We start from the raw sequence: 72,089 nt of genomic DNA on the forward strand, positions 1-72,089 counted from the left end.
GAAATGGTTGGGGGACATTAACCATCGTCAGTTATGCATGCATTGGAAGCAAAGTATGAAATCGGAAGATTGGCTTTTTCTGTGGGTGATGATGCAATAGAGCCATATGGGTAGGGACAGGAATAGTGTTGGATAGAACTTGCGGCCAATTACTTTGGGAGAGAACAAAAGGCTCGACTGCCGTTTGGACAGGCTGCTAGTTTTCTGGTTTTTGCTCTTTCAAACGCTGTTTTGGAAGCATTGATTGTTTTTTTTTGCATTAACTTCGTGCTTCGGTGTACGCTTTAAAGGAGTATCAGGTTCTTGATTTCAGCATATGTGGTATATCTGGTGTTTTATCTGTACAGCCTTGGCACATCGTTTGGAAAACCAGGTTTTCGTTGGGAATGGCAGTTCAGAGTACTGCCTGGAATGTATGAAAAAAATGTATATATATATATATATATATATATATATACAATAATTGCCCTTACCAAATGCAATGAAGTAAAAACCAAAACATAACAAAGATAATTATTTTCTGATTTCATTAACCTTTAAATACAACACAGAAAATATAGAAAAGCAGACGTTTTTATACGTTATAATAATATTTTATTTAATGCAATGGCTGCAATTGCCTGTTCATAAGTTCATTCCAATCTGCAACTTACGTGGACAATTTTACACAAATGTCTTGTGCATTATTCAGAATGTTTCTTTCTTTTGTAAGATCCACTCTAATCTACTCTTTTCTATTCGATTTCATTTTAAAAAGGCTGCTAGCGACCCACTAAATTGATTTCACGACACACTGATGGGTCGTGACATGCAGTTTGGGAAACAGTGATCTATATTAATTAATTTAAAGAAAATACATGTGAAACCTTATATGAAACTTAGTTACGTATAGTAAGGTTCAATATTCGTAAATATGGAGCAGTACTTATAGATTTACTGCTAATGTGAACTGCACTATAAAAGATCGAACGATAAAATCGGACACAAATACATTTCATTGAAAGCTTATTTCTGGAGTGATTTTTTTCTCTCTTTTTTTTGCAAGTATCAAGACACAGATACAATTGCAGATCAAAGATTGATTGAATTAGAATAAATTGAACTTTACTATTCTGTTTAAGGCTTTATTTTTGAAACTCTGACAGCATGTTTTTGAATGGTAAGCATGCCGATTTCCTCTATATGTTTTCCTTCCTGTAACTGTATAATTGTATAACGAAATTTGGAAAATATTTAATATCTTTAAAGAATTTTTAAACAAAATATGTGAATTAATGACCTTGACATACAGTAAACTACAGTTTCAACGGTGACCCTTTATTAAGGAATATTAATTTTATATCTTTAATTTTAGGCTTTAATTTTAATTTAATTTTAATTTTAGTTTAATTTAATTTAATTTTATATTTAATTTAAAGCTTAGACAAAGAATCCCAATGAACATTTATTTTTTACAAGTATGAACGATTCGACTCTTTTGCCACAGCCGTGTTCCTAAACATTTTGTTTCTCGAAAATTAATACATTTTCCATTATTTTAACAGGATTTCTTTTGTCCAGAAAGAGAAAATCATATACATATAATCCATTTGTTAGTATGATATTATTATTATAATATCATACTAACAAATTATTATAATCACTATACTATTATAATAATTTGTTAGTATTATCATACTAACATATCATTATAATTCATTCAGTATTCTTGATTCACACTCGCTCGAAATCGCATGAGAAATCCACTCACCTGCAAATTATGTCAAGTGTATTTCTCATTTCAATATTAGAAATAAATACATAAATAAAACGATATGTTGCATGCTGCCTTGGTCAGTGAGCACTGATGACAAGTTACTCACTAATATTATCGGAATCCTTATATGATGTTCATCATAACATAATCAATGAATAAAAATAAACAGAAAAACAAATAAATAAATGGTGCAGAATATCGCAGAGAACTGCTGTCTACTTTATCATAATTCCGATTCTCAAATCTTTTATTTGTATGCATTGCAGTGTGTCTTTGGGGTTTTATAAACTTCTCACTTTATTCAGTGAGATAGTCCTTAATTATTCTACTACCAAGAAGGACTAAGTCGAGAACCAGATAAATAAAATAAAATGATATAAAATAGTTATTTCTTCAGTAATGAGAAGAATGGTATGCGTGAGTCTTTTGTCTGGTTATTTTGTTTTATAAAATTTATGACAACTATAGCATATCATTCACTTTAAGATTTGAAATTGAATTTCGAAAGTTTTATTCTCAAAGAATAAAATTCTATGCTGAATTTTCAGTAGATTACAGAACATCATTAGGTCAAAATATCCTACGGGGAGCAACGTTTGTCAGTGTGACATACGACAAAATGTCGATACGTTTTGAAGGGAATACAGGATGATCACTACTACAAGAAATTGGTATGGTTAAAAGGCGATATCAAATGAATCAGACCATGGTAATTTTAGAAATGAACGTCATTTGCTATATTAATATATAAAAATTATAATTTTATCAATATATGAACACCTTAGTTAATTAAATAAATAATAAATTTAATTTATTGAATTTAAAAATTAATTAATAATAAATTTAATAAATTAATAATAAATTAATAAACATAATAATGACGTCGATAAATAAAATTTAAAAAGTTCAGTACAAAGGATATAGCGAAAAATAAATATTTGTAATTTAAAATCTACTCTACTTTAAAATCAAATCTTCGTTAGTTTTGTTTTTGAGAATTCCCTCTGAGAATCAGTTCTAGAAATATCTGAAACACCTCAAATGTTGGAATCGAAAGGAAAAAAATATTAAAATATAGCGTCGAATGAATTCTATTTGGTTTAACTAATCTAATTTGCAATTTAATAAATTAAATATATTGAATTTAATAGATTTAAAATTCTTCTATATCTATTTTATTTATTTATTTATTTACTTACTATATTTGATTTCTTTTTAACTTCACAACGTACGACACCATTTAATAACATGTAGTTTGTAATGACATCTTACATGAAATACCAAGTAAAATTCGTCTGTAATTCCTAAATCCCGTTTTGATTATTTTTTATACATAAGTATTAAACAGCTCTATTGCAGTTTTCCACAATACGACAGTCTGTTCCCTTTTTTTTTCTACGAATATGAAATTCGTAAATAGATAAGTAGAGCATAATATTTTCTAATATTCAATACAGTTAAGTAGAATTTAGTAATATGTCCAATATTTTAACACGTTTTCCAAATAATTGAACAAATAAAAACAGACAAACATATAAATAAAACAAACAAATAAAATTACTATATTTATTTCATTAAATTCAATACATCGTTTTACGGTTGGCATAAATTTGCAATTTGGGCGCTTTACAGTGTGCATCTCTGAATATCTTCTCGTACAGAATATTTTCCTTTAAATTCTCTTTCATGTCATCAAAACTTAGCATTTTTATTCACAATTTATCAAAAATCTCAACATTTTTTTTTGTAATATTCATTTTGTGATTTCTGCTTTATAAAAGTTAGGTAAGATATCAAATATAGTACTGGCTATAAGAGAAGCAAATTATTTAAACGACAGATAAAGAGATCTATTGAGATTTCATCGACTGTAAGAAATTTTCTTAATCCTAAAGAATTGAATTCATGAAACTGAGCGATTAACTGAAGTTAATCTATTAATTTAAAAAGTTCGGTACAAAGGATATAGCGAAAAATAAATATTTGTAATTTAAAATCTACTCGTTTTTGACAACAAAGACTGAATCAAATCTTCGTTTAGTTTTGTTTTTGAGAATTCCCTCTGATAATCAGTTCTAGAAATATCTGAAACACCACAAATGTTGGAATCGAAAGGAAACAAATATTAAAATATAGCGTCGAATGAATTCTATTTGGTTTAACTAAGATGGTAAAATGGAGGATATCATAGATTCATCCGTTTTTTCTAACGGAACAAATTCACCCAATAATTTCAGAATAATTTCAGTGTACAGACTAAAGGACCAAGAAAGTCTTTTAGATGTTTAAGTATTTTCTTCAGACCTGCTTAAAATGACATGGTATGCAATTTTTATAATAATGACGTCGATAAATAAAATGTGCTATACAAAAATTTATCTTTTAGGATATTCACATATCAATGTCTTACACGGTTATTTACCGTAGAATGCAATAAAACACATAATTCATCACATTTATAAAGTGATGTCTCAAAATTAACTTTTAACGAGTAACATTGCTGTCAGGTTTTGTTCCGTCGCTTGGGGAGGTTTATTCACTTGCTTGAAACTGGATTAATACCACTATGTAGGTGAGAATAGCACCGAACATCTAAATAAAACAAAAATAAAAACGCACTGTACTACTTATACATAGGATAACCATTTGCGTTATTATTGCATTTAAATATGCTGTTTAATTGTATTTTTAAGGTAGATAAAGTAGTTTGAAGGTTTTTGGAATGCGCATTCCGGACTATAATATTTTAATAATATTCGTATTCGAAAAAAGTATATACTCATAAACTATTTACTATCATATGAGTGGGTAAGGAAATAAGCATTTTTTACATTAGAATATACGTGTTTAACATCGTGTCAGTTTCCTACTGCATCAAAATTATTGTCACGTGGTAAAATATCAAAATGTTTATTTCATTACTTATTTTAAGAATATAAATTGAACCTATTAATCGTAATTTTTAACATACGATTGTAGGTTTGAGGCAGGGATGTTATTAATACCTGCAGGAAATCATACTTACAGCCAATAAGAAGGAACGATCCACTTTGAAAAACCCTGATCCAGTGAAAGCAGGCTGACAGTTGGCACACGCCGTTTGGAATGCAGAAACCTGTAAAAGATTTTATTCGTATTAATTTTAACAATAATCTGTTTTACTGAAGAGCAACATAAAATACCGTGAAGTCGTTCTAAAAGTACCCGTCCCTCCTAGGAAATGCTAATGGAGTTCAAATATTATAGCAATTTGTGACAATAGGAATGTAAGTACTTAAAATTTGGCACAGAAGGGTGTTTTCTTCTCTTTCTTTTTAAATTCGTTCTATTTTATTAAATACAGCACTAGAATATTGAATACAATAGAATCCTTTTAATATTTGATAATATTTAATTTTAATAAATCAATTAACCTTCTCATCCTTATGATGTTTTCGATTATAAAAAAAAATCTTAAAAAAAAATCGCAATAAAATTTCGAAATAAAATTATTCACGTAAATTGAAAGCAAATCTTCTTCTTCTGCTGCTGCTTGGTTTTCTTATGCTAAAATTAGTTTTAGATAGAAATCGAGACTCTTTCTGTTAATGCGTTGCAATTATAAATTTAGTAGTAACATATCTGTTTATTCACCTGTTCGCAGTCCGCAGCTGTTAGAGGTTGAAAATTCATTTCTGCAAGCCTGTGTTGAATTTCCTTAACCTGAAAACACAATTTTAAAATCGAACGCTTTAGAAAGATAATCATATTACAGAAATGATGTCAAGTCACTAGAATACTATTTTTATTTGGAATATACTTAACTCTAAATGGAAGGCAAATACAGATATTGTTCAGATAAAATAAACATCAACGTCGAATTACTGAATGTCAAGTGCATTGAAGCAATAGTAGTTCGTCACTTTTACTCAACAGACCTATGGAAGAGAGTTCACGTTACTCGATTTCCAGGCTTAAACTGAAATTATCAAATTAATGATAAATAGATCATGAAATCTGTACGATATTGATGGCACCGTACCCCAGGAAATAGCGATTTATGAAGACCTCTTTATGAGGTCTTCATAAATCCGTTTGTGGATAGCTGGGTTCTGGTCTGCTCCGTGGGTTTCTTTCTGATAACGTAGTAGGAGAAATAGAGGGAACGTGCGAAACAGTTAAGTTACTTAAAGGTTTTTAGGATTGATGAAGGGAAAATAATTCAGCACTTGGCCAGAGGGGACAGAACAAGAGATCATTCCTGTAAGTTGAGTAAAATTGTTGTTCATCGGGATGTTAGAATGAGATTTCTCCTTTGGAGAGTGTGAATGAATGAACTGGGTTGCCAGAGACAATTCTGAGAGTTTGATTGTCTGGTAATGGGTCTATGGAGAGGTATGAGAGATTGGGTGGATAATTTGTGTGTTCCACGATGCGGCTTTGGATCCTATGGATGTGTCAGTATAATAATACTATTTGTTTAAAATTTTATTCATTTATTTATTTTTTTAATTGATTTCTAAAATAATTACACAATTACAATAATGTATTTAGTGACATTCCAGCTTGTAATATTTACAAATTCAGCACTAAGTGCTGCATATGTGATTCATTTTCTACATTGCATTTCAATTAAAATATTTTTATTATTATTATTTTTTTATTGTTCTTTCAAATATTTACATATGTACAATGATCATCTATTCATTATATTATTTTACAAGGTTTACACTTTGTGCTACATATAATGAGATTTAAATAGTAATGATAATAACAATTTTTTTTTAAATAACAATCATAATAATAATTTACAATTATATTGTTCAGAGTTACATAAGTTGTATAATATTACATGTTGTAGTTTACTATTTTTTTTTCAAGTTTGAAAAGGTGTAATTATACAACAGTATTTATACATATGCAATCTAAATATTATATTTCCTTCTTCTCACAAACATACAGTGTAAACTCATGATTTACATTTAAAAGAATTTTTTTATTACATTGCATACATTTGTTACAGTAATTATATACATTAAATACATTTGATTACATATGATACATTACTTACATTTGTGTACATCTGATACTTACATTACGTACATTTGTTTACTTATAATACATACATTACATACATTGGTTTTCATGTGATACGTCCATCACATGTATTTGGTTATATGACACATCTTGTATGACAACTAATTTCTTTGCTTTCATCCTCGAAGCTTATATGTAAGCTTATCTGAGGATGACACCAGTTGGTTATTATGTATTGTTTTTTTTTTGCTGTGTTGGGAAGCTACGAAATCTATGATTGAGAAATTCGCACGCACGCACGCACGCACGCACGCACGCACGCACGCACGCACGCACACACACACACACACACACACACACACACACACACACACACACACACACACACACACACACACACACACACACACACACACACACACACACACACACACACACACACACACACACACACACACACACACACACACACACACACACACACACACACACACACACACACACACACACACAAACAACTTGGAATGTATTGATGCGTCGCTGAACTGGAAGCCTGAAAGAATATATTGCGTTTCATTAAGTTTGTAGGGTATTTTGGGTGAGTGTTTCTTGTTCATAGTATGTCCTTAGAGCTCCTTTCAGACTATTGTAGTTTGTAAGATTTCTGTATTCAAAAGGTAATTTGTTTATCATGTCTGGGATGTAGAAGTTTCGCGTGGCCTTTCAGTAGTGATTATTGTATTTATATGTGATACAATTAGTAGTCTGAGGTCTTGTTACACGGTATATATTTCTAACTGTCCTGTAGTTGGCATCGAAATAATGTTTTAGCAAAGCTGCATAGTGACATAAATGTTTTGCTGTCAGTATTTTGTGTTCTGACATTGCAATGTATATAAGGTCGTGATTTTCTCTTTGTTCCGAAAAGATCAGTTTTGTCATTTTGTACTGTAGCGACATTAATCTATTTAATTTGTAGGGTCCACAGAAAGCATACATTGTTATAGCGTATCTTAGTATATTTTGGCATAGTGCTTTGTATATTAGTGTTTTTAGGCGTATGAGAACTATGTCTTTTAACCTGTAGAGTTTGCCACTTATTGTTCGGAGTTTGTTGTGTAGATGGTTTATGTGGCTATTCCAGTTCATATCTGCACGAAGCAAATTCTAAGGTATCGTATTGTTTCAACCTGAGTGATTGTAGTGGTTTTGCTGTTCTGTGTGTTTTTTGTGTTGGAAAGTGGATGTTGGATGGTTATATATTTGTTATCAACTGGTCGAGTCAGTGGATTTCTGAATATCATTAATTTTGTCTTTTCTGAGTTTAGGTGTATGGAGTTTTTCGTGAGCCCGTCTATTATCAGATTTATGCCATGTTGCATATTTGTTTGGGCTATGCTTGCGTTATTATGGATGGATATTATTGCTCTATCGTCTGCGTATTGGAATATCTTACCTTTGAGTGGTAGCTGATTAATATCGTGCGTGTAAATGTTGAATAGAGTTGGGGAGAGTACAGCTCCCTGTGGTACTCCACAGGTTACTGGTAGCTCTCTGCTTCGGTTTGACCCGATACGTGTGATATGCTTTCTATTTTGTAGGTAGTTTGTAAACCACCTGTGAAAAGACCCGTCTATTCCAACATGCCTCAGCTTTTCTAACAAGGTTTCATGTGTAAGTGTATTGAATGCTTTAGTTAGATCAATAAAGACTACCATGGCAATTTTGGTTTTGTCTAAGGCGGTATTAATTACGTCTGTAAAGTCTTCCAAGAGAGATGTTGTTCCCTTATTTTTCTGAAAACCATATTGTGTTTTGGGGATAATATGAAAGATCTCAGTGTATGCTGTGAGTTTCTTCAGTATAATCCGCTCCATAATTTGATTGATAATTGGTAATGTTGCTATGGGTCTGTAATTGCTGATTAAATTTCTTTTTCCATGTTTGTATATGGGTATGATTATGGCGGTCTTTAGCATACTTGGTATCTAACCTGTTTTAAATATTTTATTTATTAATTTTAGTAGGATAGGACTTAAACTAGTCGCATGTTGCTTTATATCTTTAAGTCTGATACCATCTATTCCTGGGCCTTTGTTTGGTTTGATTTGATGTATTGCAGAGAGAAGTTCTGCTTCTTTTATGGTTGGGAACCATAATGTCTGCTTTGATTGTGGTCCAAGTGGAGGGTCTCTTTTTGCGATTGGGGGAATATTTCTGTGCAGTTCTTGGATGGTGTCTGCAAAGTATTGGTTAAAGTCATTTGCTAGTTGTTGGATAGGTTTTGAGTCTTTCATGAAGCTATGTTTTATGGTTTAGGAGGCGGTGGTGTTGGGAACAAAATCTAGCATCTCATTGATCAGATGCCAGGTTAGTTTCGTGTTGTTTCGTGCGGAGGTTAGTTTGTCTCTGTAGTAGCTTCTTTTTGCATTTCTGATTTGTGTTGTAAGGCGACTCCTTGTTATCTTATATTCAGTTTTTAAAGCTGTGTTATTTGGATATCGCTTTAATTCTTTCCATAAAGCGTCCGTTCTCTGTATTTCTAGGATTACGTTTTGTGTTATCCAAGGATTTTGTGTTGTTTTTGAACGAATTCGGTCTTTCTTTGTGCTTTCTTATATATTTCCTCCAGTGTGAGTTTAATGTTGTTGTGTAAGATATCTGCTGAATCTGATGCCAGGTGTTCCCAGTCTGTTTTTCTTATTTCGTGGTTGACTATTTCTTCGTCTATTATTGTTTCTGTCGCTTTTCTTCTGTGGGACATTGCATGGTATTGTCTTGGTGTGCAGATTTAGAGCGGTGAAGTAATGGTCTGCTACTTTGCACTTTATGATTGATGCAGTGTAACTATTTGGTGGTGCTCAGATGTTTATATTATATAGGCAGGAGGCAGTGATAGTATTTCCGAATAGTTCTTCTCTAGTACATGATGTTATTGTTGGTATTAGATTATACATGGATAGTGTGTCTAGGTATTGTACGGTGTTGTTCTGGTTTTCGTTTGCAATATTTATGTTTATGTCGCCAATTATCATTAGGTGTTCGTTGAGCATATTTCTTGGCTTGAAAGCCAGCAATTGAGTTCGTGCAAGAATTTTATCATGTTTAGGTTTGGTGGTCTGTAAATAGTGTTATGGGATGCTGTGTATTAATGGTATTAGTGATTTTGAGGCAAAGAGTTTCAGCATGCTCAAATTGATAGGCCGTTTCTTTTGCTATTAATATTTGTTTGATAAATATTAATATTCCACCCCCTCTCTTTGTTTGGTGGCACGATCTATATTGTTGGAAGCCTGGAATTTGGAAAGCAGTCGCTTCGTCATTAGTTATGGATACTTCTGTAAGAATCAATATATCAATAATATTAGTGTAATTCCTCAGATAAGCCTGTATCAATAACCAATGTTTTCGGATGCTTCTGATGTTAATATGCAAGATTGAGAGACCTCTCGCTTGTACTGTGTGTTGTTTCCATGCATCAAGCGATTCGAAAGTACAATTACTGATGTATTCTGGTGTAATTACATCTATCTGATGGTTCACATTCATTTTTGTTGTGTTGGGATCTTCTTATTGAAATAAGTTAGAGTCTTTTGTTTCACTCTGGCAACCTCTCTATCTTCGGAGCTTTTTATTTGTATAGACTTTGAAGTCTGAGACTTTCGTAAGAATATTTTGCCGTCTTTGATCTATAAAAATTGATACTTTTTTTCTGTTTTTTTCTTTTCTTCCTTGGTACAAAAGATTCTGATTGAAAGGTGTTAAATACTCCGATAGAAAGATTGGCGTATTGTCTTGCGATGCATTTAAATCCTTGACTACTGGTTTTTTCAGTCTGCTGGCAATGATAATAATAATAATAATAATAATTTTTATATTAGTAATGATATCTTTTTTTATTGATTTCTAAAATATTTACACATGCAATAAACATCTTGAATGACATTGCAACTTATAATTTTACAGAATTCAACACTAAGGTACTGCATTTTCTACATTGATTTCAACTAAAATTTTTAATAATACTTTTTACCTTTATATTATGTATATATCTAACACATGTTCTTCTAATGTTAACAATGAATATTATTCATAATTTTTTCTTTAATAATGGTTTATATAATTTTTTGATTATAAGAATAAATTTTTACATTATTTTTTCATGTTACATAAGAGTATTATATTAATGATATTATCATATAATAATCAGTATCTTCAATATCTTTATTGTTTTATACTTTACTAACTGTTTTATTAAATAACCTGCTTCTTTGGTTATAAGGATTACGTTACATGTGGTTCAGTGCAATAATAATAATAATAATAATAATAATAATAATAATAATAATAATAATAATAATAATAATAATAATTATTCACCTGATACAAAATTTTGAATACTTTCTTACGCTGCATAAGATCCCTTAGCAACTGAAATTTCTCTACAACTGAGTACAAAGTTGTAAAATAATAATACGTGGAATTCTATTCTTGAGAGACACTTGTTACATTAAATTAAGAATTATAAACACGTTAACACAAGAATATTTTAATGTTTGCCAACTTTTACAAGGTGGAATACAAACAATTGATCATTCAAAAGTAGAACGAGCCGGGTGATAATACATTGCTACCTTACATTAGTCTAATACGATCTTTAATTGAGTTTATAAATTAAGGTTGTTAATTTATAAATCTATGAAATTGTGAATTAATACGTATAATTTGTTCATCACTCTGATGAAATTCACGTCTCTTTAATGCTTAACAATGTAACATCACGGAGCTCGTTCTACATTTGAATGATAAAGTGTTTGTATTCCACCTTGGCTGGATAGGAACAGTTTCCCTATCCAGCCTTAGATAGAAAAATTCATGATGGTGTATCGATTTAATAATCTTTGTTTAATCAAACAAACTTCACTTAATTAGATATCTTTTTAGCCTAGTTGTGACTTATGACTGCTGCATTGTCAAAGCAGCTTTGCTTTTTATTATGGTTTAATACAGCATATGAATTTTTACACGAAACAGTTCACAAACAGCTCAGAGGACAAGATAGTCTCTTAGTTTTAGACTGAAATATTTGGAAAACACTAAAATATTCTTCTGTTAACCTCTTTATAATTCTTTATAATTCATGGAAGAAAAGTAAATTTCGCAGATACTCTTGTCCTCTGAGCTATCTGTGAAATGTTTCGTGTACAAATACATATGCTGCATTAAACCAAAAAAAAACAAAGCTTCTTTGACAATACAGCAGTAGTGTGTCACAACTGTAGGCTAAGAAGATATCTAATTAAATGAAGTTTGTTTGATTAAAGAAAGATTATTAAATCGATACACCATCATGAATTTTCACAGTAAAGACGATTATTACTCGGTGCAGTATTAATTAAATCATAGAAGGTATATAATTAAACACTCTTCTGATGATTAGATGCAGTTCTCATAATGCAGCTGCTCCTTTGTCAAAATTGCTATTTTTTGTTTTGAATTAAAAAATAAACATCTGGAGAATCATGAATTTAGATAATCTTCAAAATGAATGTATTTATTGTATTTAGTAAATTAAATATTAACCTTAAATGCACCTCGATTTTCATATGTGCCTATATATTTATATTTACACCATTCGTTTGTGGTATGGTCATAAAAAAAGAACTTGCAATGATTGCAAAGAATCAACGGACACCATAGTGTAAGGAACAAACAGCCTTCGCGACCACCTTAATAAGATGTAGGACTTCCTTCTGCTGCCTGCGATGACTGAAGTATCCTTCCGGGCATACTTTCATACGGAAGCGTACGATGAATGGGAATTTTGAACTATTCTTCCTGTAGGGACGTAAAGAGGTCCAGGACTTTTCTTGCCAGGCGTTCCTTGACCTCACCAGACACTCCAATTCATCTCAGAGATGTTCAACGCGATTTAGCTCACAGCTCTATGGAGGCCAGTGAAATGTGGGGACGTTCATGTCCGCTAACAACGTAGTTACAGCAGCAGCTTTGTGACACTTTGTATTGTCTTGTTTAAAGAGACAAAGGTCAGTTACGTAGCAACGCCACAAGGTAAGAAGCATTGCATTGTCCAGGATGTTCAGATACGTTTAGGACTGCAGTGTTCGTTAACATAACCTAAACAGTGGTCGGAGGCAAACTATGCAAAACAGGACCATATCAACGCACCGCCATATTCGAATTTCGTAGTTGGGATTATGCACTCGTTCACTGGGCATCCGTCACACCCACACCTACATTCTACGCGAATAAAATGTACAGTGATTCGGGTGCATTGCTCAACGTTGCAAGCTTCCACGTCGCACTAAGAACACCACTGAAGACGACTCTGCTTTTTGGTTCTGGTTATGTGGGGTTTAAAACTATGTCCTGCCTAGGATTATGTTCTGATCCTAGGTTCTGAATTCTTTCCTACAGATTTGTGTTCCTGTCGATGCGCGGAATTCCGCATTCAAAGTGTCGGTGGACTGCGATAGCACTACACGATCATTTCCGGTGAGCGTGATGGGTCGACCACTGTGGTTAGTACTTACAGTTGACTCTACTTCCATCTCCGTGTGGCATCACAGATTTTCGACCTAGGATGGCGACGCTTGACAATAATTTGTCGACAAGGAAGGCCTGCCACATAGCATCCTATTACAACCGCTGTTTCAAAATCTGTCACTTCTCTGCTCCAAGCGATTTCTCCAGGGTATAGTTGCACTGAATTGGGAGCATCGTATTCCTCCAATTTATATCAGCTACAAATACATAATCGTTGCATGGCCCGATGCACAATTCCAATGGCGTTGTCCGTTGACGTCCTTCCAAGTAGTGTATAATCTGTATATTGCAGAATATATTTCTGGGTTTCATTGGATCTTGAAGTTGTTAACTAGATTTCCTCCGAGAAGTCTAAAGGAGGTAATTTAAGTACCATTAAGATAAGTTATTATCTGGTGTAATTTATGACGAGTATCCAATTTATAATTTATTTAAAAATATAAAAATAAATAAAATACAAAAATAAACCATTAGTTTCAATAGTAAGTAATGTCCCAGAGAGAGAGAGAGAAGGAATTTCCACTTCTGTTTCCAATAAATCTATTATATACAAGAACAACACCGAAATCGAATATCTCACTTACCTGCTTTACAGCATTGTCTATTGCGATCGCTGGAAGAATCATTTCCAGTACCGTAACAAAACCATTAAACATATATGTCACGAGCATATGACTGTTTCTTTTTGCACTGATCACTTCTGCATATATAGAAGGTAACGTAATACAACATCCTACACTTTGTACTCCATAAAAAACGAATATCATTGATGAGAAAATCAAATCAACTCGGTTCACGAGATAGTAGCAAGCTATGTAACGTAAGCGCAGGGATTGCATCTGTTGGCAAAAATCATTAAGAGAAATTCTTCGACTCTGCAACTTGATCAAAGCAGAGACTACTGAGCGAAAACAAAAACGAACGAAGATCGCAAACATCGTCATCCATATTGAAATAAACATTTGTGGAATAAGATTGGAACAAACAATTATCAAAATGTGTATAAAATGCATTAAAACATCACTGGTACTAGAGAAAGAATAAAGAATACCAAAAGATAAATAAAGGGAAACGAATGTTACAACGAAAGAAATTACGATGATGATTGAAATGATTTTAAACTCCTTCATAGAACGACGATATTCTTTTGTGAACTCCATTTCATGTTCTATGCGACAACATTCTTTGACCAAATGCACAAAATCGGAACCGTTAAAATAGAAACTGAGTCTGCAAGTAACTGCAATTATGATCACAGAAGAGTGAAACATAATGTTCTTAAACATGGTCATACCAAGGGTATTCGTTTTAACAGAAGGATGTACTGAACTGAAATATATGGGATATGCTATGGACAAGAATACCCAGCATATCATATATCCCACTAAGAATCCACATTTCTTGAAATGTAAGATATGTGCTTCGTTAGATCTGAGACCGCGAGCTACATAAACTCCAAAGACAACATTCGTGCGAGCAACTGCTCGAAATGTGTCGAAGAACGGGGAAGAAGAAATAGTCGAATTTATTTCTCCAGGTGGAATGCGAATATCTCGCGAAAAATTGCTCTCTGAAGACATCTTCTGTTGCTACCTCCACCACCGTAGACTACAACGCTTGTAAGAATCACCTGCTGACCAGATCTACACGGTGCAGATATATACTTTGACACTCCCTTTGTAAGAACTAAAACATCAATAAAAATCCCATAACGACGACGTTTTTAATAACACGAGATTAAAATCCATAAAAAAACGCGTTTCCTGTCTCTCGTGTTATGGATAACGTTTCATTATCTGCAGTAAAGTGCGTCACCTTATGTATTGAATGTTTTACTCTGAGTGACGTTTATTAAATTTTCGCAAGCAAATCCTAGCAAATCCTAGTTGATGTATAAGCGTTTCTCTCGTTACAGCAAGTTGGGATCTGTGCAATAACTGGCGACCATTCTGATGTACCGCCGTTGTAACGAATCTACTCTCGAAATGTTTGCAGTTACAATACATTAAACATCTAAAGAGGTTTATTTTATTCACCTCATGTAAATTCTTTCCTAAATCATTATTGCTTATCTGATAATTCAGTTAAATTACTTATTATATTTCCAATTATTTTTATGCACAATTTTAATATAATGCAGAGCAGGTTTATTCCTTCCTAGGTCTCCGGATTTGCTTGTCGCAGTTCTTAAAAATTTTCCAGAAAACGACTAAATGAACTTAGAACGATAGTCGTCTATATTTATATTCCAATCCAGAATATCGCTGTTGACAGGATAGCGGATAGCTAATCTAATTGCTAGCGAGATGACCAATTTATTGCATAACACATCTCTTTTATGTCGTACAATTTCTCATACGTAAAAGTTAAAGTGGCGTATTACTATATTTTATAGCACACTGAACGGAAGTGGAGCCATTTTTTCTAATCACCTTTTGATTAGAAAAAAAAATGCTGATCAGCGAGGAAGAGTTTTGGTTTTGGGAAGAGATAGAAGTCAGTGGGAGCGAAATATGGGGAATAAGGAGGATTTTTTATAGTGCAGATCCCTTAATTTTCCCATTATCAAACACCTTTGTGGGCAGGTGCATTGTCCTGATGAAAATGATTTTTTTTCTTCTACAAACCGGGTCTTTTCTCACAAGCGTCTCGTCTGGTTAAGAGATCAGAATAATATTCCCCGGTTATTGTTTAACCATTTTCAAGATAATTAATAAACAAAGTGCCTTTAGCATCCCAAAACACCGATGCCATGACTTTTCCTGCTGATGGAATCGACTTTGTCTTCTTTGGCGCTGAACAACCTGCTTCGGTCCGCTGTTTTGATTCTGGGGTGTAATGGTGAATCCACGTCTGATCCGTAGTAATAAATCGATGCACAAAATCAGTGTTATTCTTGTTAAAACACTCCAAGCACTTTCAGAGATTTTTATGCCAGTGAATATTTGATCTGCTGTGAGCAAGAGCGGCACCTCTCCTATATAAAACGTTTCCATTTGCAATTCTTCATGCAAGATATATCCTCCACGTTTTGAAATGCATACACTCTCAGTAATTTCACGCACTTTAACTCGTCGGTCATCCAGTACTATCGTGGACTTGATCAATGATTTCTGGGATTGTTACACTTTTTGGACCTCCTTCACGTGGATCATGTTCAAGGCTGGTAAGGCCACGTCTAAACTCGTCCACCCATTTCTTAATTGTCAAACATCGAGTAAAAGAATACCCATAAACATCTCTGAACTTCGAATTAATTACGTTTGGCGTTAAACCTTATTTCATAAGAATTTTATAAGCGCACCATACTCAATTTCATCCATTTCAAGGGGTACAGAAACGTATGCTTCAGACAGCTGTATAAAACAATATACCTCATAGAATAACATTATATTTCACATGGAGTCTTATGACAGATGTACCAACTTAGAAAAAAAAAGTTCCGATAGTGTTCCATCTATGGTGGAGGCCGAAAACGTTTCAGACCATCCTCATGCTTTATAAAATTTCCCTAAATAAATTTGCTGTTAATATTGATTTTTTTATATATTTCATTTAGATTTTTTTAAATCAGAAATTTTGGAAATAAAAATATTCTTCACGGTGATAACTTCCCTCTTACCTTATTTCCACCATTATCGGCTCAGATTTCTTTACAAATTTTTTGAAAATTTTCGTTGCATCTCTCGAAATCTTTAATTTTTATACTCTATAATATTTGAATTGCCTCATTAACAGAATCGGTATATATGAACCCTTTTGGATGAATAGACCTGAGTTCGATTTCCCTCCATGACGTGAGGGACGTGTATCTGGTCTCGTTTGACTAAAGATAATTTAACCGCTCTGCTACGAAAGTAGAGAGTTTTTTCACCCCCGAATTTTGGGATTTTCGTCCCTCATGAACCTTCAATATGAAGGTCCACCTATGATGATGATGATGATAACGAATTATAACAACTGCATTATATCAAGTGCTTATAATTTCCAACATTCAGAGTGTCATTGATCAAATTCCGCTTGGAAACTCCTCCTCGAACTGGATGAGGTTATTTAACTGACTATACTACTTAGAGGGCCCTTATCAGCAGTTTGAAATTGCTAGATTTAAACTTGCATTGCCCTCTGTTTTCTCACAAAAGGAACAGAATAACTGAATTGCATACGCAGCACACATAATAAGACGAACGCATTAGTAGTAGTGCTAAACGAGGTAACAAATTAGTTATTTTAAATAATAAGATCAATTTATATGTGATGAGTAATCAATGCTTTAGATCCTAAATATTGAAGGGATTATTTTGTACTGATAAAAGTTCCTTTATAGAAAGGTTTACGGTCTGCTTCTTTTATGGCGTATCAGTGACTAATGATTTACATTCTGAAAGTGCACGAAATTATTTTGTCATGGTTTAGTATTTTGCTATTAAGTAATTCCCTTTGTTCTGATTGACGTTATATAGAAATAAATAAATTTATTGTTCCCGTGAATACACTAGACCTAAAACCGGAAAACTTAATTCTCATGCTACGATTGTATAAATAAATTGACAGAAACTGAGGATATTAAAGACTGCTGTGGAATCCAATTTTTAACAACTAAATTCGAGCAAGTTCGTGATATATTTTAACCACTTAAACTGTACGTTCTTATGCAACAACATAATGACGACTGCTGCGCTTTCAGTAACGTTAATGCAGTTATACTTCGCAGTAGCAATATCCTTATAAGCGAGCTTGTCGCAATAAAGCCAGTTTAGATCCTGGCTATATGGGCAAGCCTTTGTTCTGTATATTTATGCTTTCATGACAACAAGTGCTTCTGTTTGTCTACCGTAGTACACGGAGAATGCTGCATCATTATGGATTATATGATAATAGGTTTAAAATCCAAGATAATGTTTGTTGTTTCATTGGAACTGCAGTGTATATTTTAATTGATTTACAGATGTCGATTTAAAAAAAATCTTCCGGTAACATTATGAAAATATACAGCCATCAGTCTATATCAAACAAACATTTTCATAAAAAAATATTAAGACGTAATGGCGATGCATGCTTTGCGTGTTTGCTAACATCATCTGATTATTATTTTTTTTTTTTTTCTTAAAGAATTATCTCGCATGGAAGCAGTTGTTGTTCCAAGTTTATGAACACTTGTAAGACGATTCGTTATCGCCATTTTTCTTTTCCCATTCAGGAATGTTTCTTGCCAGTAGATTGTTTCTTTGGGTTAGACCTCAACAGTTGTGCCCCAGTCAGTAATGACTGGAGGCAAAGTTAGTGACGATAAAATGTCTCCAATCTGTAAATCGTTTTTAGACACCTTTCGAACGATATCAAGAGTAAATTTTGTGTTTGGGAGATAATGAGCACCCAGGTTGCATTTCAAAATGTGTAATTTGGTGCTTCGGGCTTTTAGCTGGCCGTCTCCATTATAGTTTCCATAGTCAGATTCCAAAGCTGGTTTGCTAGTAAGAATTTTGTGTATATTAACAAAATACCTCTGATAATCATTTAGGGCTTTCCAATGGTATTCGCAGTAGTGTGCAGATTTTCTTTATATTTGCATACTTGTTTGATAGAAATGTTTCTGGAATGTTTCTTGCCGGTATTTTGTTTATTTGGGTTAGATTTTAACATTAGAAAACAGCAAATTGATCTTACTGAAATGTATCGTAATTCCATTAAGATTTTCAAGATTCGTACGGTAATTATTGTACAGTGAAATCTCGGTTGTCGAACGACTCTGATCTCGAACAAATCGGTTCACGAACATATTTTCCCAACAAAAACGCACCGGTTTCCGAACAGAATTTCGGCACCCGAACTGGCAAACCGGCAACCACGTGTTCTGCGGGCTGAGATGTATGGCGGGTGTGCGTCGGTTACTGATTCTCCTGCTCCTCTTTGCAGTGCAAATTCTTGTTTTCGTTGTGTTTTGTTGTTTTTTTATAAATTATTATTAAATAAGTCACCACGGGACTTAAGAAGGATAGCGACGGCAGCAGCAAAGCGAAAAGAAAAGTTGTTAGACGCACGATAGAGGTGAAAAAGGAAATCAAATCCAAACATGCAAATGGCGTTCGTGTCTCGGATCTTGCTATGCAGTTTGGTGTGGTGAAATCAACGATCTGTACAATACTCAAAAATAAAGAGGTGATCAAGGGGAACTGATGTTGCAAGATGTTCTTACTAAACAAAGAAAACAGACGATAACAATGAGCTGATGTTCTTACTAAACAAAGATAACAGACGATTGAAGAAGTGAAAAAATTGTTGGTGATTTGGATAAACGAGAAACAGTTAGCTGGTGATAGTGTTTCTGAGGGTATAATTTTTGAAACACGAGGCGATTACATGATGACCTGTTAAAGAAAAACCCTGGTACGAGTGCTGATACTGATGTGTTCAAAGCTAGTTGAGGGTGGTGCAAGAAATTTAAGAGGAAAAGTGGCATACATAGTGTGGTTAGGCATAAGGAGGCTGCGAGTTCAAACCAAGAAGCTGCAGAGAAATATGTGCAAGAATTTAATGACTATGTAATGGATGAGGGTTTTCTTCCCAAAAATGTGTTCAACTGTTATGAAAGCGGCTTATTTTGGAAAAAATTGCCAAGGGGGCCTATGTCATTCAGGAGGAAAAAGCATTGCCAGGACACAAGCCAATGAAGGACAGTCTGACTCTTTTGCTATGTGGAAACGCAAGTGGGGACTTTAAAGTCAAGCCATTGCTTGTGTTTAAGATGTTTAGGATCTTTAACAAAAATAACGTGATGAAAAGTAAATTGCCTGTTATATGGAAGCCAGCCTAATAGTAAGTCATGGGTGAAGATGCAATTTTTATTGCATGGATCCTTGAAGTCTTGCCCTAAGTGTGAGAAAATACCTTCAAGAAAAAACATTTGCTAATAAGATGCCTTCTTGTGATGGACAATGCTCCTGCTTACCCTCTAGGCTTGGAGGAGTTTGATTTTATCACAGTGAAGTTAATGCCCCCTAACAAGGGTCCTCTAATCCAGCCCATGGACACTTTAAGAAACTCTATACTAAAGCATTCTTTCAAAGATGTTTTGAAGTTACCACTGACACAGAATTAACAGTCATAGAATTCTGGAAAAATCACTTCAACATCCTCCATTGCTTATGTATACCTGATAAAGCCTGGGCGAAAGTGAATTCCAAGTCCATGCTTTTGCCCAGAGACACAAATGCATGGACTTGGAAGTTGACAATGCTGATGTGGAGGAGTTAGTAGAGGACTACAGCAATGAGTTCACCATGGAATAACTGGAATACCTTCAGAAGGAGCAGCAAACGACGGTGGTAGACGAAACGTCTTCAGAGACAGAAGAAGGAAGGGTGGATGTTCCTAGTTATTTGAACAACGAAAGTTATGCGAAATGGAGTGAGGTGCAAAGTTTTGTCAGAGATCACTCTGACAAAGCTGTAGCAAACCGCATCATAAACGTTTTCAATGACAATGCCATGTCTCCCTTCAGAAACATTTTAAAACTCAGCCGAAAACAAATCTAATTGGGCAGGATTTTAGTGAGTAGAGGGCCAGGTACTGTAAGGGTACTTCCCTTCCTCACCACTTTCCACTTACCATCAGCTCTCCTCCGTACAGATAAAGTGAAGTTAAATTTTTGTCTATATATATTCTATTTCTTGTGTTTATACTTTTTTGTGTAAGATTTTATGCATGAAATACTGTTAAAAAGGTTTAAATAAGCAATCATCTGGGGTTCGGGGACGGATTAATCCATTTTACATTAATTCTAATGGGAAAATGGTTTCATTTTTCAAATAAATCGGTTTCCGAACAGTTTTTAGGAACGAATTATGTGTCGGCAACCGAGGATCCACTGTACTTCGTTACGCGGCTCACCATCGTTCTGATAACATTTATTTACTTCTGTTTACTTGTCTCTGTTTATTTGTCTTTGTGGAAAATTTTCTCTTCAACTGTTGTTCCCAAAATTGCGATTTCAACAAGAATGAGGGTTTTTTGTTTTTTTTCGTTTCTCTTTTCGCTTAATTGCCTCTGCTTTGTCTATTCTGCAAGATCAGGTTTTAAATGTTACCTATTTTGATCAACTTTTCCGAAACCTTCGCCTTCGTTACATAACCTTCTACAGTCTGATGAACGATGCATAGTCAGCCTTATCTCCAATAATATTGTTTTTCTATGCAACTGAAGAGTAAATATCGCATTTCGGGAATTAAATAGAGAACTGTCTACGCGTTTTGTGCCAATGATTTATTTGACATTATCTGCGATATCAGTTGTTATCGCAGTTGATAACAGTATTATTTAATGACTGTGTCTCCCATGCAATTAAAAGCAGTACGACCAGGTAAGAAATCAGTTACCTTTAAAGGATAAAATATATTTATTGATAATATATGTCATCAGCGAAATAAATGCTTATTTCGAAAAGTGTATACATTTTATTAATCAGGGCAATATGCCCATTCGCACTATTAGTAGAAGGTAATTAATCCAATTCCCAATTAACAAGGAGGATGACTCTGTATTCTAAGTAGAAAATTGGTCTTGGTCCAATTCTTAATTTAAATTTCTCAATTCTTAATTTATAATACTGCATTTGGTTTAGAGATTTAATTCTACTACTTCTATGGCCTTCTACACTTCTCATTCGTATACATACACTTCCAGTCCGTAAAAGGAAGAAAAAATAAGAAACATGAACTTTAAAATGGAACTCCTATTTAACACGTTCATTGCCAATCACGCGATATCGCGCGATGCGAGTTCTCACCAAATGGCCGATTACGCGTTATCGCGTGGACGTCGCTAACTCAATAAAAAAATTTAAAAAATTTGGCCACCACACGAAATTCCAATTTTCAGCTTGGCAATGAACGACATCGCGCGATCACGCGATGCGAGTTCTCAACAAACCGCGGATCACGCGTTATCGCGTGGATATCGCTAACGCAATAAAAAAAATTAAAAAAATTTGGCCACCGCACGAAATTCCAATTTTCAGCTTGGCAAAGAAAGTGTTAAAAGGTGAAACGGTTACCTAACCATTATTAGAAATACGCTTTTAGATGTGATTCTTATCATAAAGAGGATTTCTGTTAGATGTTCTTCAGTCAGTCAACTACGTCCATAACAATTCTGTTAAGCATGCAAGCCCACGTTGTGTACATTTACTCATCCATAGCAACCAGTAATTATATTTTGCGTTCTACCAAGTAGCACATACTACATAATAACGAGCCTATTAATACATAACTGAAAATCAATGTAATGATCCTCAATCATTATTATCAATCTTCTTTTAATTTAATTAGTTATTATAAACTTAAATTCAATGTCAATTTCGATGCATTTCAATAACTGCATGGTTGATTTAGACGTAAGCGACTTCTATTTATGACTTCCACAAAGACCTAGTGCACGCTATATACTCTCAACGTATCAAATGCTTCAAATTAACCTACTCTTATTCAGAGCAGTCTGTACAGAGAGAGAGAACAAGGAATCGGAATACCCTCAAACGTGGTGGGTACCCTACCTAGATGATCAACGGAAAATATTATTGAAATAAAAACTTAGTTCAAAAATGACCGATAGGAAATATGGCACTGTGAAGCACAGTTACGGCAATGTGAAGAAAGATGGTATGTGACTGTGAAATGTTAATTCGATGTTAATGACAAACGAACTATTCAGTGATGTTTATTTCGCTCATTTCATAATATAATGTGATGCAATAAACATATCACATGGAGATGACTTTAAATGTTTTGTGCATTGTGCAGTTCCAAAAGCTGATATCGGCTACTAATAACTACCACATTTTCTATAGCGCGTCATCATGTCGAAAGATTTCGCATAGTGAACAAGAAATGCACGGAGATTTTCTGTAGGCCACTTACGTCACTTTGAGTGTTTACTCCATAAAGAGAAAAAAATAAATAAAACACTTTGCCGCTCGACAGAATGTTCCAAGATCAAAATGCAGTCGACATTCATGCGTGCTAGAAATGTGAACGCAGTCGTTTCTGTGGCGATGGCATTTCCCACCACAGCAAAGCTTTACGCGTTACTGATGTACAGTATATAACAAATCTAAGTCTCTTATTACGGTACTGGCACTGCATGGACCTGCTGTATTCTTATTTTACTACTCAACAAAAATACAGTTGCAACATCTTAAATCTTTTGTGGAATATCAGATTTACGTCATCTTCCTGGTTGAACTGTCGGTTACTTCGGTTTCTTCTTGATTAGAAATGCTGCTGCTACTCGCAAGTGCTGCAGCCTTTTCCGCAATCATGTAGAAACACTTCCACATTCATGAAAAGTGAGACTGCAGACTTAGTCACGCATCTGCATTTTTATGGCGTTAGGATTCACGTAGTGCTACGCAAAACCCGCGATCTTTTCTCGTTCACAGCGCCATACTTCTCCTATCCGTAATGTTTGAATGAATGTTTTTGTTACTTGTAAAATTCACTTCCCCTTGATGTGGTTACATTAAAGTGCAGACAGAATTACCAGCAACAACAGCAAACGCGCCACGCCATACAAACTCAGCACAAACAGAAACAGAAATAGCCTTTATTGAACAGTAGTTTACATACTTTGGACAACAAAAGGTGTGTTGATTACATTTTCAAATACAGCACATGAATTTATTACTACATCAATACTTGTACGTATTTAAACGAATCCCACGTAAAGGATAATATCGGTAAGGTGGTCCAAAGCGAAAACAATCTCTAGACAAAGAGTTGAGAAAAAAACTAGTTTAATGCAATAAAACATCAGATGAATGGGAGTCCATCAGTCATCGCAGAACCGGTGTGCTCAGTTAAATTGGTGCATTGGCCTTCTGTGGAACAGACTGGAAGTCACAATGTCATAATGTTTCTTGCTGTTCTGAATTTCGTTTGACAGAACTGTAACTCCGTGGGTTTCTCTAACGATATCAATCAACAGTGTTTTAAAGGTCTAAGCAGTCTAACAAATTCTGTTACGGTTTCTACAATGAAGACTCTAGCTAGGACTTCATGACCATCGCACAAATCTATGAGACTACATTCAAGTTGGTAACAACGCAAATCCAGATCATAGCGCAATCAAAAATAACATAAACCAAGTGATAATTTTCAAAATGTTTTCGTAGAATGTGCCGTGTTGCTGCTGAAATGATGATTCCGTTAATATTTTTTTTTCTATCTCGCAGAGATTATTTCTCTTAAAATCATGCACAGTTGACAAAAGAGTTGGCGATTTCAAAAGTTGCAGAAACATTGATATTGCGTGCGAGTAGTCACTCCTAATAACGATATTCGGAGAACAAACAAAATATTCGAGATAGAGCCACAAGTAATCATCTGAAGATAATTAAGTCTACACTGTTTGCAACACATGAGAACGCTCACCCGCTCTTGGTACACGCATGCAACATTGACTTTGAGTTAATAGGAGTTAATATACACAATGGAGGAAAACCTAACAAACTGTTCAATTGGTCAAACAATATCCAAAAGAAAAGACGTGTTACGTTGTAACAAATGATAAAAAAAAATAACCACATAAAAGGGATTGTGTTACAAAGAACCTCATCTTTTGTGAAGAACGTTTTAATAATCTCATTTAAACGAAGGGTGTGTCAAAATATATCGCTCGTTCTCGAGCTGCGTTCATCACGTGAGTCGTGCAGACGTTGAAATGTAAGGTTGTGAAGGATCAGGATCACACCGGTGTCTTCAATGAACGATATCAAGCCTTGGATCGCAACACAGCTGGCAAAATGGCATCGAATAGTTCTTCTTCTCCGTTCTTCGACGCATTTCGTTCAATTGCCCGCAGTCATATCGTCTTTGGAGTTTATTTATGTCACGGTCTCAGATCTAACAGCATAGACGGCTTATATTTCAAGAAATGTGGCTTCTTACTGGGATATATGGTATGCTGGGAAATTGTGTCTGTAGCTTTTCCTTTATACCAGTGTTTCCCAAACTTCTGGATGTCAGGGCCCCCTTTGCAAAAATTAAATATTTCATGGCCCTCCTCGAAAAAAAATCGTAATAGAGGGATATATTATTATAATATTTATTGTATTTATATTCAATACAAAATATACACAGCGAATATTGCAAAAATGTACATATTACATTTTTTGCCTCTTACCGTTTGGTTCTGAAGACGATGCGGGCTGTTCTGGTAAAATATGAAAAACTGTCCTTTTTTTTTTTTTTTTTTGAGTGTGTGTCTGCTTCTTCTGATTGTTCGCGGGATTTTTTTTTTTTATTTTTTATCAGCCACTTATCCATCTCAGGGTTAAATTTTTTAACGTAGAATAGATCAAATAATATCACCACTTACCGATACTGGCACACCACAGACTGATAACATGAAATTAATGAATATTACCTGAATTACCTCTTTTGTGACTTTTCTCCCTTTACAGTAATTAAGCCTAACGCGAAACAGACATATACTGTATATTACTTAGTTTTAAGACTTTTAGGAATTTTAACACGTTCGGTTCAATTTTATTGCTGCCTTGGGAAATCGAACTCACACACATCTAATTAATAACAATAGTGTTTAGTTAGATACTGTGTTTGCCCATGCAACATATTGTTTTGTTTCAGTCTATACAGCATAGTTTCTGTATGAGGGTATATGTGATCCATTAATTAGTGTGTTTTTATCCCAGTTGTCTCTAATTCCACTATTTGTTGAGAACTATATTACACAGACTCCTCATACCTTATTCACCGGCATAATAAAAGTACTTGTTTTATTGCCTCTGCAGATTAGTGGCTGTTAGGGAGGGCGTGTTCTTTACCACTGCAAGCGAGTTACTATCTCTCCACATGAACTTGTTTAAGCTTTTTTTCATGTGTGAAGTATATGCGAAACTTTTATTGGTAACAGAAAACTAGCTCGGATGACAGTGATAATATAAAACGACTTTTGATATGTATTTAAGTCAATATCAACAGTCCCTGATTACGAACGCGTGATGAAAGGAACAGGAGGATTTGGAGCTTCCCTGGAAAGCACTCGAAGTAAATACAATTAACCACTACTTTGAAATGAAGCATATGAATATAAGCAATATTTACTAATATTCATTAAGCGCCGAAATACGCAGGAAGCAAAGTTTGGGAACCAACACCAATGTGTGAATTTTTCCATTAAAATATAAAAAAATAACAAAAAAGAAATAATAAATAATAAAAGTTAAATACGTTTCTTTTAAAATAAAAAAATCTACTTAGTCTTAAAATATTTTAAATTTGTTTTCATTATTTCACTGCCCCCCTCAACAAAACCGACGACCCCCAAGGGGGCCGCGGCCCACAGTTTGGGAAGCGCTGCTTTATACCACATCACAGAAAAGTCTTATGTTAAACTGGATTTGCTTGGTATTAACAGCTTTTCTTTGATGATCGCTCACGGTTCTGTGATAATGCTTACAGTAACTTGTAGACTCACTTTCTATTTTCACGGTTCCCAATTTGTGCAGTTACTCAAAGAATTTTGGCTAATAGAACAAGAAATAACCGACTTCACAAAAGAATATCGTCGTTCTATGAAGTTTTTTAAAATCATTTCAATATATTTCTTCGTATTTGGATTTGCTATACTTTACTTTTCAGTTTACTTATCTCTCGGTATTCTTTTCTCTTTCACCAATATAGAGAACGCTTTGAAATATATTTTATATCCCATAGTATATTTCTGTTCCGATTTAATTCCGCAAATTGTCATTCCTATATGGATGACGGCTTTCGCGATCTTCTTTCGTTTCTGTTTTCTTCCAATAGCTTCTGCTTTGTTGCAGTTGGATGGTCGAGGATTGCCTATTAAGGAACTCGGTGAACAGGTAGAAACGCTTCGACAGCGTTATATGACATGTTATAATCTGATGAGCAGAGTAGTTGTGAGGCCACTGCATTACCCTTTTAGAACCATGCCATGAATCAACGAATCGAAATCAAGAAAACTGGCTTCATTGTTTTACTTGCTTCAGCTACCAGCAAAAACTGCATGCAAAAGCTGCATGCTAAATCTACAGTAATGAGATCTTCATAAATGGTTCTTCCCTTTCAAGACGACATTCAAATCGACATCTTTCCAAAAAAAAAAAAAAAAAAAGGATAGACATCAAGAAAGCCCAATCCAGGATAAAAAGAAAACATTCCTCCGTAATCCGCTTGTTCGAACTCTGGATGTATTGTTTAGTAATTGTGAAGATATATACGATCAAAATTGTCAGCAAAGACCAGTAATGAGTAGAGAGAGAGAGAGAGAGAGAGAGAGAAAGAGATTTTTTCTTTACAAAAGTCTCCTAATATTTAATATATCGTACTCGACATGCATGTGTGACTTAATAAAAATGACTTTTTTGTATTGAAAGCGCTAAGCTGCCGAAAAAAAAAAGATTGAAATCTGGTGCTCCTTTATGTACAGCAGAGGAACCACCGTCAGCAGCAACGTGTCGCCATCCAATAAAAACATTTTGGCGATTCAATTTCGAGTGTGGACATACGCTCCACAAGAACATATTAACCCCTCAGTTGAATCCTTTTTATAGAGAACAAAAAAAACTTTTTTAAGGGCCGTTCGTTACTAAATGCCCTTCTAATAATCTGGACTCTCAGTGCGGTATTTTAGGAAAACTCTCATCGTAGAAAAGGAAGAAAGAATGTATCCTTAACAAGGTAACCACTAATTAATACCAGTAAGTTTTGAAGGGGTTTGTGGGTGGGGGTTTTCGTACCATACAAAATTAATACACATTATTTCTATGGTGGGAGATCGGTTGAATACTCAGGAAATACTGTATTGCAAACGAAACAGAAACTTTCAGGCCCCTTCATACCTCTAAAGAGCATGGTGTTGGTTTCACGTTGACTTTCGAACCAAAGTTTGCAGATAATCTTTGTATTTTATCAGAATAATTTGAACAAACATTTGACTAATTACGCGGAGGACGGGAGTATGTGAACCTGTCTTTCATAATCAATAATTCTGTTAACGGTGTTCTTGAAATTGAAGCAGAATTAAAACGTATTCCACGTTATTGTTCGTTTAAATTTGTGTAGGCGAAAATATTCAGAAAACTAACAGAAAGGGTAGGAAAAAATGTATTTAATATTTGATCAAAAAGTAGCAGTTTTCTTAGATTGTCTAATAATAAATCATTCCCCTGCACTCTCCTTCCACTTTGGACTGATCTGAATTTTCCGAATGACACTCGTAAACTACATAGACAACTCTAAATAAGGAGAAGAGTAACAACTGGGTTTGTCATTTTGAGCTAACCTGAAATTTCTATCGGTATTTATTTATTAATTAGATCGGATTTAAGTTTGGATAAGTATCGTCTAAGCGATTCTCACAACAAAATGAGTCATGGTCTACTTGCAGCAATTTGGCTTAAAAATGCTGCTTCGAGACCTAAATGGAACTATAATTTAGTGTTGTAAGGAATGTCCATCCAAAAATGTAAATCTTCTTAGATTACCATCTAAAAATATTTAAATTCTAGTTTTGTTACTTTTCAAGTACTTTTTACTGTGATTTGAGTTTGCGAATTAGTTGTGATATTACATTAGAAAATTATCTTTTCAGGTTAAGGAAATTCAACGACGGCTTGCAGAAATGCCTCTTCGACACTTAACAGCAGCTGACTGTGAAGAAGTGAGTAAAAAACTGTGCTAATTCAGGATTTATATTTTCGTTAGTGCAACATTAAGAGAATTCAATTTTCTTTCTAAAACAAATTTTAATATCAAATAGTCTAGAAGGAGGAGACGGTTATAGTCAAAATACTGTTCAACATGAACTCCTATGAGAGAGAACTGTAAAGGCATGCTTTACTATTGTTTTAATATCACATATTTATTATATATAAAAATACCTGTATGAAGTTTTACCTTGAGCTGTCTGTTCACAAATTATTTTCCATTTCGAATTCTCTTAAAGAATGATGACTTCGCTGATTTGTGTAAAATGTTCTTCATGCCCGGGTATCCATGTGGAAGAGTTCCGAACATCACAGTACAAAAAATACAAAGTGAAATATTTATAGGTTTCGAATCAAGTTGCGACTACCAGACTTTTAGGCGGTTTTTCAATTGAGTATCGAATTAGTCGGTTTCTGACCTCGGAAGGAATGGGTTTCCTTCCTAGAAATTAATTTATAACGTCAGGTTTCAAGAATACTAAGAAAAAATGGTGGTTGTTTTACCGTACTGTTGTCCTAATATTTTTCAATTCATCGCGACAGTGGGATGAGAAACAGCTGACATTTTGTGTTCTTAAATCCCAATGCTCTTATTCTTATATGAAGTAACATGCGTTCTACAGTTAATTTTCTTGTCATTGGTGTTCTGGTCTTGTATATTTTTTATTTACTGAGGCAGGAGTTGGCTTGATGTAGTTGAATATTTGGTCTGTAAAGCGCATTAAGCGATAACAGCAAAAAAATAAAATAAAATACACCCCCCCCCCCCACACACACACTCAGATCACTAATCAACCTATCAGTTAACTACGCCCATGTAGCCTGGGGACGACGTTATAGTAAGAGGAAGGGTTTCAGGAAAAAACGAGCACCCTTAAGAAAGCATGACATTTATTTTAGGTATCAGAGGAAATGAGGTAAAAAGCCCATTCTGGATGTTTCTTGAAGGAATTGCATCTTCATGTATTGTGGATTCCTCCAAAACACTTTCAATTAACATGCAGTTAATGGCATCAAAGCCTTATTCTCTTCGCTGTATTCCATCCAAACCAAAGCATTCTCATCAAATATTTAAGTTTACTACGCACCTATTCCATAGTTTCATTTTTGTGTGAGTGAAATTTCTCGCTTATGTTATTTCTTCGCTTTTCTTGCAGCTTTACGTAAGGCAGAATTAAAATTAATAAAATATTTTGCAGGTTTCGGCATTTCAATTTGAGTGTGCAATTGCCAGCCTGCTTTCACTGGATCAGGGTTTTTCAAAGTGAATCGTTCCTTCTTATTAGCGGTAAGAATGATGCTTCTGTGTAACATAAGTTGAAATTTGTAAACCTCAATATTATTTAAATTTACATTAGTCTAACCTAATATCTATTTACTCATTTACTCAAATTCACGAAGATGGAAACTGCAAATAGGAGCAAATTAAAATTGTTCATATGGCATGCGAAAATACAGCAATAGAGCACTTGCTGCTATGAGTAAAGAAGCAAAAATATCAGTGTTTCAATTCCTCGAAGATATTCCATTTCAAACTTTAAAAGATTTTCTTTTCTTTCTTTATTTTTTTTTGTATTTCATGTTTATGTTATTCAACATTTTTTTTTTATTTATACCTATTAGTACGATTGCACAAATGAAATTTCTCCAATAATTACCAACAAAAGTGGGTATGTAGCTGAAATGTGTTGTTATATAGTTGCGTATTCAGAATAATGAAAAATTGAGAAGTAGTTAAATTTTAATGTACGTAATAAATACTGAATGATGTAAATCTTTCAAAAATTGCTGGTCGTGTATTCTCCAGATGGAAGGTATGGATTTTTGTATTTCTGTATTCCGAAAAAGCTTGTCAATACATTATAAATGTTATAATACTATTACTTATATACTTATATACGTATAATGGTATAATACATTATAAATACAGCGTGATATTGTGATGTACTTTAATTACTTTTTTTTCTCATTTAATTAGATGTTCGGAGTCATTCTCACCTACGTAGTTGTAATCCAGTTTTAAGTAAAGAGATCTGCTCAAACGAAGGAACAAATCTTATTATTAATAAAAAAAAAATAATAATAATTATAAATAATAATAAAAGTTGCACTTTGAAAATTACTATGACAAAAATGTGTGCTTTTTTGCATCATAAAATAAATACTAGTGGAAAGAGAGTGATCTGTGATAATCATCCAATATCCGTTTTCTGTGTCATCCTTTGTATCATCAAAATTCAATTCAATGCCTCATCAAGAAGGTTCAACAAAATGCCAACCCACCTAAGAGATTTCTTTCGTTGTCCATCCGTTCGTTGGCTGACTACTCAAAGTGACTCATTTATGTGCGTGTCTGTGCCGATTTGTGTAACACAACAGTTACAAAATCCCTATCAGTTTGCAAAGCAGAAATGTGTGATTACTAATTTTGGTCACCATTTATATGAAGAACCAAAGTGAATAATAATAAAATAAAAACATTGTATAATAGAAGATATATTAATGATGGACACTCTAAGGCACACAAAACGCTAATGTATGATAACTGAAAAATGACCTATTAAGTAACCTGAAATAAATATAACTGATTTTTGTTTATTTAGTTAGTTATAATGATTAACATGTGAAAATAGTGGATGCATTAATAAATTCTACTTAACTGCATTCAGTGGTTGATGGAGTTATGTTTTCAAAAATGTTATTCTAACATTATTCCAACAACAAATTGAGTAATTAAGATTCTCAACAAGAAACTAAGAGTACTCTAAAGTGGCATCGCAAAATATGGATTGTTAAAAGTAATTCCGTTTTTTTTTGTCATGTGTTATGACTTCATTGATGTTTAATTCAAGTAAATAATCGGATAACGTTTTAAAATTGCGCAAAGTGCAATTGTTTTGCAAAATTAAAAAAGTAGATATCTTTTGAATTGTATAACTAAAATGAATTATTTAAAGTAAGAAATTGAATATGATAATTTGCAATAAATATCAAACTTTTATCCAACTCATTAAACTTTTCAATCGAAGGACAGACAAGTAAAATGAGCAGGAGCATTGTAGCAGAGGATAATCATGTTTCTTATGTGCAAATGTATGCACATTAGAAATGTGATTATCCATTAAACTCTGGTTTGTTTTGCCAATCCAATTAGCTAACAAATATTAATATTCAATCATTTCACAATATCAAATATTGTACTTAACTTTGGAACTTTTGCCTGATATTTTATTCAGTCCGATTGAAACTTTTGTGTCTATTTTTATTGAATTTTACATTTTACTACATTATATTTCAAATTACATGCGTTATTTTTTATACTTTTATATAAAAAGGCCAGAAAATCTCTCTAGAGACCAGAAATGGAATTTCCCTAGCGAGTTATTAAACATTAAGGAGGGGGGGGAAGTCTCATGCAGGGTAATGAAATTCATCTCAGACCTTTCCAATAAAATCAGTCATACCAATATAACATAAAAAATGCCTCCATCTTTAAGCATTTTAAAGCCTTAGCGCATGGTTTTATTCCATTACCTGAAAATATAATACATATTATATTTTATATAATATAATATAATATAATATTATATACTACTACTACTACTACTACTACTAATAATAATAATAATAATACCGAGACATACTACTTGGAAATGTTCAATGTGGCAGATCAAATAAAATAAATTAAGAATAATAAAAATCCGTCATCATTTTAAAGCCAAAAATATCCTTGTATTGTTTTACTTGATCCAGTGATCCAAATGTCTGCAACACTTTCCGGAATACATTGTGCTTTATAAGGAAGCGATAACTGAGAATAAAATGTAAGTAGTCCATTATTCACCACCAGTTTTTTTGTAAAACCCAAATGCATGGAAGTGCTGTTGCTGCACTTCACGAATTCGTCGTCTGTACAAATGTGGAAGAGGTCCACTACTCGATATGTTCTGCGACGAATGATTAATCGTTTCGAAGAAACGAAACCGGATCATTGGGAGAATGAATTACAGTGTTGGTTCTTGCAGAGCGCGTGCTGTATCAAGACACGTGAATGTGCCTTACACGACTGTCTGGAAAATTCTACTGGAGATTCTGCATTTCTGCCCGTTTAATTCAATTTAGTTTCGGGCTTTCACACATCAGACACCGAAACAGCAGTTGCGCATGCAGGATTTCGATAGTCGACTGAGATTGGCTTTTACATTACTTGCTCTGGTGGAGTTGGAAACTACATGGTAGTGGATGATTTTGTTGGGAGAGAAAGCTCACGTTCACCTGAACGGAGCTGTAAGTACCCAAAATTGGCGGGTATGGGCTAGCAAAACCCGTATGCAAGGCAACAATTTCTTTTGCATTCACCAAAATTACTGTCTGGCGCAGGTTTATAGCTTCGTTTATCATTAAACCTGTTATCTGCTCAATTACTGCCCAGAGGTATCTCGTTATGATAAACAATTTTTTGCATGGGTTCAGTCATTTTCATTTAGAATGGAGCCCCTCCACACATCCGTCGATCCGTGTAGGAGGTTCTTCGAGTTTATTTTACGGAAGCCAATATCAGTACCTACCAACTGCATTCTGCCATTGAACATACACTGTTTGAAAGGATGCAATTTGCAGCATACTTGGAAGAGCAGCACATTGAACATACAGCCCAAGAATACGTAATGAAAGTGAATAAAATTGTCATTTATGCTTATGTCGCCACAGAACAATTATTACATCTACATTGGGTATACACAAAACAGTGCCCCTGATGGTGAATTCTGGAAATTCTTTTTTTTTCTGGGATTTCCTTTAGGCATGGCTCGTAATATATTCCTGGAAAGTTGTTCAAATTTGATCAAAGGGTTAGCTAAATTAGCCCTTAAACGGGGATACTGAATTTCTGCTCAATCTCTACATCATTGTGGCTATTATGCTGTGATTGCTCAGCTGAGAATGCGAAAAAACGAGGTAAGATAATAGCAGTATGTAAATATTAAGTTTTGTTTTTCTGGAATTATCTCATTAATATTTCTTCGTAGGAATTATCTTATTCTTCCTCGCGCTACCCAGAAATATTAGACACACATTTATGTAGAGAGAAAAAGAGAGCGAGCGAGAGAGAGAGAGAGAGAGAGAGAAATAACGTTTACGTTAATAAATTTCTGTTTATGTAATATTGTCATATATCCTAACTTATTCTGTCATTCCTCAGATGGCAGTTATATTCAGGAACAAAGAAATCCAGTTGTTTAAGAAAACTGTAGATGAAAAAGCAAGATTAAAGAATTGAAATTTTAGTTCCTCGAAAATATTACTGTTGTTCTTGTTGTTATATGAAATCCAGTTGTTTCCCACTCATGGTAATAGTGCGAACAAATCCTCATCACCAAACCCATCCTCTTGTATTTTCTTACAATAATTGCAATTTCAAGTTGGCAAGTTACTTTATGTTGTCTATCCAACTATTTTCAGAAAAGCCATTGAGTTTCATGTGTAGTTGGATAGTAGAAAGTTCTTTCTGTAGATAATCAAAAGTAGAACAATTAGTTTTGGCTCTTCTGATGAGGCATTTCATAATTCCTGTTTTTTGACATGGATGATGAGCTGATTATTTAAGAATATAACGACCTGTGAACGTTGGTTTCCTGTATACTGTATTTGTAAGAATATTTGAAGGTGACCGGATGAGGAGAACGTCTAAAAAAGATTACTGGTTGTTTTGTTCTATTTCCATAGTAAACTTTATACGATGATGCAAGGAATTGATACTGTTTAAAAAGAAGGTAAAGAGCTTTTGCTGTGGACAAATAGTAAATATGTCATTTATATATCTTATCCAAAAGGATGGTTGAGGGATAATAGATGAGAAGAGGACTTGTTCTGAATGTTCTATTTAAAAGTTGGCTAAATCAGGAGAAAGAGGACTTCCCATGGCCTTTCCTTCTACTTGGCTGTAAAAGTTATTTTGATATACGAAATATCCAGAATGTATTACGAAATCGAATAGTTTCTTAATGTCTTCAGGAAAGATGTCAGCAAATAATTGAAAATTTCCTTCAGAGGTACATTGATATATAAAGATTCTATATCAAAGTTAACCATAAGATCTGTAGGTTGTAATGAGACATTTTTTAAATTTTTCTAAGAAATTTGAGGAGTTTTTTAAAAAAGAATTAGAGTTGCCAATGTAAGATTTCAATAATTTATCTAGATATTTGGCTATATGGTAAGTAGGAGAATCAATACAATCTACTATTGGACGAAGAGGACAGTCAATCTTATGGATTTTAGGAAGACCATAAAATCTAGGAGGTCTTGCAAAATGAGTTTTAAGTCTTTCAATTGTGTCTTTATCTAAACTGATGACTTCATCTAAGAGAGAATTTAATTTCTTTAGTTGTTCGTTGGTTGGATTATAATCAATTTCTTGATATATGGAGCGATCTCGAAGCAAAAGAGAAAGTCGTCTTCTGTAATTGTTCAAGGAAAGCGTGGAGGCCTTGCTTCATCGTCCCAACCTGAATCGTAATGACTGTATATCTATATCAAAAATCTGGGAGTGTCTAATCAAGATTACTCATAATTTTTTTTCCAATCATATCTCTACTTCAAAATATTCTGTTTCGTACTTTGTGATATAACATCAAGCGGCTGTTCTATTTTTAACGATCTATTGTTAGTATTCTAGCTAGTATTTTTTTAAAACTGTTCTTGTAATGCCACTGAGGATGGTCTGCTATTTCCATACCGAAACATTTGGTTAATTAAATATCTTTCTTGTGTTTACGTGCATATATCATTCAGTCTATATTCATATCCTACCTATAGCAGTCTCCTTATTTCTTCGTGTACGGATAGAGTCATCCAGTGATAGCGTTCTAGGTTGATTGTGATGAAATTTGGAATATATTGGCGCTGATAATGCTTGGAGTTATCTGGAAAATCAGCGTAATCAGTATTCATTGAAAGGTTAGTTTTTGGTGCGAAGTTTCTTCTCTAGAAATTCAAGTGTAAGTAAGGTTGCAGATACATTTTTATGATGACGTAAAATGAAATGGAGAAACAGATAATTAAGTCTTTGTGAAGAGCATGATTTAAATTAACTGTTTGCATGGGACAAAATAATAGAATTTACTTTAATGCGGGAAAATGTAGGGATATGCATTTTGGGATGAATAGATATTACAACCTGTTTATCACATTGTTGGCATTGTACTTCATGAATTAAACGAAGTTAGAGATTTGATGTTTAGAGGAGATATTGATAAGGTGGCTTATAAGATTACTTTGCTACTTTTTTTTTTACTTTTTATTCTTAATTTAGAATTACTTTATCTTCTGCAAACCAGTTTTTTTCAAACCGGTCATTGTTTTACCCTTTTCAAGATAATTAATAAACAACATGCCTTTAGCATCCCAAAACACCGATATCATGACCTTGTCTTCTTTGGCGCTTTACAACCTGCTTTTGTCCACTGTTTTGACTGCTGTATGGATTCTGATATATATATTGGTGAATAGAAATCTCATCCATAGTAATAAATCGACACACAAAATCAGTTTTAATCTTGTTAAAACACTCCAAGCACTGTTTAGAGATTTTCATGCGGGTGCGTTTTTGAACAAACCGGCACCCATCTTGCGCACAGTGTTGCATTTGCAGTTCTTCAGGTTAAATATATCACACACGTTCTTTTGAAATGCCCACAGTCTCAGGAATTTCACACACTTCTATTCCGGTCATTCAATACCATATCGTGCACTGATCAATGATTTCTGGTTAAACTTTTTGGACGTCCTTCGCGTGGATCATCTTCAAGACTGGTCCGCCACGTTTACACTCGGCAGCCCATTTCGTAATTGTCGAAAACGAAGGAATAGAGTGCCCGTAAACGTTTCTGAACTTCGTATGAATTTCCTTTGGCGTTATATCTTCTTTTACAAAGAATTTTATAACCACAGGATAACCAATGTTATCCATTTCAAAGAATACAGACAACATTTCGACTTCTGATAGCTGTATAAAAAAAAACTACTTGAGAGAAAGACTTGCAATTTCACAGGGATGATTATCAGAGATGTACCAACTTAGAAATAAATCTTGCACGGTGGACTGAGAATTTCTCAGACCACCCAAGTAGCATATCTGGGATGTACAGCTTCGAGTGGCCTTTGCGTCGTGATAATTGTATTTACGAGGTGTTGTGATAAGGTCTTGTGATACTGTATGCATTTGACTCTACTGTATTTGACATCGAAATAATATTTTAGCATAGCTGCACATAGCGACATAAATGTTTTACTGTTGGGTTTTGTTTAATGATATTGCAGTGTATAAAAAGTCGGTATTGTCTCTTTGTTCGCAAAAGATAATTTTGTACAGTAATTATATTAATCTATTAGTTTGTAGTGTTCACAGAACGCATAGGTTGTTATTATGTATCTCAATAAATTTTGGAATAGTGTTTTATATATTATTTTTTTATTTATTATTATTTATATTCATATATTATTATTTTATATATTAATGTTTTCAAGCATGTGGGAAGTATGTCTTTAACTTGTAGAGTTTGCCAGTTATAGTCCGTAGTTTGTTGTGTAGATGGTTTATGTGGCTACTCCAGTTCATATCTGAATCGAAGTAGATTCCAAGGTATCGTATTGTTTCAATCTGAGTGATTACTATCGTTTTACTGTTCTGTGTGTTTTTATATTGAAGAGTGAATGTTGGATAGTTATATATATATATATATATATATATATATATATATATATATATATATATATATATATATATATATATATATATATATATATATATATATATATATAAACGTATATATGTTATCAACTAGTTGAGTCAATGTATTTCTAAATATCGATAATTTTCTCGATCAATGGTGAGTTCCTTAGTAACGCCGTAAAGTAGGAAGCATTGCATTATACAGAAAATTTAGATCCCTCTCGGTAGTCAATGTTCGTGGCGCCATAAACAGAAGTTCGAAGCCAAACCAGCAAAAAAAGATCATTACATCATACCGCCACCTCAGAATTTCATGGTTGGGATTACTGTCTTGGGAGCTTCCTATTTTTAAATGTGTACCAGTTACAAATACGACACGCAGCTTGTCCTTCGATGCCTTCATTGACACTTTTCAAGCAGTGTATATAATTACGCACTCTGAAAAAAGATGTTCAACGTGCATTCGCCACACTTACAGCCACACCGTTCTGCTCGGATTAGAGTGTGTCTTGAATGCTATCTGCAAAACACAGCATTCCAAATTTCCAGGTTCAAGTCTATACGACACTTGCGCTACTGACGTCGACTCTGCTTGTTAATCTGGGTAATGTGGTGCATGAAAATTGCTGTGATACCAGGGAAACCCCTGTTCTGAGCCTTGGTTCTGAATGCTTTTTTGCTGATTCGTATTGCTGTCCATGCTAGGAATTCTTAAATTTATTTTTAAATTTATACCGGTTACAAATACGATACTTACCTATTTAATATATACTTACGTGTTGTTTCATGGCACGATGCAGCTTGGATGCCTATGGATGCCTCCGTTGACACATTTCGAGTAGGAGTATAAAATTTATAGATATTTATTCTAGAATTTTTTTTCTCGATTGTCTCCGATCTTGGAACTGTGAATATTGTTTTTCTAGGAGAAAAATTCCAAATTGAACAATGATATATCATTGAGATAAGTTATTTTCTGGTGTAATTTATGAAGACGATGTAAATTATAATTTATTTTTAAAAACTCAAAGAAAATCTTTACTTTCAATATGGATTAATGTAACAGAAAGAGAGAAATAATTTCCACTGTTATTTTAAGTGTAACTAATAACATACAACGGCAATAACATCGAATTTGAATGTTTCACTTACCTCCTTCACAGCATTTTCTATTGCAATCGCTGACATAATCATTTCCAGTAAGGTAACCGAAACATAAAACAGATATATCACAGCATAGGAATGTTTCTTTTTGCACTGATGACTTCTCTATATGCAAGAGGTAATGCAATACAGCATACCACAGTTTTCGCTCCGTAAAGGACAAATATTATTGGTTAGAAAATCAAATCAAGTCGGTTCACGAGATTGTAGCAAGCCATATAACGTAAGCGTAGGGTTTGCATCTGTTGACAAAAATCCTTAAGAGAAATTCCTTAACTCTCCAAGTGGATCAAAGCAGAGGCTATTGAGCGAAAACAGAAACGAATGAAGATCGCATACATCATCATCCATATTGAGATAAACTTTGTTGGAATAAGGTTGGAACAGGCAAATACTGTAGCTTGTGTAGAATGCATCAAAACATCACTGGTACCAGAGAAAGAATAAATAATACCGAAAGATAAATAATGGGAAACGTATATTACAACGAACCTAATATAGTACGACGATATTCCTTTGTGAACTCCATTTCTTGTTCTATGCGACAACAGTTTTTGATTAACTGTACAAAATCGGAACCATGAAAATAGAAATTGCGTCTGCAGACAACTGGAATTATCACCACATAAGACTGAAACATCATTTTCCGAAGGAAGGACATATCAAGAAAATTACTTTTAACAGAAGGATGTACTGAATTGCGGTATAACTGATATGCTATGGACAGAAATACCCAGAATATCGTATATCCCACTAAGAAGCCACACTTCTTAAAATGTAAGTTTGTGTTCGTTAGATCTGAGACCACGAGATACACAGACTCCAGACAAGATGCGTGCGAGCAATTGCACGAAATGTATCGAAGAACGGAGAAGAAGAAATACTCGAATGCATTATTCCTGATGGAATGCGAATATCTCGCCTACCATTGCTCACTGAAGACATCTGTGCTGCTACTGTGTGTTTCCCCCCCCTTACGATAGTTGCAAGAATCATCTGCTGAACAGATCCAGAGTGCGCAGCTGTATACTTTGACACACCCTTTATTTAAATTAAGTCATCATTTCGTCTCCCACAACGTCGACAATTCTATCTACACGAGAAGAAAATTAAAATAAAACGTGTTACCGCCTCTCTCTCTCTCTCTCTCTCTCTCTTTCTCTCTCTTTGTCTTTTGTATGGACAATATATATACTAAGGAGGGCCCGTCCCATCTGACGCCTACAGCGCCCAACCCCTCGAGTTCTGTGATGGTAGGCCGGTTCTCCTTGAATTCTGATGACTCGAATTTTGAATACTGGAAAGGTGGGTTCCGTCCCCCCCCCCGAGTTCCGGACTGGTAGGCCGGTTTCCTTTGAATTCTGATGACTCGAATTTTGAAGACTCGAAAGGGGAGGCTCCTTTCCCCCGGCGCGCGAATCCTCTGAGTTCCGGACTGGTAGGCCGGTTCTCCTTGAATTCTGATGACTCCAATTTTGAAAACTCGAAGGGGGAGGAGAGGAGAGTTCCGTCCTTCTGGCGCCTACGCCTCCCAACCCCAACGAGTTCCAGGCTGGCAGGTCAGTTCTCCTTGAATTCTGATGACTCGAATTTTGAAAACTCAACAATCAGGCTAGCCCCTGAATTTCAAAACGTTTCAAAGTGCTTGAGAAAAAACGTGACACGAAAACGTTACAAAAAAGACATATCATTTTATATTATATATCTATCTATCTATATATATATATATATATATTTTTTTTTTAAGGACTGAATGACCTCAACCGAGAGTAAAGGATTAAGGTTTAATGGTATCACACGACTAGTTTCGGCCTTTACAGACGAAACTAGTCGTGTTTCGACTAAAAAGAAAATGGATTTCTTTATGAGGTTCATCTGTGTCGTCAAGAGGAGAGCAAGCTCTATGTCCAAAGTAGAAATAATTCCAGGTTTTTGAGGAGGGAAATGGGACTGACTATGTAGATATCTATTGATGTGTGTGTGTGTATGTTTTCTGTACATCAAAACTTTACGTTCGGTTCCCAGGAAAGGCAGGGAATCATTAGTTTCAAACTCAGCCCGGAATTGGATATTCGGGTGTTGACATTTTGAGATGTTCAAGGAAATCCTGGAGAAAATCCTGTCCATGGCTCTAAATGAGGAAAATATCGTCCACATATCGTTTCCAAATTCTAGGTGTAAGGAATAGGAAGAGATAGCTTTTACTTCAAAATCTTCCAGATAAATATTGGAAAGTACAGGAGATAAAGACCCATTGCTAGAACATGCTTTTGCTTTAGATGGTGTCCTGAAATCTAAAGTATCCAGACTTGATGCAATAAGTAAGTAAGGCTAACAGTGTTTTAGATAACTTATCTAAAAATTTCCCGTTCTTCTGAAAAATTAAAATTTTTATGTACAGAAAACCTGTACACACCAATAGATATCTCCATAGCCAGTCCCATCATTTTCCTCCTCAGACTCTTGGAATTATTTCTACTTTGGGACATAAAGCTCGCTCTCTTCTTGACGACCCAGATGAACTTCATAAAGAAATCAATTTTCTTATATCTACTTTCGGACTGAATGGTTATTCTCAAAAAATTACTAAAATATACCTTTTTAATATTCCTAGCCACCATACTGAAGAAATGAATAATGTTAAAGGCAATATATCTATACCATATATAAGCTCACTCTCTCAAAAATTAGCCAAGGTTCTCAGAAAATATAACATTAGAACTTTATTCACTCCGCTCTCTAGTGAGTCGTCCAAAGCCTAGCCATCACAATCTAAAATATCCCGGTGTATACAAGATATGGTTTGATTGCGACATTCCTTACTTTTGGCCAGACAGATAAATCTATTGAATTGTATATGGAGGAGCACAGGAGGGACATCACTGAAAAGTGAACACGTACCAGTGTTTTATCTAGTCATATCCGTTTTTCTGCCGATTCTGATGATCAAAACCATAGTCACACAATCATTTGGGATAGATCTAAAAACATCTAACTTTTCCGTTACCATAACGAATTGGAGAGAAACGCTGTAGAATCTAGAGAAATCATTTTCAACCCTGTATATGTAAATAATAATTTAAGTTACAACTTCCCAGACTGGCATTCTGCTGTGATCACATACTGGTGCTCACGAGATGCCATACGCACGCACTCACCCAACAATGCGGCAGAAGAAGGAACAGCTTTGAATACGTTAACTACAACGTTTTCACGTTAAATATGTATAGTGACTTTCCTGTGCTGTTCACAGTTTTTATCTTCAATGTTTATGTTTTTTCTTTTTTGTATAAAACTACCTGAAGAAGGTTGTAAAAAGCCGAAACTAGTCGTTTAATACCATTAAACCTTTTTCCTTTACTCTCGGTTTATGGCATTCAATTTTTTTAAAAAATATGTTTAACAACCGAGTAAATCATATATAAATATATCTGTAAATATGAATAATATGTATTCAAGATACCAAGTAACTTTATATAAACTTTGTTTTTAATCCTATTTCCGAAGTTAGCAAACAGACATGTAAGTCAAGTCTGCGCTTGCACGCAGTGCAAGTTGGAGGTAACTCATGGTAGTGCCACTCTAGGCAACTCGTGGTAAAGGTGGATTAAGCTCTGATCACTTTCCTTAGTATTTTTCCCTTAATGTAAAGCACATCCCTTGCGGAGATGTACGATGCTATGCATTAAAGGCAATGGTCACCACAAATACCGGTTTCGACCTTTATTGAGGTCTCGTCAGTGTGAGCAAGACGAAGTAATGCAGAGCTTATATGTATTTTGCCTAAAACAAGTTGCCACAAAGTGCTTAGACCATATTAAATATAATCTCAGGATGAGAGCTACATGTAGATATATGTTAAAGATAACAAGACATCAAGACATTTTATACTGTGTATTAGTCCTTTTCCGAAGTAAGCAAAACTTTGTTTGATTATATTTTACTTATATATGGAAATATATTCACCACCGAGCTACTTGTATATAGAGGCTAATAACTTGATATCACTTGCCTTAGTATGTATTCCATGATGCAAATCCCCCTCCCCCTTTCGGGCGTGTATAACGCAATTCATAATAGAAAGAATCACTACTTCGACATACTTGACATCATAAACAACTGCCATTCGACGATAGAAACCTAGTTACATACAGAAAGATGAAACACGTGCTACATAAAGAAAGATGAAACACGTGCTATATAAATATTACAGGGGGACTGAAATTTAGAGGGAAATTGGATAGTTACCCTTCCAATTATGCATTGCATTATACATGCCCGATAGTGGAGATTTGGGCTTTACATTATGAGATACATACTAAGGCAAGTGATATGAAGTTATTTGCCTCTGTATATACAAGTAGCTCAGACGTGAATATATTTCAAGGGCAAATCTTTGTTTTACTTACTTGGCAAAAGGATTAAAAGGAAATATAAAATACCTTGGTATCTTTCTCGTATAATTAATACACTCAAGGTAAAAGAAAAATCAATCTACTTATATAGATATAAATCAATAATTTTTTTTCCAGTTAACTTGCAGAGGCGAGTACAATCGCCTGTAACTTCCACTGCCTGACACAGTTTAACTTTTTTACAAGAGGGAGATTTGGATATGGTGTGCTTTCTTCTTCGTCTTCTTCTTCTTCATGTGGCATGCTCAGTGAGACGGTGCAGAACCATGTCTTTCCAATACTCTCTGTTGGTGGCTTTCCTTTTTGTTTCTGCAGCCATATGATCCTGTAAATGATCTTACATCATCAATTTTCTTCAATCATCAATCAATCCTTTTCCCATAATTTTTTCTTCTAAAACTGTTAGTATCCTCTGTCCTACTGAACCTCTCAGTACATGTCCTGCCAGTCTCATCTTTCACTGGATCATTTCCTGTAATAAAGATCTCTGCGTTCTCATTCTCTGTATAACATCTGTGTTTGTCACATGTTCTGTCCATGGATTTTCAGAGCTTTCCTATAGCAGCACGTTTTAAAGGCCATTATCTGTTGCCTTACTCTCTTCTTGAATATCCAGGTCTCACTTCCATATGAGAAAATTGGCTACACTAATGTTCTTCTCATTCTTTTCTTTCTTTAATACTCACAGAACTTCTAAGCAGATATTTGTTTTTCCAGAATGCAACTTTAGCTATGGCTGTTCTTATTTTTATTTCTTTATCTTGCTTTCCTTCTGCAGTAAAGTAGGTGCCTAAATATTTGTATTCTGTTGTATGTTCAATTTTCATATTGTTTATGAATATTTCTGGCTGGCTGAGATCTGCTTTCTTTTGGGATTTTCATAAATTTGGTCTTTTTTGCATATCTAATAATAACATAATAAAATGTTCAATATAATAGATAAATTAGACATAGAAGATAAGAACTTAAGATTATAAAAATGATTTACACCAACCAGAAAATACAGCTGTTTAACGATGAGACTTCTGAAGTGAAAATAAAAAGAGGAGTTAGACAAGGGTGTATCCTTTTACGAAATCTCTTTAATATCTATAGCGAGACAGTGATGAAAAAGATAGAAAAACAAAAAGTAGGAATTATAATCAATGGCATTCTTTACCTTCTTCAATTAGTAGCTCCAGTTATTTGATTAATGTATTTCATGCCATTGATTATAATTCCTACTTTTTGTTTTTCGATCTTTTTCATCACTGTCTCGCTATAGATATTAAATAGATTTGGTGAAAGGATACACCCTTGTCTAACTCCTCTTTTTATTTTCACTTCAGAAGTCTCATCGTTAAACAGCTGCATTTTCTGGTTGGTAAATCATTTTTATTATCTTAAGTTCTTGATCTTCTATGTCTAATTTATCTAATATATTGAACATTTTATTATGTTTTACCTGGTCAAATCCTTCTTAAAGTATATGAAGCATATGCAAATGTTCCTATTTCTTTCAAGTAATCTTTCTATTAGTATTTTTAGTTTCAGGATAACATTAGTGGTTCCCATTTTTCTTCTGAAGCCTTTCTGTTGTTCACTCAATTCACCGCTCTTTCAATTTGTTTGTTAACAATGGTTAAAATAATTTTAGATGCATGGGATATTAGGCTCACAGTTCTGTAATCCTCACAATTTTGTGCATTATGCTTCGTTGGAATTGTATACAAAGAGATGTTGTAAAACATTCAGGTAATTGTACTGTTTTATAGATGTTCTGAATGGTTTCCACTAAACAGTTGTTATTCTTGCCAGCCAAAGCTTTTAAGAGCTCAGCCGGAATATTATCACACCCAGGGGATTTATTATTAGGAAGATTCTTGATTGAGTGCTCTGCCTCCTTTCTTATGGGTCGAGTGGTATCTGTTGTAACGTAAGGTGTCGTTAATCATCTAACACGTTACTATTATCATCATCATAGAGGTCTGATAAGTACTCCACCCATCTTTCATTTATCTTTTCCTTATCAATGAGTATGTTTCCATCTTTATCCTTGATGTTATTAGACTGTGTACGTTTTGCTTTTCCGTTAAGTTCTTTCGCTTTCAGGAATGCCTCTCTGGTTTTGTTTCTATTTTTAATTCTTCTATCTCAGTGCACTGCCTATTTATCCAGTTTTCTTTCAATCTTTTGATTGTTTTATCCAAAGTTTTATATCTTAACAATTCTTCTTCATTTGCTCCTCTTTTCCATTCTCTTCTTTCATCAATAGGGTTGATTACCTCTTGAGTTATCCATGGTTTTTTTTTCTTTCTTCTATATTGATGTGGTTTTTAGCAGATGTTATGATAGCTGTTTGTAGTCTATTCCATTGAAAGGGTTAATTTTCGTTTTGCAACTGTGCAGACAGCAGTTCTGAAATATTTTCATTGAATTTGGATTTTATTATTGGATTTTGTACCATTTGCAGATCCCATCAGGGGTTGACCTCTTTTAAATTTTAATGTTTTCAGTGAATATTCATCTTCATTAAGACCAGCGCATCATCAGATCCACAGTCAGCACTTGGCATCACCTTTGAGTTTCGAATTCCATTGAAGTAACGTTTACTCACTACAATATAGACTAATTGGTTTTTGCATCTTCCATCCGGACTTTCTCATCTGTAACGTGCTGTTGGTTTTTGCTCGAAATAAGTGCTAGTTATGATCAGACTGTAATTGTTACAGAAGTCAATTAGCTTTTGTCCCCTCTCATTCCGATTTCCTAGTTCAATGGACCCACATGTGTAGATGTTCTGTCTATAGCAACTTTTGCGTTTCAGTCACGCATAGCACAAGTAACTCGATCTTCCTTGTCTCGAATTTACTTTATGACGTGCTTATGTCCACCTAATTTTGTGAGGGGTTTGCTATAGATTTTTTTTTTTGTGTGTGTGTGTGTGTGTGTGTGTGTGTGTGTGTGTGTGTGTGTGTGTGTGTGTGTGTGTGTGTGTGTGTGTGTGTGTGAGTGTGTGTGTGTGTGTGTGTGTGTGTGTGTGTGTGTGTGTGTGTGTGTGTGTGTGTGTGTGTGTGTGTGTTTATATGAGAGAGATAGAGTGAGACAATAATTTCCCTCTAAATTTCAGTCTTCCTATAATATTTAGATGCATAAGGTCTCTGTATGTCGCTAGATTTGTGGTCGAATTTCAGTTTATTTATCAGGTCGGGTATGTATATATTTCCGGTGGCTTTTCCGTATTGATTAGTATACTTATATATTATGTAGTTTGTTGAATGTGTTGTTCTTATCTGATATTTTCTATACTTTTGTGCTCAACACGGGATGAAGTTACTGCATATTTTTGACTGTATCTTTTCGTGTGTACGACTGTATGGATAGGGTTATCTTATATGCTGATAACAGGTCTACATGTTGTGCTGTGTCGTTATTTATGTTCATAATGCTTATAGTTAGGTCACCTATTATTATCAGTTATATTCGGGCGCTATGAAAGACAGCGCCTTAATATACCTGATAATAAATCCATCTGTTTAATTTAACTCGAAATTTTGTGGTGCTTAAATTCGGTCTGTATATTGCGTTTATTATCAAGAAGTTGTCTTTTGATATTTTTGATATTTTTGACTTCGATGAATATATTTTTTGCAACTTCCAATTAAGAGTTTATTTCCATTACCTGTAATGTATGTTTGCAAAATATTATGTTTTTTTTATGTTTCGTTTGTTGTGGATACTTCTGTTAGTATTAAAGTATCTACGTTGTCTATATCTTCCTTTAGATAAGAATACGGGGTCATCAAATATCTTTGAATACTTCTGATGTTGACATGAAGAATATATAGTCCTTTTTGGGGGGTAGTCACATGTTTCCATTCTGTTATGAAGTTTAGAATATGGCAACTTTCACGATCCAGGTTAATTAGATCTGCTTGATGGCTTGAGTTTCCTTCTTTAATACGCATCGTTTTATTGTGCCAGGTTGTTGAGATCTCCTAAGGATATAATTTGGATTGGCTTTGCATCTTGTGTGTTCTTAAGGAATATTTCGTTGTCTGTCACCCATATAAACTTTCAGTGTTTTCTATGTTTATTTTCCTTGCATGATAGAATAGAACAGTTTCTTATAGTATGGTGTTAAGTACTCGGTCAAGTACATCGGTTTTTTTTAAATACTGCTATAAATACTGTACTTTAAATACTGTAGGGATTTTAGTGAGTTGTAACTGGGAGCGACCATGGAAAACCTTCTCATTTTCTTTCTTGAGGAAATCAATGAATCGTCTGGATATCTTTCGTATATATGGGAGTGCCAATTTGCTGTCATAGTTGAATTACGAGGTCTTTTAAATGTTTAGTAGCAAATTTCTGGGGGATCATTTATGAGGAGTTCATTTTTATACTGATGTGGGTTTAGGAAGTCATGATGTCGCTTTAAATAATTTAATTCTTGTTGTATTCTTTTGGCTCTTTAATTACGTTATGCTGTCGCTCCATTAATACTTTAACCATCTTTTTATTTGCTATTAACGGTCTACAATATTTCTTCTACAGATCTGTTATTCAAATTAATAAATTCCTCATATTAGTTGAATTTCTAATTAATTTGCTGTCAGGTTTTCAAATAGTTCTCCAAGAAATATGGTTTAATAGTCTTTTAGGTTTTGTAATTTGTTTTCTAGTATAATACATACAAAGTTTCAGTTTATGAATTTCGTTATTGTATTCGTTGTTTTTCATTTCGTCTGCTGTTGTTTGCTGCGTTAGCTGTTTACTGCCCGCAATTGTTTATTGCGTTGACTGTTTTCCACCGGTCGTGGAAGGCGACATTCCTATTTTTAATCTACAGTGTGTGTGCACTTTCACGCTTCACACTTCTCTTCAGATTTTCGCTGCCAAGTGCCCTCGGACAATCCCGAAAACAGAGAAAATTCATATTCCCCTGGCAGTTCCTGCATGCTATGTGGTTTTTATTTTCTCCCTTAAGTTTTCCTGTTTTTCATAGCACTTCATCTCGATGGACGTGGCGATCCTGGTGTGATTGCTAAAATGGCGACTTCCTTTGTTTTCCTGTCAACTGGGTGACCACCATATACTTCAATATTTGGAAACATTTAACTTACTTAATTCGTAATAAACTTTCAGAAGTGGGATGAGTCAGGAGTGGAAGAGGACAGAGAGGTGCACAGAGAGTGAAAGCAAGAAGCCAAGAGAGTTGTGGCACATGCGAAGGCCATGGCATATCAAGATCTGTATGATCAATTAGAAACAAAGGAAGAACTGAGAAAAATTTACCAACTCGCGAAATATAGAAATAAAGCAGCAAAGGACATCTTACATGTGAGGCAGATCAAAGACGCTGAATGAAGAGTATTATGGAGGGATGTGGACATAAGAAACAGATGGATAATATACTTTGAGGGACTTTTGAATAAGGAAAATGCAAGGACTCACAGAGAAGATGGGCAGCCTTCTGAGAGGATGGTGCAGAACATGGGTAAGGTGGAAGTGACGAAGGCCATGAAAAGGATGAGGAATGGAAAATCGGTGGGCAACGATAGGATTCCAGTGGCGGCATGAAAGGCACTGGGGGAAGAGGGAATTGACCTGCTGTGGGACCTGTTCATGAAAGTTTGCAAACCGGAAAATATACCCGAGGAATGGAGGGAGAGTACTCTTGTTCCCATCTACAAGGGTAAAGGGGATGCATAAGAAAGTGTTCTTGATAGAAGATTGAGGAAGGAGGTGGAGATTGCAAAGGAACAATTTTATTTCATGCCTGATAGATGAACAACAGATGCTATCTTTAGGTTACGGCAGATGATGGAAAAGTTTCGAGAGAAACAACGGAACTACATCTGGCATTTATTGATCTGGAGAAAGCATACGATAGAATGCCAAGGCACGAAGTCTGGAGGTGTCTGAGAGAGAAGAAGGTTCCGGAGAAATATGTCAGGTTGGTGGGGGAGATGTAGAGAAATGTGCAGACAATTGTTCGGACCTTACTGGGACAGGCAGAAAATTTTCAAATAACAGTTGGCTTGCATCAAGTGTCAGTATTAAGTCCTTTTCTGTTTAACATTGTGATGGAGGTGGTGACGGAGGAGGTGAGAGAAGATGCACCTTGGACAATGTTGTATGTAGATGGTATCTTGCTGTGTGCATATTCAAGAGAAGAAGCGGAAACTAAACTGGAAAGATGGAGAAAAGTACTGGTAGATAGAGGTATCTACCAGTAGTTTTCTCCATCTTTCCAGTTTAGACTGAGAAGAAGTAAGACAGAGTATATGTGTTGCACAGTGGCCGGAGGCCAGGAGACAGAGCTAGAACTGGAAGGAAATGTCATCAGGAAGGTGAAGAACTTTAGATACTTAAGTTCAACAGTGGAAGAAGATGGAGGAGCTGAGAAGGAAGTGGGGTGCAGGATAAAAGCGGGTTGGTGGAACTGGAGGGAGATATCTGGAGTGTTATGCGATAAGAGGGTGCCGATCAATTTGATCGGCAAAATCTATAGAACAGTAGTTAAGCCAGCTATGACATATGCTATAGAAAATGTGACCCTGAGGAAAAATAACATCAGCAGGATGGAAGTAGCAGAGATGAGAATGCTTAGGTGGATGGATGTGCGGGTATGTGACCAGAAAGGATCGTCTGAGAAATGACTATGTGAGAGGAACAGTGAAAGTTACGAACTTAGGAGCGAAGATACAGGAGGCAAGTTTGAGGTGGTTTGGTCTTGTGATGAGGAAGAATGACGAATATTGGGAAGAAGGGTCATGCAGATGGATGTGCAAGGAAGGAGGAAGCGTGGGAGGCCACAGAAGAGATGGAGGGAGCTGGTAGAAGAGGATTTGAGGATGAAGAACTTGGATGTGGTGAGAGCCCAAGACAGGAGGAAGTGGAGGAGATTCGTCATCAACAGTGATCCCACTTAAGTGGGAGAAGCTGCAGAAGAAGAAGAAGAAGAAGAATTTGTAATAGCTACTTACACTTTTTACAACAGTATATTCCGTCTGACAAACGGATCTTCACTGATACACCTTGCATTTTAATCCACAAATAAAAACCCTACTTTACCTCATAATAATTTAATAATAATAGTAATAATAACAGTAGTTCCGTTGGCTCTTTAATTAAGTTATTCTGTCGATCTATTAGCACTTTAACTCTCTTTTTAATTGCTATAAATAAGGGAGCATCGAAATAATAATAATAATAATAATAATAATAATAATAATAATAATAATAATAATAATAATAATAATAATAATAATAATAATAATAATACAATGTATGCATGGAAATAGTGTATGCACCAGATAAAGTAGAAGCACTAAAATTTTGGAAGTCAATGCTGGATAATCTCAAGTATGCAACTCAAGTATCGTTCCCTTTCCTTCTCTTACCATTTCAATTATTTTTAATGGGGGAGCGACCGACCTCTACTTGTCCAGTCTTGTGCAGTCATCACATTAATACTTAATCATTCTATTGCTCTTCTTATATGAAGAAAGCACCGACTTGCTGTTCTTAACATTTTGCCTCTAACCAGATCACAGTGCTCAGAAAGTGCCGTTTATTGTTGGGGGTTGTTCAAAAGGGGCAGGGGGGGGGCTTTTTATTGAGCGCTGCTCAAATTTCATGCAGTTGGTTTTACATATGTTTTACACCTGCTCAAAATTTCCATTTCACACCAATGGCGTATGACCCTCAGATTTTCATTTTTCTAAAATTTTCAGAACACAAGATGTTTGTAATAGCATGAAATGGTTTGATTTATTAGTTACCTAAAAGAATGGGATTACCAAAACTGTTTATATATACTCACACATTGGACTATTATTATGTAATCATGCTATCACAAAACTCTTGTTCTCTTCTTAAAACTGACTAAAACGTAGACACGTTGTTCATTATTGTTTTACAAAGAATTGTCTCTTATTGAAGACATTCTTTATATAAGCCGACAATACTGCGTAGCATTACTAACTACTGCAGTTTTATTTAATAATGTACTATATATCCGATATTTTGTTCCATCTGTGAGACTGATCACCAATACGCGATTTTCAGAGATGTCTATGAAATAATTTACCCTGGTATCCAATTAGAAACAGACTTGAATCAGGAAATAAAGTTAATATTATTTATTTAATTTTTTTTTAAAAAAGCCTATTTATCAGTGACTAATGCTTTACATACTGAAAGTGCAAAAATGATTTTGTCAAGTTTTATTATTTTATTATTAAATATATCCCCTTGTTCTGATTACACATTATATAGAAGTAAATAAATAAATAAAAGTCTTGTGTAGCCATTTTCCAGGCGGCTATACAAGACCATTTGTATGTAAAGCGTTATTTATGCTAAACTTTGTTCTCGTGAATACACTAGATTTAGAACCGTAAAATTTACTTCCCGGGGCTACGATTGTATAAATAAATTGACATAAACTGCGAGGAGTAAAGTCTGCTGTCGAACTCACTTTTAAGCAACCAAATTCGTGCAAGTTAGTGATAAATTTTAATCACTTAATCTGTACGTTCTTATACAACAACATAATGAAGACTGCTGTGCTTTCTCTAATGTTACGGCAGTTATACTTCGCTACATCAATAATACCGTTATAAATATCCTTGTGGTAATAAAACCAGTTTACATCCTTTTCAGCAAAAACCATCTTAGATGATAAGTTATATACGGCAAGCTTGTGTTCTATATATTTATACTTCTATAACAACAACAGCTTCCATGTATGTGTAATGTAGTAAGCGGAGAATGCTGCATCATTACGTATATATATATTATTCAATAAAGCTTGATTTGCTCAGTCTTAAGAAAATGGTTATATTCCGAGCCCTACCCAAGGGCCTATGAGTTGTAGAAACGCTTTCTGAAAATGAAAGCTGTGCCGAACAAAGAGTCCTTTTGCAGCTGCCCAATTTTTAACCCAAATCGAGTGATTCTAGATGTTTTTTCAATGCTTTAGGGATGTCGCCTGAAGTACCTATTATTATGGGATCAACATTCATTTTCTTTTGCCAGATTCGTACACACACACACACACACACACGCACGCACGCACGCACACACACACACACACACACACACACACACACACACACACACACACACACACACACACACACACACACACACACACACACACACGCACGCACGCACGCACGCACGCACGCACGCACGCACGCACGCACGCACACACACACACACACACACACACACACACACACACACACACACACACACACACACACACACACACACACACACACACACAGTATATTTATATATAGCAACCTCTCGATTAATGCGGATTATGCGTTCTTTAAAGCAGGCGTATTATTCGAAAACGCACTAATCGAATATAACCTATGTGACAATGTATAATTCGTTCCTCAAATTTCTTTTCTGGCCGTTATATTTTCTAAAAGAATTAGGGTATATCTCAGGGCTTAGTTAAAGGAAAACCATGAAGCTGATAGATAATAAAACATATTCAGAGTATCAATTTATTATTCTACTTCTTATTGAGAGAATTCAACTTACGTAGTTTGGAGGGCATTCTGTTTCTTGCATACAACTGACGGTATGATTCTATTGCTTCTTGTACTCTTCTGCAAATTTTACGTCTTCTCTCTTCATCAGGGCCAGCCTTTAAGCATTGCTGCTCAAAAACATCGACTGTACCAACATTTTCAATTAGTTTCTGTGAAATCAGTTTGTCCTTATCAGCGATTAAATTTTCTTCATATTCTTCAGGATCTTACCGCCTTGGATTTAAATTTTACATGGCAGAATGACCCAATTTCTCAGAATGAGATTTAATTAACTTAGATTCATTTGAAAAGCCTCTAAAATAATTTTGCACAATGCGGAAGAATGTGATTTCAAACGGCTCGCATATTGCCAGCAGAAATGTCATTCGACTTTGAGACTTTATAAGCAGGCAGAGATTTCCTTGGTTTGGCCTGAAAACTCTTCGAAGGCATTCGCTTCTAAAAAAAAGCTAGTTTCATTGACATTAAATATATGTTAGTCACAATAGTCCACCACCGCTTCTTCCACAATTTTCTTCAAAATCTCTGGATAATTTGTGGCTACCTCGTTATCTGCACTTGCATCTTCGCCTGTGAATTCAAACATTATGTAGGCTATTTCTCTTTTTTGGAATGCTCAAACCACCCAGCACTAATGTGGATTTCTTCTTCTTCTTTTCCATCATTGATAACTCTTTCTCTCAAGGTTGCAAAAAGACTTAATGCTCTTGATTTAATAAAGTCAGTGTTTAGCGGGATCCGTTTTTGTTTGCAATCTTCGATCCATGTAGAAAGTAGTTTCTTTAATTCAATCATTATACTAATTGGATTTCGAGTGGTCTGCATGCTTGGTGAACTTGAAGCAGTCTTACCTTTCTCTTGGTATTCAGCAACTTTGATTGAAATGGCTCTTATAGTTGGTTTACCCATTTTTGTGTTCTTGTCCTATCTTTGCTCTGGACTCGCCTTGTTCATTTTTCTTTATTATTCCAAGTTTTTCTTCCAATGAGATTATTTTTTGAATCATTTTCATACTTCCATTTTTTTGCTCACTAATTCTTTTACTCACGATGAAAGGCTGGGAAAATACTTTAAATGAAAACATTAAGGAAAACAGTTGCAAAGGAGGGACGAGATATGATCATCAAATGGCTCTGATTTTACCAAATGAAGTACATTTTGGCGGTAAATTTGGAAAACAGTCCACATGGAAATAGTGTAGTTGTTGTACGCCATTAAAATTCACTTTGTGAAATGTTTAAAATCGGTAACTAAATTATTTAATCTCGGTGAGTGATTTTTTAAAATACTTAGCCATAAAAATGAATATAGAGAATTTTTTTTAAAATCTGTAACATTTATTTTTAAGATGTGTATATAGGCGCACCAATCGAATTTGGGTATAGAAAAAAAAATGACGAACTAATCGGAGGCGCATTACTCGAGTGAGCGCCGTGTGTGTGTGTGTGTGTGTGTGTGTGTGTGTGTGTGTGTGTGTGTGTGTGTGTGTGTGTGTGTGTGTGTGTGTGTGTGTGTGTAATGATGAAATTAACATCTAAGATAAAGTTTGCAGTTTTATTGGAACGGCAGTGTATTTTTTTATTGATTTAACCTGATGTCGATTCAAAAAATGTCTTCCGGTAGAAATATAAAGCGATCAATCTCTATCTAAACAAACATTTTCATAAAACATATTAAGAAGTAATTGTGGCGATGTTTACTTTGCATGCGTGTTGGTCCCAACACGCATGCAACATCATCTTATTATTATTTTTTTTCTTATATAATTATCTCGCATGGAAGCAATTGTTGTTCTAAGTTAATGACTACTTGCAAGGCGGTTTTTTATCATCAATTTTTCCCATTCAGGAATGTTTATTGCCAGCATCGTTTAATTTGAGTTAGATCTCAACAGTGTGCCACCGTCAGAAATGACCGGAGACATAAAGTTAATGGCGATTTAATTTCTACCAGTGTGTCGTTTTTAGACACTTTTCTTGCAATATCAAGAGTGCATTTTCTGTTTGGGAATTCTCTAATCAAAGATTGATGTTTGTTAGAATAGCAGATGGACCTTGCTGAAGAGTAACGTTATTTTCTCAAAGTTTTCAAGATGGGTTTGGTAACTTCTTTTCCATACCCGTAACTTACTTTTAAGTCGCCATCGTTCTGATATCCTTTATTTGCTTCTACTTACTTTGGTCTCTGTGGCAATTTTCTCTTCGATTATTGTTCCCAAAATTGCAATTTCAACATGAATGGTGTGTGTTATAAATGTGCTATAACATTTAAAATCTCACTTTGCTGAGGTTTTAAATGTTATCGAATTTGGTCAACAATTCCAAAACCATCGCTTTCGTTACATGACCTTCTATCGTCTGATGAACGAAGCTGACTCGGTCTTACCTCCATATTATTTCTTTTTTGTGCAAATTAAAGAGTAATATATTGTATCTCATTGATGGTCGTATTTTGCCAAATAAATACAGAAAGGTTTTCGCAAATGATTTATTTGACATTAACTGCGATATCAGTTGATAAAATGAGTGTGCCACCCATGAAATTGGAAACAGTACTAGAACAGGAAAGGAACCAGCTATCTTTCAAGGATAAATTATGTTTATTGATAATAAACGTTCCCAGTGAATTAAATGCTGATAATTTCGAAAAGTGTTTAAGGTTTACTAATCACATGCATTACGAGTATTTACACTGTTAGTAGCAAGCAATTCATCCAATTCCCAATTAACAGAGAGGATGATTCTGAATTTTAAGTAGAAAATTGGCCTGGGTCCAACTCTTAATTTATAATTCATCAATTCTTAATTTTTGACATTGCATTTGATTTAAAGAATGAAGATTAAATTCTACTATCTCTATGGCCTTCTACACTTCTCATTTGTATATATATTCTTCCCATTCGTAAAAAGAAGAAAGAATAAGAAAAACGAACTTTGCAATGAAACTCCTACTGAAAAGGTGAAAGGTTAACTAACCATTAATTGAAATACTCGTTTAGGTGTACTTCTTATCATATAGAGGACTTCCGTTAGATGTTTCTTAGCCAGTCAACCACGTCGATAACAATTCTGTTAGGCAGGGAAGCCAAGGTATATGCATTTACGCATCCATAGCAACCAGGAATTATATTTGTGTTCTTCTAGGTAGCACATACTGCATAATCGCATGGCACTGAACAGGATTCGCATCGGACATGGAAGATGTGAAAGCTCTCTGTACAAGTGGGAGAAACTTCCCTCACGGGAATGTGACTGCGGGCACCCAAATCAATCAATCCACCACATTTCTACTGAGTGCAGTCTCATTGCATATACGGGATCAAAGTAACGACTACCTGGAGATGCCAACGCATTATAGACTGGATCAGACTTGATCTTAACTTATAAGTATTTTGTTCTTTGAAAGTATAAGTGTCTTTGTTTTATTCTAATTGTTTGTCCCCTACTTTTTACATATTTATTTTGACTTATGTACCTTTATAACTGCATGTAGATTGGTATATGCTAAATAAATAAACTGCATAATAATGAGCCTATTACATAAATGTAAATCATTGTTATACTTCTCAATCTTCTTTTAACTTAATTATATATTTCAAACCTTAATCCAATGTTCCTTTCGATGCAATTCAATAATTGTATGGCTAAATTATACGTAAGTAAATTCTATTCATTACTTCTCCAAACATCAAGTGCCCGCTACTTACTCTTAAAAGTATAGAATTCTTCAAATTGAAGTACTCTTATTCAGAGCAATCTGTAGAGAGAAACAGGTAAATAAATTGTGTTCTGTTGTTATTCTGTTCCAGGAAACGAAATACCTTCAGACGTGGTAGGCACCCTACCTAGATTACCCGAAAAGATTATCGTAATAAAAAATTAGTTCAAAAATGAACGATAGGAAATATGGCACTGTGAACAACAGACATACCATTCTGTTCGCAGGTAATGTGAAAAGGATGGTATCTTACTCGGAAATGATACGATGTTAAAGACAAGCGAACTATTCAGTGATGTTTATTTCACTCATTTCATGATGTACATGTAGATGAATTAAAATGTGTTGGCCATTGTGCAGGACCAACAGCTGATACTAGCTACTAACACTAGCGACTATTAGCTACTACTGTACCACATTGCCTACAGCGGAGCGCTATCGAAAAGATTCGCATGATGTACGATTTCTTTCATATCAGCCAGTCGAAGTGCTTTGATCCAATACACCATACTGTTGAGGTAAATTCAAAACCACAATGGTTAAGCACTGTGAACGCGATGGCCTTTTCATAGAAAATGAAAACTGATTACTTTATCCTCTCTGAAAAGTTGACGAAATAATTGTTAAACTTCACGTCGTGTGTTGGGATGTGCTATGTCGTGTAGCAACACTTTTCAACATGACGTCGGGTTTGCATGTGACAGGTTAACTTCAATGGATTTCTTCGAAATAAAACGGCCGAAAAAACACTTATCCACTCGAAAGAATGTTACAAGACCAAAATGTAGTCATCTTCATGCATGCTAGAAATGTGAAGTCAAAGGTTTCTCGGCCACTGGCATCTCCCATCACAGCAAACTTTTACAATCTACCGATGTTCAGTACATGACAAATCTAATTTTCTTACTACGATACTGGCACTGTATGGATCTACCGTATTCTCAGTTTCAAAGGATGCAAATTGCGGCATACCGGGAAGAGTAGCACACTGAACATACTGCCCAAGAATACATAATGAAAGTGAATAAAATTGTCGTTTATGCTTATGTCGCTTTTGTTTTCTGAAACATGCACAGAAAAAGTACTACATCTACATTCGGTATACATCACACAGTGCCCCTGATGGTGAATTCTGGAACTTTTTTTTTCTGGGATTTCCTTTAGGCATGGCGCGTAATATATTCCTGCAAAGTTGTGCAGCATTTGATCATATCATTGGGTTGAACTACATTAAACAGGGATACTGTAATTATGCTCAAATCTATGTGATTGTTGGCTATTATGCTGTGATTGCTCAGCTGGAAATTCGAAAAAACGAGGTAAGATAATAACAGTATGTAAATATTAAATTTTGTGTTTCTGGAATTATCCTATTAATATTTCTTCGTTGGATATATCTCATTCTTCCTCGCACTACCCAGAAATATTAGACACACATTTATGTAGGGAGTAAAAGATAGTGTGTGTGAGAGAGAAATAACGTTTACGTTAATAAATTTCTGTTTATGTAATATTGTCATATATCCTAACTTATTCTCTCATTCCTCAGATGGCAGTTATATTCAGGAACAAAGAAATCCAGTAGTTTAGATGAAAAAACAAGCCTAAAAGAATTGAAATTTTAGTTCCCCGAAAATATTATTGGTGAGAACCAATCCTCACTACCACACTCATATTCTTGTCTTTTCTTTCAATAATTATAATTTCAAGTTTCCAAGTTCCTTTATGGTGTCAATCCAACTTTGCCCTCTTCTTCTCCATGTCATGCCCTCAATCGTTCTTAACCAAACTAATTTTTCCAACGATTTATTTTCTCGCACAATTTTCTAAAAGTACATCAACTTTCGTTTAGCAATCATCTCCTCCAAAGAGCATTCAGACTATTAAGAATGTGATTCTTAATAGACTCCTCGACACCAATAATTCCAATCAACCAGTTCACTTTCTGTGTTTCTGCGTATTATACTATGAGTGGTCGTGTTATGATAATAAATGATAGTAATCTATTTTTAGGGAATTAGCTAGCTCTAGGTTTAATAGGTAGAATTAGTGACTGTTTTCCGATGAATGGGATAAAAACCCGTGATCTCGGAACTAAGATCACGGGTTATTATCCACTTTCACCCCAGGATATGTATTCCAACATACTTCATGGGATTGGGTCTATTTTTATGGGATAGAAGTAGCAATCGCATTCTGATGAACGCTGATTTATTTCTAGAGTGTAGCCAATATTTTGTAGAATAATATACCTATGGTTTGCTACTCATCAAGGGTTCGTTGAGGACATTGTCGAGCAAAGAGATTATATGTTTATCCTGCTACTTTGTAAAAAGTGTTCTTTGTATCGAACACTTTCTTGCTGGTCGCTCACTTCGTGTCATGGTGGAAGGTTTACACTGCTCAGATTTCCCTACCGACGGTGGAGTACCCCACGGTTCTGTTTTTTCAAACTCTCTCTTCTTCTTGTATATAAATGACCTGCTGTCACAGAAGTCTAATCTTATCCATAGCTTCGCCTGTGACAGTACACTCTGTTCCTCGTTTTCATTATACAAGCGTTGTAATGTTCGATTATTGGAATTCTCAAGATCTACTACGACAGGAAACCCGAACTCCGATCTCCTAGGTGTATACCAGTAGGGTTAGGACATACTTGTATAGCTTCCATACAACCTAAAACCAAACATGCGTACCTTTCACAAGAGACATCTCACTTCGTTCTCATTTCCCCTTGAGTAATACCGATGGACACAAACACGATCAGATTTCTCTACTCGATAAACCTGCTCCTCCCACCTTTTCTTGCACAGACTTTCGTCAGCCAGCAAAGAACTTGGCGTACGTTTTCGCAGAAAACACTTCTGCACATCTTCACCGCTGCTAACTCTTTATAAAAACCAAATCCGTCCAGTCATGAAATATTTCTCCCACACGTCAGGTGGTGCACCAAATACTCTCTAAGATTGACCAATTCTCTCCAGAAAAGGGAAATCTGGTTAATTAATGATCCCTCTCTTATGACTTCACATTACGTTAGTCACAGGCGTTCAGTCCTTCCTTGCACTCTTCTGCTGTTACTTTCATGGGCAGAGCTCTGATCAATTGGCCACAGTTCGTCATCCACACTCCTCCAAAATCATTAAACCAAGAGCCATTGCTAACCAACTTCCTTTTACATCCAATCTTTAAAATCATCGAGCGAAATTCACTACCCTCTCCTTCATGTTATCTACTTCTGTCATTCAGAACAGACTTGTGGAGTTTGACTTTCACAAAGATTACAACTGTCAACTGTTCAAGAAATTATCGACAGACTCCTCCTTTTTTATATTTTTCTTGCCAACACACGGCACTAATGTGCTATAGTTATTGTGGCTTTTCATGTGTTGTCAGATATATATATAAAACTGGAATCACCAAGATATAAATTTGATTGAGAGATCAATCACAACAATGGCTTTTAATACAGATAGGGTGAAACTACACTTATTGCATGGGAGAAATTTTAAATTAACATCAGCTATCATCAGTTTTAAAGTAACACTAGTTCCAACTTTTACTCATTTCAACTACAGATGAGGGTATATATTACCAGATTTTTAGGCTTAATATGAAATAATTGAAATAATAAAAACCCTGTTAACTTGGAAAGTAGATAAATGACAAAATAAAAATATATTCATATCCTATCTGTAGCTGTCTCCTTATTTCTTCGTGTACGGATAGAGTCATCCAGTAATAGCCTTCTGCAATGTTTGTGATGAAATATGGAATATATTTGCGCTTATAATGCTTGGGGTTATCTGGAAAATCAGCGTAATCAGTATTCATTAAAAGGTTTTTTGGTGTGAAGTTTCTTCTCTAGAAACTCAAGTATAAGTAAGGTTGCAGATACATTTTTATGATAAGATGGAATAGGGAGACAGTTAATCAAGTCTTTGTGAAAAGCATGATTTAAATTAACTGTTTGCATGGGACAAAATAATATGTTTCACTTTAATGCGGGAAAATGTAAAGATATGTATTTTGGGATAAATAGATATTACAACTTGTTTATCACATTGTTGGCATTGTACTCCATGAATTAGATGAAGTTAGAGATTTGGTGTTTAGAGGTGATATTGCTAAGGTGGTTTATTAGATTACTTTAGTATTTTTTTTTTACTTTTTATTCTTTTTTTAGAATTACTTTATCTTCTGAAAACCGGGTTTTTTCTCAAGTATTTTTTCGTCTAGTCTGGTTAAAAAGTTCGGAATAATATCGGTTTATTGTTCTACCCTCTTCAAGATAATTAATAAACAACATGCCTTTAGCATCCCAAAACACCGATGCCATGACCTTGTTTTCGTTGACTCTGAACAACCCGCTTTTGTCCACTGTTTTGACTGCAGTTTGGATTCTGGTATATATATACTGGTGAATCGAAATCATAGTTATATATCGACGCATAAAATCAGTTTTAATCTTGTTAAAATGCCCCAAACACTGTTAAGAGATTTTCATTCGGGTTCGTTTTTGACCAGCCCGGCACCCATCTTGCGCAAAGCTTTTACATTTGCAATTCTTCAGGTAAAATATATCACAGACGTTCTTTTGAAATGTCTACAGTCTCAGGAATTTCACACACTTCTATTCCGGTCATTCAATACCATATCGTGCACTGATCAGTGATTTCTGGTTACACTTTTTGGACGTCCTTCACGTGGATCATCTTCAAGTCTATTACGGCTACTACGTTTAAACTCGGCAGGCCATTTCTTAATTGTCGAAAATGAAGGAATAGAGTGCGAAGTTCAGAAACGATAAACGTTTCTGAACTTCGAATAAATTTCCTTTGGCGATAAACCTTCTTTTACAAAGAATTTTATAATCACACGATACTCAATTTTATTTATTTCAAGGAATGCAGACAACACTCACTTCGACTTCTGGTAGCTGTATAAAAAAAACTACTTGAGAGAATAACTTGCAATTTAACATGGATGCTTATCAGAGATGTACCAGCTTAGAAAAAAAAATCTTGCTTGGATGCTCTGAGAAGTTCTCAGACCATCTACGTAGCATACCTGGGATATACAAGCTTGAGTGGTCTTTGCGTCTTGATTATTGTATTTTCGAGGTTTTGTGAAAAGGTCTTGTGGTCTGTAGTCTTGTGATACTGTATGCATTTGACTGTCCTGTATTTGGCATCGAAATAATATTTTAGCATTGCTGCTTAGTGACATAAATGTTTTACTGTTAGTATTTGGATTACTGACATTGCAGTGTATAAAAAGCCAGTATTGTCTCTTTGTTCGCAAAAGATCATTTTGTATAGTAATGATATTAATCTATTAGTTTGTAGTGTTCACAGAACGTATACGTTGTTATTATGTATCTCAATACATTTTGGCATAGTGTTTTATACGTTAATGTTTTCAGGAATGTGGGAACTATTTCTTTTAACCTGTTGAGTTTGCCAGTTATTGTTCGGAGTTTGTGGCGTAGATGGTTTATGTGGCTACTCCAGTTCGTATCTGAATCGAAGTAGATGCTAAGGCATCGTATTGTTTCAATCTTAATGATTGCTGTAGTTTTACTGCTCTGTGTGTTTTTATATTGGAGAGTGGATATTGGATAGTTATATATATATATATATATATATATATATATATATATATATATGTATATATATATATATAATGTTATGAACTAGTTGAGTCAGTGTATTTCTGAATGTCATTAATTTTCTCAGATCAATGGTGAGTTCCTTAGAAACGCCGTAAAGTATTAAGCATTGCATTATACAGAAAATTTAGATCCCTCTCGGTGGTCAATGTTCGTGGTGCCATAAACAGAAGTTCGAAGTTAAACCAGCAAATAAAAGATCATTCCATCATACCGCCACCTCCGAATTTCCTACTTGGGATTACCGACTTGGGAGCATCCTATTCTTAAATTTGTACCAGTTACAAATACTACAGGCAGTTTGTCCATGGGCGCCTCCATTGACACATTTAAAGCAGTGTATATAATTACGCACTCTGATAAAAGACGTTTAATGGGCATCCGCCACACTTACAGCCACACCGTCCATTTCCTCGGATGAGAGTTTGTCTTGAATGTTAGCTGCAAAACACAGCATTCCAAATTTCCAGGTACAAGTGTGTACGATACTTGCGCTACTGAAGACGACTGTGCTTGTTAATCCTGGTAATTGGGTGCAGGAATATTGCAGTCATACCATGGAAACCCCTATTGTGAGCCTTTGTGCTGAATGCTTTTTTGCTGATTCCTGGAATCAGCAAAAAACCTGCAGTCCATGCCTGGAATACTTAAATTTATTTTTAAATTTATACCAGTTACAAATACGATACTTGTTTCATATGGGCACAATTGAGCTTGCCCATGGATGCCTCCGTTGACACGTTTCAAGCAGTGTATAAAATTTATAGATATTTATTCTAGAATTGTTTTTCTCGATTGTCTCCGATCTTGGAACTGTGAATATTGTTTTTCTAGGAGAAAAATTCCAAATTCAACAATGAAATATCATTGAGATAAGTTATTTTCTGGCGTAATTTATGAAGACTATGTATATTATAATTTATTTTTAATAAGTAAAAGAAAATCTTTACTTTCAATATTAATTAATGTAACAGAAAGAGAGAAGGAATTTTCACTGTTGTTATAAGTGTAACTAAAATGCAATAACACCGAACTCAAATGTCTCACATCACCTTTACAGCATCTTCTTTTGCGATCGCTGACAAAATCATTTCCAATAAGGTAACCGAAATATAAAACAGATATATCACCAGATAGGAATGTTTCTTTTTGCACTGATCACTTCTCCGTATGCAAGAGGTAATGAAATACAGCATCCTACACTTTGCGCTCCGAAAAAAAAACGAATATTATTGGTGAGAAAATCAAATCCAGTCGATTCACGAGAGAACAGCAAGCCATGTAACGTAAGAGTAGGGTTTGCATCTATTGACAAAAATCAGTAAGAAAATATGCTCGATTCTGCAAATGGATCAAAGGAGAGACCACTGAATGAAAACAGAAACGAATGAATATGGCAAACGTCGTCATCCATTTTGGGATAACTATTTTTGGAATAAAGATGGAACAGTAATATACTAAAGTGTGTAACGTTTGCATCAAAAAGGAAAGAATAAATAAGATCGAAATATAAATAAAGGGAAAAATGTGTTAGAATATAACGAAATACGATAATTATGGAAATGATTTTAGAAACCTTCATAGAACGACGTTTGGTGTACTCAATGTTCCATGTTCCAAGCGACAGCAGTCGTTGATTAACTTTACAAAATCGGAATCCTGAAAATAGAAATGAAGTCTGTACACAACTGCAGTTATCATCAGATAAGAATATAACATGATTTTCGGAAGGGTTTTAATACCAAGAAAATTCGTTTTAATAGGCAATTTAATTGTGAGGCAGTATAACGGATATGCTTCAGACAGGAATACCCAGCATATCAGATATCCCACTAAGAAATCACATTTCTTGAAATATAAGTTATGTGCTTCGCTACATCTGAGACCTCGGGCTAAATCAACTCCAAACACAATATGCGTGAGAGTAATTGCATGAAATGCAACGAAGAACGGAGAAGAAATATCTCCCACAAAATTGCTCATTGAAGAAAATCGTGTGTCGTTATCGAATGGGCAGAACCGTATAACACGACATATTCAAGAATCGCCTGCTGAACAGATTCATTCAAAGAACTGAGCTGTATACTTTGACACACCCTTCGTTTAAACTAATGCATCAAGAAGTCTCTCATAAAGACGACGACATTTTTAATAATACCAGATTGAAATCCATATAATAAAACACGTTTCCTCTCTCTATTTTGTATGAGTAGGTTTCGTTATCTGCAGCAAAGTGCTTGCCTTTTATGTAGAATGTTTTACACCGAGAAAGGGTTTATTAAATTTTGAAAGCAATGGCAAGTTCTTGATGTATAAGCGTTACTGTCGTTAGTGACAGTTTGAGGGTGTGCATTAACTAGCGATCAACCTGCGATATCACCTTCTAAACCGATACACTCTCGAAATGTATGACCTTGTTGGTCTCTAAATATGTTTGGCATGACTTTGACGGGTGTCTCACACTGCGTCTAAAAGCGAGGATGATGTCGAAACAGGAACGTTAAAGCCTGCTCTGGTGTCCAAATATAGCATATGTCGCTTCTGGTCTGGATTAAGTCAGGTGCGTGTAGGTCTTCTAGTCATATACAAGAAATCCAAGTTTCTGAAGAACAAATTCTTACAACACCATTTCAAACAGAACATCTGAAATATTTCATACCATCTAAGAAACAAGAGCTAAGAAATTCCACCCTTATGGAATTCATTACAGAAAAATTCAAAAGAATTTGCAGCAAATTGAAATGAAACCGTTAATGAAATGAATTTCACAGGTTTCAGAGGGCTTTGATTTGTTTGCTACCAACAACAGTTCTTGCTGTGCTTCCCAAACCGGGATCCGTGAAAGTTGTATTTGGCGAGAAATTGCAAATTAATAAAAAACTGTCAAAATAATATAATTGAAGGCAAGTCAGCCTTTATTTAAATATTCCACTCTGATATGGAGATCGCTGACAATCAGCAACTCAGGTTTTCGTTTTTTATCGCTGAAAAAAATTAACGGTCAGTGAAACCGTGTTACCCTAGCTAGTCTCTTCTGTTTGTTCTGTTCTTCACTCGCAAGTGCGTGCCATGATCGGCTGAATAATCGTGCTATCCAAAATAATACTAGGTCAGAATTAAGTTTACGGTATTTTTTCACGAAAATATCACATATAATAAGAAATTATTTTTGTTGTTCCTGTCCCGAGACTAAACTCGTGGCAAGCTGTTTTGTTTCACTAAGCTCAAAAACCTTCATCGTCGAGTTAAATTCACTTTTGAATAAGAAACAAACAGTTCTTTACTTTTCATACACACTACTTGAGGTATCCAAACAAAACTTCTTCGAATATAGCAAATCAACAAACACAGGAAGTTACCTACACACCACATCTTATCACCACCGACCCAGAACGTAAAAATAGGATCATCAGTTCCTTCAACATAGATACTATATAATTAGACAAGAGCTAAAATAAATGAGTTCAGTTCTACCAAAACTTGCTACAGCTGAACATTAATAAAAAAATTCTACTTCAGCCTCCAAAACAATCAGGTGACCAAGAAAACCAAGATTTTAGAAGAGCAGCGTTCTCCCATATATACCACCAATCAAAAAGAAAATAGAGCTGTTGCTTCGCCAACAAAATTTAAAGATCGCATTCTATCCAGTCAGCAAGATCTTTGATCATCTGAAAGTCCTAAAATTTCATATCCTCCAATTAAAAAATCAGGTCTCTACAAGATCAGTTGTTGTTGTGGTTTATACCATATAGGGCAGACAGACTATACACCAACCCAAGAAGCAGTAGTCATGTATTAACGAATGCACCCTTTCCATTGTTTAATCTTGTTCCAATATTTTCACAGTTGTTACCTGTTATTACTCGGTTTCTAGTTTATTCATGTAATTAAACTGATGAAGTGAAACAAACGAATTTCTGAAACTAGTAGAGAAAATTAAAAAAAAAACGTTTCTTATTCCATTTGATTCTTTCGTGGCATAATACAGCAAAACAAACATTCCTAGATTATCTCCCCAAAATCCTGCTCAACAATAATAGTTATTCGGAATAAACAAGGGAAGATAATTTTCAAAATAAAAGTAAAATTAGTTTGGAAAACCACATCAACGGAAACAATGCCTAGAAGAGATACAAATGAAGAATTAAATACATGCAGAAATCTTATTATTTATGTACGGAAAGTTATAAGGTAGGACATGTTTATATATATATATATATATATATATATATATATATATATATATATATATATATATATATATATATATATATATATATATATATTTCTGAGAAATATAAAATTAACAGCAGGAGACAGCGTAAGCGACTTCATTTGCTCCTGATTCCACTTTCCACTCATCTGAAGGTGCTGTCTACCGACTCTAAACGTTCCTTCGACTATTAATAATGTTTCTGATACAAGTGTAGCATGAGATAATCTTATCCCTAATTTCATAGTGATCAAATATAGTACTTTTAAGCCCATTCGAATGGAGCTGTTGTTAGCCACACGGGGGTCCCAAAGTTAGCGATAAAATTCTTCTGAACCTTCACAACTTTTCAATTATTATTCGTCTCAGAGTGGATACACTAATAAATCGACCAATGAAGCCGCGATTTTGTATGTAGAACTTGAATGGTTATTATTGGTAAAATTATAGGAATATTAATTTTTTTTTTTTACATATCGGGAAACTGAAAGGTAATGAGAGTGATTTTTATAGATCATCAAATAGCCTCTGGATTTCCCTTTTCTAGAATTAATAAGTGACATAATTCTCCACAATATAAAAATGCTCCGTCCTAAAATTAAATTTCTTGTAACGGATCTAAATACATCTACTTAGTACTAAGTGATTTGAATCAACTTTTTCGATTTTCTAATCCATTACAGCAATTAATATACTGATTAATGATATTATAAATAAAGTGATTTTTTGTTTTAAAAGTAACTGATTTTGATACCTAATCTAGCATTACTTGCAAATGGATGGCTGGCAAAGTTATTGTTAAGACTGACGTTAAAATTAAAATCAAATAAATCACTGGTAAAAAGAACAGTTTGTTCTTTCTTCAATTCCAGAGATGCGAACATTAGTCAGATGCAATATATTACTCCTTCATTTGCAGAGAAAAACAGTATCATTGAAGAGAGAACCGAGTCAGCTTTGTTCAACAGACGGTAGTATGTCATATAATGAAGGCGAAGTGTTTGAAAAAGTTAACCCATATAACATTTGAAACTTCACTTTTTAGAACAAGCAAGGCAGAAGTAATTGAGAGAAAACCGAAACGAAAGTAAATGGCGAAAAACACCACCCACGTAAGAATTACAATTTGGGGAACAACAATTGAACCGAAAATTACTACAGAGGTAAAACTAATAACAAGGGGATGAAATAATTTCGCCCTATGGAGACTATTAAATAAAACCAACGGAATAATAAAGAAGATAACCGCTAAACTAACCAACCACAGTTATTACTGAAACGAACTTAATAACCTTTAAAGAACGATGATAGCCTTCCTCAAACTTCACCTGCTGTTCTAATAGAGAACAGTCTTTGATTAATTTCACGAAGCGTGAACCACGTAAATATAAAGTAAATCTTCACACAACTGCAGGTGCTACTGGAAAACACCAGAAGATGATCAGTGGTAAAGTGTTAATATCCAGAAAATTCCTTTTGAGAAACGCGCCTTGGATGATGGAGATAAGAAATGCGAAAGAGATGATGAGCCACAAGACCGAATAGATCACCACCAAACTACACTTCTTGAAATTCAAACTAGTTGCGTCTTTGTCTGTCAAACCACAAAAGAATGAATTCCCAAAGACAAAATGCACTCTCGGTATTGTGCGAGAGGTGTCGAAAAACACGTTATTAGAAACACTCGCATTAATTTTATCACCTCTAACTTTATGTCTTCTTACGGTAGTCATCTATGAGAGTAATGGCACTGTGCTGAGATCCTCTTTCTAGTGAACAAAATTCTGACGAGGAATCGTGTTCAAGGAAAGGTGTGTTAACAAGAAACCGTCTAGTAAGTACATTAACATACTACAGGGAGGACTTCAAAGCACGTACTCCTATGAAAAAAAAAAACGCCAGATGCTTTTAGCAGATCAACAGCACGCATTAAAGTAAACATCAGAAGAAGTTAACAGTATTTTTAATAAAGTGTTTATTAATATAAAAATTGATAGCCATAAATTCCATAATTTTATAAGAAGAATTTCTTTTAAATCATGAAGTAGGCAAATCTACACTACCTCACAAATAAATGACCATTACCATAAATGTTAAATCCATGTCACCCAAAAATACATTTAACAAGATTATTATAATAGTCTTATTAAATTTATAATAATAATATTCAGTAGTCAAGAATGTAGCGAATATATAAAGGAACATCTGCTGAAATTTTATTGCTTGTTCTGATCATTTTACCATGTTATGCTTCTGTTAATACGGCAATGTACAGACGATTATAAAATCGCGAAAGGAAGGTTCAAGAAATTAGGTTCTTGTGATTTTCAGCATCAATTACAATAAGAATTGCAAATGACAAGTTGATTTTATTTTTAGTATCTCTTCTTTATTCATAGAATGACGCTCTCCAAACTCAGGTCTTAATTGTTCTTCAGGTGATTTTAGTGCATTATTTTCCTATGCGGAGCGTTAGCCATGAGGTTTGCTCTTCCGTGTCCATGGTGATAATACGAATAGTATTCTTATTCATTCACCTTTCAAAAACATTATATACACATATACGAATGCACTTAACGCTGTACTACATCAAACCCTCAGTATTAATTTGAACTAATGGACTATTATTATACATCGGGAAATGTTCAGAAAGTTTCGTGTAAAAGAGCGAAGAAAATATATATTTTTGTTTTGTGTGATGCATTCATAATCGATTTTTATATAATCCCATTGCTACTTGCATGATTAAAAGACTTAAAAGTGATGGTCTCTTCAGAGGTCATTTGTGTAAATGACAAAAAGCAATTAGCGTATAATTTTAATATTAATTCGTTTAACCTTAAATTTAATTATAATTTAGGTTTCTCTTTCACTTTCTATTTTTATGAAGTATTCAGTTTAGCGAGGCAAACTAGAATATAATTGACTATTTTAAGTAAGTCGATGCATTTAATAGCAAATAAACGAAATGATACAAACAACCGTTAAAATTAATTATTGGCATATTATCATGGCTAATGCTTACAACAATTAAGAGTTTCATTGTATCCCCAACAGTCGTAATTTTATGTTGTTTATTAAAATATTACTGTCAACTTGCGATGAGAGCGAGGAATTTTAACAGTGATCCTAAATATCAATTTTTATTTCAGGGGACTACGAGGCTGATTTTTTTTCAAGTGGATTATTATTATTTATACTTTTATTTTTGTCTCCATGTTGTCGCCGATAAGTGTAGGTCTCTTGTATAACATTTTTTCAATAAATAAAAAATCTAATTAACACTTTAAACAAACTTTTTTTTCTGTTCTTAGCGAGTGACCTCGAGTAGAGCCGCGTCTGATTGACAGCACTATCGAGTTCCAACCATCAGAACTAGCTTCAGATTATAATCTCTAAACTAAATACGACTAAGTACAGTGATGTCGTTTTGGCTACATTTTAATGATGAATATCCAGTTTTGTCAGAAAATCTGGGAAATATCTTCTGCCCTTAATTAAACTGCACAATATTTCTTTCTAAGGTACTGGAATTATATAAAAATGTAAATATATAAAAAATAAAAATAAGAAGAAAACGATAGTCAACAATCTCCTAAAGCGGTTGCAAATTTTTGCAAAGAGGGAGAGAATTAAATTCTTTAAAATATAATAAAAGCTTCGAAGAGAAATGTGCACAAATTAGAAACACTGTAACTATTATTATTTTTCTGTATATCTTTTAACCTATGATCCAACATAAGAAATATTAACGTAAGCGTTTTTAGAAAGTGAAAAAAAAACAGTACAAAAAAGTTCCATAAAATTATTTTGGTGTATTTTTATGTTACAAATTCGTATTAGTTCGTAAAGATATTAAATAAGCAAAATGCATCCCCATTGATAGTGCCGTTTTAAGCATAGTCATAGAGAGCAAGGAACGGGTGTACTCTTTTCCGCACCACCTCTGAGGTAGAGTATGTTGCGCGCTTTTTTTAACGTGGTATCCCCGGTAGGCCTATTCCACGAAGATTATACACTACTCGACAAAATCAACAGAACAAAACGTTTTTCATTAATGAAGTTTTTCATTGATAGAAGCGGCACTCTGGCATGGAAATTCCGAATATCCAATAGAAACAAAAACAAAAATTGCGACCACATCATTCTCCTCAAAATTATTCCCATGATCATGGACATCCCCATCATTAACGCAGTTGCAGAACATTGTTGCTCTTGCAGATACTCAAGATTCATTCATCATCTAGTTCATTAATTCTTTGTTTTAGGTGTCTTGTCAATTAATAATTTCTCAACTCAACACTACTCATAGCAAGCTCATTCACCTGAAGGACGTCCCCTTTTACAAATCCAATATTCCCTCAAATTCACTCAAAATATCAAAAATCTCGTATCCATTATTTCTATACAGCTGAAGTATTCCAAAATTTGCCATCATATCCCTTCTTAATTCATTTCTATCATTTCGAGGTAATATACTTACCAATTTCTCTTTCTCACTCTCCAACGTCGCTTCTTTCGACAGTCCTGGCATATCTTCTCTTATACCGAACTTAACCCTATTGATTGTACTTACTAGAATTACAATCTCTGTTACTTTGCTTATCTTTGTTTCAATGGAATGTGCTATCTTTTTTAATTTTATGCTCTAGGAAACCTTGAAGATATAACCCGCTGATCGATGGTATGTTTTATGATCAAGTCTCGATACTAAATAATATCCTTCTTTTCGCACTCGTCATATCGACCTGATTTTCGTTACAAACTTACTTAGCTGATCCATGATCTGTTGTTTGTAATTTTCTGCTTCTTCTTCTTAACCTACCTATGTTCATTTAAACTCCGCTTGATGTTTTGTAATTCCTTCCTCGTTTTTCTGATAATCCATATTAACTTTTCAATTTAGGAGGTTAAATAATTTTCAGTGTCGTCCTCAATATTTTGAATATCCTCTTTAGTGAGTCAAGAATTCTTGTTCTGGATTTCGCTGTTCTTGTTACAGTTCCATTTCGTGTGGGTTTGGCGACATTTTACAACTGTATTTAATCTTGAAATATCTCATTAAAAATATGTTGTGAAAATACCAAATACTATAATATGAAAATCTTCACTGATACACTATAACACATCATTTTCTAAGGAAAAACACAACAAAACAAAACTAGCAGAGAACAGTCATTGGAGAGAGAAGGACTATTATATCAGATCGGTATGACATTGGATGTGTTCAGTATGTTTGAAGGGTATCTTAGAAATGTTCTGGGATCAAACATAGCATCAACTCCTGAAGACATAATCACGAAAGTAGTCGTGGTACTTTGTACATGGGAAATGGCTCGTTGACCCTATTGCCAGTAACAAGGAATGTGTTTTTCTGCAGCTGAATTACTCTGTAATAGAGCCGGTGCTCGTTTGATGGACTCTACCTCGAAAAGCAGGGATTTAATTGACTGTGAGAGTTTGTAAATTTCAATCACTGGCACATTATTGTCCCATTACGTTCAATTTAGTAGAGGTTTTTTCTG

Source organism: Typopeltis vanoorti, chromosome 6, assembly GCF_054136105.1.
Source record: "Typopeltis vanoorti isolate ZY-2024b chromosome 6, IOZ_Tvanoo_1.0, whole genome shotgun sequence".
NCBI classification, from domain to species: Eukaryota; Metazoa; Arthropoda; class Arachnida; order Uropygi; family Thelyphonidae; genus Typopeltis; species Typopeltis vanoorti.